The sequence below is a fragment of the Salmo trutta genome, unplaced genomic scaffold (genome assembly GCF_901001165.1).
Source record: "Salmo trutta unplaced genomic scaffold, fSalTru1.1, whole genome shotgun sequence".
NCBI lineage: Eukaryota > Metazoa > Chordata > Actinopteri > Salmoniformes > Salmonidae > Salmo > Salmo trutta.
The window spans coordinates 10,329-80,823 of NW_021822947.1; the positions used below are offsets into that span (position 1 = coordinate 10,329).

At 42.2% G+C, this 70,495-nt stretch overlaps 3 protein-coding genes across 4 annotated transcripts; 1 reads left to right on the top strand and 2 right to left on the bottom strand.

Annotated features, from left to right (window-relative positions):
- Positions 1-16,021: 16,021 nt before the first annotated feature.
- Positions 16,022-33,011, bottom strand: LOC115187512 (ubiquitin carboxyl-terminal hydrolase 37-like). The gene is made up of 11 exons (XM_029746510.1): positions 32,829-33,011; positions 32,578-32,677; positions 32,368-32,447; positions 31,905-32,155; positions 31,648-31,694; positions 31,383-31,464; positions 30,307-30,425; positions 29,997-30,194; positions 17,090-17,562; positions 16,505-16,666; positions 16,022-16,180 (listed from the first exon to the last, which is right to left on the bottom strand). Exons 1-11 carry the CDS (start codon positions 32,939-32,941, stop codon positions 16,045-16,047), a joined length of 1,761 nt encoding a protein of 586 aa, XP_029602370.1. The 5' UTR covers positions 32,942-33,011; the 3' UTR covers positions 16,022-16,044.
- Positions 33,012-33,676: 665 nt separating this feature from the next.
- Positions 33,677-34,794, bottom strand: LOC115187516 (ubiquitin carboxyl-terminal hydrolase 26-like). The gene is made up of 2 exons (XM_029746513.1): positions 34,257-34,794; positions 33,677-33,932 (listed from the first exon to the last, which is right to left on the bottom strand). Exons 1-2 carry the CDS (start codon positions 34,352-34,354, stop codon positions 33,797-33,799), a joined length of 234 nt encoding a protein of 77 aa, XP_029602373.1. The 5' UTR covers positions 34,355-34,794; the 3' UTR covers positions 33,677-33,796.
- A 10,523-nt stretch (positions 34,795-45,317) lies between these two features.
- On the top strand, positions 45,318-49,729 carry LOC115187513 (C-type lectin domain family 4 member E-like). Of its 2 annotated transcripts, XM_029746511.1 has the most exons (5): positions 45,318-45,543; positions 45,718-45,808; positions 47,826-47,950; positions 48,059-48,162; positions 49,496-49,729. In XM_029746511.1, the coding sequence occupies exons 1-5, from the start codon at positions 45,529-45,531 to the stop codon at positions 49,650-49,652; spliced, it is 492 nt and encodes a 163-aa protein (XP_029602371.1). In that variant the 5' UTR covers positions 45,318-45,528; the 3' UTR covers positions 49,653-49,729. The 2 variants fall into 2 exon arrangements, 1 of the variants encoding a protein (XP_029602371.1); XR_003876083.1 differs by lacking the exons at positions 45,318-45,543; positions 45,718-45,808 and adding an exon at positions 47,640-47,688 and having other exon boundaries at positions 47,808-47,950.
- The last annotated feature ends 20,766 nt before the right edge of the window (positions 49,730-70,495 follow it).

Here is a 70,495-nt window from a genome sequence, read left to right on the forward strand (position 1 = left end):
TCTAGAATGCTTCTTCGCGGTGTCGCGCATGGGCGCATTGGCGTGTCAAAAATGTCTAAATATTCCATTACCGTACTTCGAAGCATGTCAACCGCTGTTTAAAACCAATTTTTATGCCATTTATGTCGTAGAGAAGTGATAATATTCCGACCGGGAGTATGCATTGAGCCTAAACAGCCGAATAAAATTTCTCCTCAGAAGCGACTCATGCACGCGCATCATTGAAAGGTCCTCCGAGCATCCACTTACAAAAGGCGATAATATATTTCAACCTGAGGTTCCCTCGTAAACCTTCAGTTATTTCGCGGGCTCTGAGAGCCTATTGGAGCCCTGGGAATTGTCACGTTACAGCTAAGATCCTTACTTTTCAATAAAAAGAGGTAAGACGCACGACTCCTTGTCAGACAGGGTACTTCCTGCTTGAAACCTTGTCAGGTTTTTGCCTGCCATAGGAGTTCTGTTATACTCACAGACACCATTCAAACAGTTTTAGAAAATTCAGAGTGTTTTCTATCCAAACCTGAACAATAATATGCATATTCTAGCTTCTGAGTTGGTGTAGGAGGCAGTTAAAAATGGGAACATATTTTTTCCAAAATTCTCAATACTGCCCCCTATACCAAACAGGTTAATGGTCCATTCTTGATAACATCTTACAGAGTGTGTCTTTAAAACGTAGGACTTTGTCTATAATTGAGGAGGATGTTTGTCCCACATTGTCTGACTGTCTGGTTCTCTGTGTTGTTTAGGTACTGGGGGACAGGACAGCCTGATAATGGTGGTCTGTTCTCTGGGCAGGAGGACTGTGTTGAGATATACTATAGACAAGCTGACCCTGTACAGACATGGAATGATGACAAATGTGGGACAAATCATAACTGGATCTGTGAGAAAGCGGTGTGACAATAACCTACTGTAACAATCTCTCTCTTTCCCTCTCTCTCTCTCTCTCTGTCTCGTAGTTATTATGTTGATGTTTGGATACAGTGCTGAATGGTTAAGTGATGATTCCACCTAGTGGTTAAAGTGAGAGATGAACTCACCATAGAAGTAAAATTGTGGTATTACAGACTTGTCTATGCGCTCTTTTTCAATTTGGCTTTACTTGATTCCTCCTCACATCCTCTCTTCTCCCCTCCATCTCAAAACTCATTGGATAATACAATCCTAGGGGAGGGACCTTGGACCTTCTCCTCTAATAGGGTTGAAAGGAGGAGAGGAGACAGGAGGAGAGGAATCTAGGAAAGACTAATTGAGATAGAGCCTTAGTGTCAGAGAGAGACAGAGGACGAAGAAGAAAATTAAGAGAATGAGGATGAGAGAAAAAATAAGACAAATCATTGTTCTGTTTAGATTTAGAGGAGAGTATGTAGACATACTGTACTCTGTAAAATTATTCTTCATTATTTTTATTGGAAACATGTCATGTGATTTGCCATAGGCTTATGCTGAGTAAAACACAAGTGGGTCCAATTATTAACCTATGTTTATCACTTTAATAATAAGAATAACAAAGTCACAGATTAATAAATAAAAGAAAAATGTTCTTTAACAAGGTCTACCAGCTTCCTGATTGAATGTGATTGGATACTTAAAACAGTGTGACCTGGACACACACAGAGGGTGGAACAGTACTGAGAGGAAACACACACAAAAAAACTATGCTAATGAAAGATGATAATGACTCACAACCTTCACTGTACAAGGGACAACGTGTAGGTTACCAATAGCAACACCAAGCACCAGTGGACCTGTCTGCTACATACCCACACACTCATCATGGTGTCTATCTGCTGTTGTGTCTCTTCCTGCAGGTTGCTGTCTGTTCAAACCACTGGTTAAGGTGTGAAGTCCTCCCTACATCTATAACACTGTACGCTCTCAGACACAACAGACTGTTAAACTAAAGCAGCTGTTTAACAGGATGTATGAGGTGTGAAGTCCTCCCTACATCTATAACACTGGACGTTCTCAGACACAACAGACTGTTAAACTAAAGCAGCTGTTTAACAGGATATACAACATAATATACTGTCTGTTGTACTGTGTGCAGATCCATAAAGTACCAAAGTATATGTTAAGGGAGCAATTAGAATGAGCCTTTATATGGAGCAGTCTGAGGAGAGTTATGCTAACGTAGACAGGAAGAGCTGTGGACAGGATATAGTGAACTGGAGCATAGATAAACATCCTGAATCTCAGAACACCGGTAAGTACACCGTGGTCATAGAGACACAAACATGGAAGTTTAAACCTGTTAGGTATGCGTAAATGGCTGTAAAGTAGTCAGGCGCAGGAGAGCAGATATTGGGTAGCAAACAGAGCCTTTTATTTATGTGAACCAAAAACACACGGCACAACGAACACGAAATACAATACGGGTTGACATAACCCAGCGTAACCAGCTTAACGTGCGCATACATGAAACAATAAACAATCCCACACAAAGATATGGGGGGGAACAGAGGGTTAAATACACAAGAAGTGATTGCGGGGATTGAAACCAGGTGTGAGGAAAACAAGACAAAACAAATGGAAAATGAAAAGTGGATCGATGATGGCTAGAAGACCGGCGACGCCGACCGCCGAGCGCCTCCCGAACAAGGAGAGGACCCGACTTCGGCGGAAGTCGTGACAAAACCAATAGTTATTATCCCTTCACTTGCCACACAAACTGTTTACCTTAAGATAATGAGGTTGGTCGATGTCCAATACCCCAAACACAAGTCTTCCAAACTCAACTGAGTAAAATAAACCTTAACAAACAGATTATTCATATTTTAAAAACAGAACACAACTTGTCTTCCAAACGATGGTGTTTTACTTCACAAGGGAAAGGTTTTGAAACGGTCATTAAAATTATTTATTTGTGGAAATTGACACATGAAATGCTACATGCTATGTGTCCCAGGTTAAATGTTCTGAAATGTTGGAGGTTCCTAAGGTGTATTTTAGGATGCATACTAACTGCTGAAAGTTATTTCAATGTTCATGTAGTCCTGTGTACTGTAACTGGCCACAGTCTACTTCCTGTTGCTGTGAAAACGTGTATGGTTAACAACAACATGCACATCCTCCTCAACAGGAAGAGAGATGTGGGTGAGAAACCAGCACTTTAAAGAGTGCATCTATTCTTATTTTTTCATTAACAGATGATACAGAAGATAATCTTTATACTTGGGATCACTCAATACGGGGTGAATTCTATCTACACTTAGATCATATTTTAACTTAATGATACTGGGAGACTAAGTGACATTTGACTAAAGCTGAAGTTAGGGTTCACCCTATATCAATCACTATAGTCCACGTTTGATTGTGTCTTGTTGATGATGCTATGTACAGTATCTGTCTCCACAGAGCCTGACAGCTCAGGGAAGAGACTCTTCCTAGTTGCTGCAGTGTGTCTGGGGCTGCTGTGTGTTCTACTGGCTGGGATCATAGGTATGTCTGTCTACTGTGAACATCTCAACTTCATGTTACACTAAACCTCACATAGACTGTGTCATTTCGGCATGTGATTTCTGTGGAGCAGTGTATGTTATTGTTTAGGGCTGTTTTGTTTGGTTATTATTCCTCTCTACCAGTGGCAGTCGGTGCCGTTTAAGATGAGGGAAGACGATTTTATTTTTCATTAGCATGGCCGTTTTCTATTACTGTAAGGCTTGGGTGTCGTGCTGGCGAGGAATCAAATGCAGGAAGCAGCGATACAGGGTAGTGGCTTTAATGAGCACAACGGCTAAAACACAAGCCACCCCAAACAGCGAAAATGAGCGCACACAAAACAAAGTGCCCCAAACACAGGGGACAAAACACTGTTGGTGCAAACACACGCACTAAGGCAAAATACAAGAATAGCGTGTCACCAAGCACAGCATACATAGAAAGAATCCCGCACAAAGAGCAGGCGGGCCTACTGGCTAATATAGCCTCGCTAATCACCCCAACACAGAACAGGTGCAAGCAATAACGGAAAGGGGGGAAAACAAAAGGGAATCAGTGGCAGCTAGTAGGCCGGTGACGATGACCGCCGAGCGCCACCCGAGCAGGAGCGGGAGCCACCTTCGGTGGGAGTCGTGACAATTACAGCATATTGGATGACTGTCATTCATATTCCGTTCACCCAGTTCAATGTAACATCGATAGGTTTAGGCTATACATGATACTCAAAATGCCCCTTTACCCATCATGATGTTGCTACGACCTAGCCTATAAATGGAAATGTACAACGTAGGTGCACGCAGGTCGAGAGAACATTTTGAGGTGACAGACACATTCAATAACGCCTTGCACACTCTTGCCTGCATCTAGCTTATCTAGGGTGTAATTATTAGTCCAACAGTTGCAAACAAGAGTTTCTATTGGACAAATGCAGGTATGCTTATCCCGATTTCTTATATTTGCTTCCATTTAAGAAACGTTTTTCAACATACTCAGCAGAATGAATACACCCCTGATCACGTGTTAACACAGTTCACTTTCATAGCAGCCAGTTTGTATTCCTTCTCGCAACTATGCGCTCTCCTCCTCTCACCGTTTCCCTTCGCTAGTGGACTTCAATGCACATCACATCAGCTGTGTGTGACCAGCCCCAAAAAACTTTCCAAGCAAACCATATCGTAACCGGTACACACAGCCTACATCATTGTCACCATATTAGCTAAAGTAACGTCATAGTCAACATCAGTGGTGATTTTGCAATGTAAATCTTGGTGGGGAAAAATCTAATGCAAACTCCAGCAAAGCCACTACAAAACACAACACTAAACAATACATTAATTGGACTATAATGGTAACAAATGGTGCACACAAACTGTTAGGGCCTACATAAAGCTGTCCCAACAGCAGAGTCACAACAGCAGTCCCAACACCTTACCACTGCTAGACCTGGCTAATAGGAGAGCATTGTCTGGCAGTGAAACAATTTCGCTGGCTGTCCCACCACCGCAGAAAGCTCTGAGCTAGGCTGAAACAGCTGCAGTTTGGATCTGCCTTCCTCAACAAACCATGTTTGTATGCAGCTTTATTAACTCATTGATTTCTTTTTTACATTGTTTGCAAACTGATATGCAACACGAATGAATGCCAAAATAACATGAACAAAATAGGCCAATTATGAATGACAGGTCACCACTGCAACAGAGGTAGTTTTGTATTGTTCAGTTTCAGGACTTGTGTTTGCAGACTGTCTGATAAGATCTACTTAAACCTGATCAGAGATCTGATTTCACAAGCAGACATGACCACAAACCATGTTCCCACACTGAAGCACCACATATGTGCACAAAGTCATGCAGACCTTCATGTCTGAACATCAGTGGTGGCTGGTGGGAGGAGAAATAGGAGGATGGGGTCATTGTAATGGTTGTAATGGAATTCATGGAACTGAGTCAAACGTGGTTTCCATATGTTTGTGTTTGATACCGTTCCACAAATTCCAATCCAGCCATTGCAATGAGTTCGTCTCCTATAGCTCCTCCCACCAGCCTCTTCTGCTGCACATGTACACACACAACCACACACACACACGCACACACACGCGCATGCGCACTCACACTCACGCATGATATTGTACATAGCTCTACCTTGGTTCACCACAGGCCCATTTTCAACTAAAAGTGATGCTGCTGAGAAAGAGTTAACTCTCCCCCTTTTTGTCTTTCTGACGCTCCCCTCAACCCAAAGTCAACCACTGCACCGTGTGGTCAGTTGTCATGGTCACAGTCTCTCAGGTTGTGTGACTGGTAGTGATGTCACTGGATGAGTTCTAGCTATTTCTCAGTAACAGGCTTTCTTAAAACATATTGTGGCAGAATCAAGTATTATAATTTCAATAGAATAAAATAGAACATTGTCCAATAAAATATTTTCTATAATATATCACATTAGTTAAATATGGAATGATACCAGTCATCAGTCAGTCATCAGGGTGACTTTACTCATATCCTCTGACTGCTGTTTAGCTCTTTCCTAGCCCGAGTCCCAGATATGCTTGTACAGTCTTGATAACTCCTATATTGTTGCCACGCCAAACAATGACAGCACAAACATATCTTGGACTCAGGCTAGCTGTTTCCCACTAACAAGTATATGTTTCTGATATTTTTCCCCTCAGAACCCACACTAAAGTTTGAGGCCCTCTTGAAGGTGTGACACAGTCATCATCACACTGAGTCTGGTGTAAACCACAACCACAACACAAACAACCTGACAAAGATAAATGTCATTCAGTTTCCCAGATGTAACTATGCAGGTGTCATCATTACTGTACAGTGTTTTATACATGGGGTGGCCAGGGGGTGGCCAAGGCTACTTCAGGGGGTCAATAGACCATGACTGAAAATTAGTGTGTAACCTTAACCTGGCATCTAAGGAGCATGAATGAATCCTATGATTGCTGATTATTGGTAGAAGTGATAATTCACTTAACTCAGAGTTCTTCAATGTGGCAGATAGTGTGGTCCAAAAGGGTTTATTCACTAGAGTTCTTCTTAGGGATAGCCACCTTTTTTTCAATTTTCACCTAAAATGACATACCAAATCTAACTGCCTGTAGCTCAGGCCCTGAAGCAAGGATATGCATAGTCTTGGTACCATTTGAAAGGAAACACTTTGAAGTTTGTGGAAATTTGAATAAAATGTAGGAGAATATAACACAATATATCTGGTAGAAGATAATTCAAAGAAAAAACCAACCTGTTTTTTTCTTCCACCATCTTTGAAATGCAGAAGAAAGGTCCCCTTTCTAGCCACCAGTCTGGTAATTCCGATGGTGTCCACAAGACGGCAGCAGTGTATGTGCAACGTTCCAGACGGATAACTTGAAGTATGAGCGAACTCCATGACATTTAGTGTGAAGTCACCCAGGTACATTTGGGCAAATCGTGAAGGAGACATTTGCGTTCATATGATATTTTTCTGCAAGAATATCGTCAAATCTGTATACTTGCTGTCGCACAAGGTTAGAAGCTACATTTTAAGACAGATACAGGGTTTCCGGATACTCCCGTAAAGCCCAACTCATTGGCTATCTGGCTAGCTTTGTTTGACCCCGATTGGTGCTTATTTGACAAAATTAGAGTCGTTCAAGTGAAGACTGCCCACATCATCGGCGTGCCATGAAGGCGTCGCTCTCTGACCAAATATGGTGTCCTATAGGATATACTATACCATTAATGATATATTGAAGCCTGGTTACGTTCTAGGATCTCTGAGGAATACATACAAACATGATTTGACTGGTTGAAACAACATTTATGGTTAGATTTTCACAGATTCCTTTCTTTGCAAATTGAACGAGAGGAAATACAAAATCGATCGTGCATGCTATATGGACCTTTTTAGGATATGAACAAAACAACACTTCATGTTATCTCTGGGACCCTTTGGATGATAAATCAGAGCAAGATTTCAGAATGTAAGTACACATTTTTCCTTCAGAGGTGAATTTATCAAACCTATCGCGTGAAAAAAGTGTTTTGTCGTTAGGAGCTCTCCTCAAATAATAGCATGGCATTTTCTCGCAGTAATAGCTATGTAAATTGGACAGTGCAGTTATATTAGAATTTAAGCTTTCAGCCGATATAAGACACTTATACGTACCAACATTTGTTGTTTCTCTAAAATCTTCGATCATGACACAAAGAGTTGCATGATTTACAACTGTCCCTACCTCGGAACTGCAGCTCAATCTCTGTCTGTCTGTCTGTCTGTCTGTCTGTCTGTCTGTCTGTCTGTCTGTCTGTCTGTCTGTCTCACTCACTCACTCACTCACTCACTCACACACTGGAGAAACTTGGGTCACTCACTCACTCACTCACTCACTCACACACACACACTGGAGAAACTTGGGTCACTCACTCACTCACTCACTCACTCACTCACACACACACACTGGAGAAACTTGGGTCACTCACACACACACTGGAGAAACTTGGGTCACTCTGTTTTCATGAATATATAATCTGGGTCTAAGTGTTGAACATCCTAAATATTTTCAGAAAATAAAACTCAAGCACCAAAGAGATAAGATAGTGTTTGTGTGTTACATAAATTGCATAGTTTTTTTTTACAAAAAAGTACAATTACAAAAAAACACACTGCAATTTGACATACCAGGTATCAAGCAAAAATGGATTTGAAAAATAAACATAATTTTGGTGCCCATCAATATTACAAACTTACAGTATCATATTTACACTCACATACAGTCTTCCCTGTGGCTCAGTTGGTAGAGCATGATGTTTGCAACGCCAGCATGGTGTGTGCAACACCAGGGCTCTGGGTTCAATTGCCACGGGGGGCCCGTACAAATGTATTTATTTTTTTAAATGCATGAAATGAAATGTATCCATTCACTACTGTAAGTCGCTCTGGATAAGAGTGTCTGCTAAATGACTAAAATGTAAATGTAAAATATATTATGTTAACTAATAGCAAAGAAAAGTTTTGGAATTGGCCTAATCAAGACCAAATTAAATCTGTGTGACATGATACCATTTGGATTGATCATTTTGGAATGTCAGTGTACTAGCTAGTACACAGTGCAGGTGTTAATCATGACCAGAGGGACTGCCTTAGTGCCAAATTATCCTAGTTAGATTTAAAACAGCATAATTCTGTGGTTCTGGTGAGAACTGGCAAAATGTTTCACAAACTCCTGCCCTCCTTGACTCAGCACTGAGAATTCTGAGGTGACAACCTGTCATCAACCATTGTTGTCCTCAGATGGGTTTTAATCCGTTTTAAAGCTGAGAAGCTTCTCTCGCAAGAAGCACTGCTGACTGGTGTAACAACAGAAGACATCTTTATAAGGTTCTAGAAACACAACAAAGTCAAGGAGAGTAGACGGTCTGTCCCTTCCACTTTTCTCTCTCCTATCAAGAAGCCGCTTGGTTTGATGAACCTCATGTTTGATGTCCTGTAAATCTGACTCAAAGGTCTGAGCAGAGGCAAACAGGAACCCTTGCATTATCTCGCAATTCTTCTTTGAAAAACACCTCTGCAGCTCAGATGTGAGAATGTCAAGCACCTGATAAAATCTATCTTTTGAAGCTCTCACCATCACCTTGGTCACAATTTTTCTGTCCTAGAGTGCTCATCATCAATGAGTCGTGAAATCTTAAGCTTGTTTTAGGCTGTCTTTTACACACTGTTGGTACACTTCTTTTACAGTGCTCTGCAATCTCTTCAACATCTTTCCATAGTTCTCCAAAGTAACCCTCACTTCTGTAGTCCTGTCATGTGTCTGTAAGGGCACCTACTAGATCCACAGCCCTTGCATGTATTATATTATCACACTAAGGCTGGTGGGAGTCACATCATGTATTATATTATCAAACTAAGGCTGGTGGGAGTCATATTATGTATTATATTATCACACTAGGACTGGTGGGAGTCATATCATGTATTATATTATCAAACTAAGGCTGGTGGGAGTCATATTATGTATTATATTATCACACTAGGACTGGTGGGAGTCATATCATGTATTATAATATCAAACTAAGGCTGGTGGGAGTCATATCATGTATTATATTATCAAACTAAGGCTGGTGGGAGTCATATCATGTATTATATTATCACACTAAGACTGGTGGGAGTCATATCATGTATTATAATATCAAACTAAGGCTGGTGGGAGTCATATCATGTATTATATTATCAAACTAAGGCTGGTGGGAGTCATATCATGTATTATATTATCAAACTAAGGCTGGTGGGAGTCATATCATGTATTATATTATCAAAATAAGACTGGTGGGAATCACTTCATGTAGTATATTATCACACTAAGACTGGTGGGAGTCATAGCATGTATTATATTATCACACTAAGACTGGTGGGAGTCATATCATGTATTATATTATCAAACTAAGGCTGGTGGGAGTCATATCATGTAGTATATTATCACACTAAGACTGGTGGGAGTCATATCATGTATTACATTATCAAACTAAGACTGGTGGGAGTCATATCATGTATTATATTATAAACTAAGGCTGGTGGGAGTCATATCATGTATTACATTATCAAACTAAGACTGGTGTTGGTCATATCATGTATTATATTATCAAACTAAGGCTGGTGGGAGTCATATCATGTATTACATTATCAAACTAAGGCTGGTGGGAGTCATATCATGTATTACATTATCAAACTAAGACTGGTGGGAGTCACATCATGTAGTATGAGTGTTTTTAACCCTGTATATACTGGTATTAAGAATGTCTGACTGTTGTTAACCCTGTAGGTACTGGTATTAACCATGATATCTGACTGTTGTTAACCCTGTAGGTGCTGGTATTAACCATGATATCTGACTGTTTTTAACCCTGTAGGTGCTGGTATTAACCATGATATCTGACTGTTATCAACCCTGTAGGTACTGGTATTGACCATGATATTTGACTGTTTTTAACCCTGTAGGTGCTGGCATTAACCATTGTATCTGACGGTTGTTAACCCTGTAGGTACTAGTATTAAACATGATATCTGACTGTTTTTAGCCCTGTAGGTACTGGTATTAACCATGATATCTGACTGTTGTTAACCCTGTAGGTACTGGCATAAACCACAGCCTGATAATGGTGTTGGCAGACTAGACTATGGTGAGGAGGACTGTGTTGAGATACGTAAAGATCAGCATCCTCTGGAGGCATGGAATGACTTGTCATGTGACAGGAAAATCTAATGGGTTTGTGAGAAAGTGCTTTAAGGACTAGGAAGTTTTTCAGAAGAAAACATTTTACTGAATGGAGCTAAACACAGGCAAAATCTGGAGTTGCTTACCACGAAGACAGTGAATTTTCCTTAGTAGCCAAGTTACATTTGTTTATGAAATCTACTTGAAAATCTATGGCAAGACCTGAAAATGGTTGTCTGGCAATGATCAACAAAAGTCACAGCTGTAATCGCTGCCAAATGTGCTTCTACAAAGTATTGACTTAGGGGTGTAAAATTGTTATGTAAATTCTGTTATATTTAATTTTCAATAAGTTTGCAAACATTTCTAAAAATATATTTTAACTTTGTCGTTATGGGGTATTTTGTGTAGTTGAGTGAGAGAAAAAATATATTTACTGCATTTTATATTCAGTCTGTAACACAACAAAATCTGTAAAAAGTCAAGGGGTGTTGTCACGTCCTGACCAGCGAAGGGGTCATTTTGTTATTGTAGTTGGTCAGGATGTGGCAGGGGTGTGTTTGTTTAGTGTGTTTCGGGGTTTTTGGTTTATGTTCTATGTTTTCTATATCTATGTGGGTTTTCTAGTTTTTCTATTTCTATGTTAGTTTTGGGAACGACCTCCAATTAGAAGCAGCTGGTTGTCGTTGCTTCTAATTGGAGGCCATATTTAAGTGGGTTTATGTTCTCTTGTGTTTGTGGGTGGCTGTTTCCATGTATTGTCAGTGTACCTTACATGACTGTTTTTCGTTGTGCTTTTGTTGTGTTCATTTCTTTAATAAATCAAGAAGATGATTCACATCCCTGCTGCAGTTTGGTCTGATCATTACGGCTATTAGGACAGGTGTGAATACTTTCGGAAGGCACTGTATGTTAAGATGAATACTCTAATTGTAAGTCTGCTAAATGACTAAAATGTAAATGTAATAGAAATTAATGGTAAATAACGTATTGTGTAACTTTGGAGTCACTTTTATTGTAAATAAGAATAGAATACCATGATTAAAGATTATCATGAATGAATTGTGCATAATGATGAGTGGGAAAGTTACAGAAGTATAAATATCAATATTTATGGTAAATAAGAATAGAATATGATAAATCTTCCTGAGTTAAAGAGTTACAACGGTTAACAGAATCATCTTAAATTGAATTATCTTAAATTTGTTTGTCTTTATTAAAATTGCATGGCATGCACAAGTCATCTCCTGACATGCTGGGGACCTGGATCAATGTTGAATATTGCAGGTCATCCAGTCTGACCATGCTGAATAAGAAGTTATACACCACAGTGTATTTCACAACAGGAGGATTTCAAACCAAACCAAATAGAAGGGATGTTATACCCTCTAAATAACCACACACTCTATCCACCACATTTACATGTGTACTACATTTAGTGTATACTTTATATGTTTTTTTACATGAGCTTTATACATTAGGTGAGGTACTCAAAACAAGGACAGATATTTATGACATGAGCTACTGAAAGAATGTTCATGCTAGTGATGAAGAGCAAGTCTCCCTTGAGCCGCATGATTAAAGTTGGGCTGAGTGCTGCACCTGTTGAGGCAGGTCTGAGGGTGTTGGGGCTGGGTCTTGTTCTGTCCATGTTGAGACTGGGCCTGGTTCTTCCCATGTTGAGACTGGGCCTGGTTCTTCCCATGTTGAGGCTGGACTGGGGGTGTTGAAGCTGGGCCCAGTGCTGCCCCTGTTGAGGCTGGGCTCGGGGTTGTTGATGTTGGTCCCAGTGCTGCCCCTGTTGAGGCAGGTCTGAGGATGTTGAGGCTGAGCTGAGTGTGTTGAGGCTGGTCCAGGTCCTGCCCCTATTGAGGCTGGGCTGGGGTTTTTGAGGCTGGGCCTGGTACTACCCCTGTTGAGGCATGTCTGAGTGTTTGGAAGCTGGTCCAGGTGCTGCCCCTGGTTAGGATGGGGCTGGTGCAGGTGGCCCTGTTAGGCCCTGTGTGCTGGGGCCTCCCGCTCTCCTGCCCTGTAGGGTGAAAGGAACCGTACACATATATAGCAACACAAGAATATAGATGGTGAGAGAAAGCAGTACCTGAACATATAGAAGAGCATGTAGGCACTCCGGGCTCTGGTCCTCAGCACAGTGGCTTCATTGGACATTGACACCTGGCTGTCGTTACAGCAGAACCAGTTTCCACTGGCATGCAAGATGTCACTAATGTAGTGCCCTGTGGAACAAGGACGACAGACTAGAGGTCAAGGATCAGGCTTTTGTGGGTAATAGAGTGTGTTGTAACAGTTAAACAGTTCATTTGGGAGGTATTTTATCTGTTACATGTGTCAAGTTTTGAAATCAGAGATAAACAAATACACTTAACATATAGTTAGGCATGCCTCTCCATTCTTTTTGAATTAAACTGCGCAAACTCTAAACATATTGCAGTGCTTGTCGGGATGACACTTCACTCTGAAGCCTGCAGTCTTGCACGCTTGGCCGAAGTGGCTATTGGAGGGTCTAATTATTCCCTACACCAGGGTTCCCCAAATGGCGGCCCGCGGGACAAATTTGGCCCAAGGGTGATTTTATTTGGCCCCCCATGTTTTCTGAACAAATAAAATGTCATTGTTAAAAGACTGTAAAAACAGCAGCAAATCAGCTCCAAGTGATGATCATTTTGGAAATCTGTTTCAAAGTATTCCCACGCACAATAAAGAGATCTACAAACTATTTGTAATTTTGTTCCATACCCCTGCCCATCTGGCTAAGAAATAAAATGGACCCAAGGCTGAATCTAGTTGATGATCCCTGGCCTTCACCCTTGATAATATTGATTCCCTCAGCTTTGGGATGCTTGTGTATACGGCAGAGGCACACATGAACATGCAAATTAAAAGCTGAGGAGAAGGGAGGGATTTGGAATTCAGCTGATGTCATATGTATTGTGCATCTGCATGTGTGTGTTTTAAGGTATTTACTTACCGGAGTTTGCGGAGCCTCCCAAATGAGAGACTACACCAGTCAGCTGGTAGTATCCATTCACTGACTTCACTGGCTGCTGCTTCTGTAAGAAAACACATGTGGTCATAGGATTGTCATTTCCTCTACAGTCCACCACACTGTCTACAGTCTACTACAGTACTAGTCTACTACAGGAGGTCTACTACATCGTGTTCTCCTCATAACTATCTCAGTGTTCTGTCATAACTTATTTTTCACTAGTTTCACTCTATCTCTCTCTTCTCACCACTGAGGCTGTCAGCAGCACTTTCCCTGGTTCCTGGTCAATTGAATCTGAGGGGTCAAATATACATATGAAGAGCTGTGAAAACGTGGTCACTTGTCTGAAATTCTCTGGACTAAAACAGCTCCAATACATCACTAAAGATGTCTGAGAAACATTTTAAATTGCAGCTTCCAGCTTCTCTGTCAGCAGGACCGTTTTGGGAGTGTTTGCTTTGTGTTGTGTTGGAGCAAGAATAGTGTTATGGTGTCATGACCTACCTGAACAGTAGAGGGCGCTGTCTTTGGCCTCTCCAGGTGGGCTGGAAACTTGGCTAGTGAGGGTCTGGGGGATGGACCCCTGGATGCTGGGGGCCTGGTTGGTGAGGGCCTGTGGGCTGGCACTGTGCAGGTGTGGCACCATGTCCCCACAGAGGGTGGAGAGCCTCAGCTCCAAAGGAATCAAAAGAGGAGCCTTCATCTTCTCCAACCCCCCAGGTCCTCCAAACCTCTTCAGATGCAGAACCAGCACACTGCCCAGAGACAGAGAGGAAGAGAGATGAACAGACAGACAATGAAACCAGTCAACAAAATAACAGATGAGTGAAATGTGTTGGGTGGTGCTCATCACTAAGTCCTACAACCTGCTCAGGAATGTAACTACTCCTAAAGGCTCAGGACACAATGACCACTCATTTCATTAAACACTGCTAGTCCTATGAGAGGTTATAAAGGGACAACTCACAGAGGCAGTGTGTGGAAACGCTCCAACTTTGTGGCGTGGAGTCCTTTACAGTCCTCACATTTGAATTCAACCTTTTCACCCTGGGTTAGAAACAAAAGCATTACAAAATGAATGATACCACTACAATAATAAGATAGCGTATTCTGAGGCAGTGGGCAGCTTGCCCTGGGTGTTAGTCTCTACATGCAGGTCTGAGCCCTAAGTGCTGACTTTGAAAGTGAGTGCTAGGCTGCTCAGCAATGTGCGCTCAGGACTGAAGTCCAATGAGAGGTGGTTGTAGTCCTCTCTGGTGGACGACTCGCGCCCACAGCTTCAGAAGCAGGACAAAGAGAAGAAAAATGCTTCAAGTCTGTTTCTGTTTCAGGTGTCTACAATGTTTCTGTTATGCCATGTGTTTTGTAATATTATTTGTAGAAAGATCATGTTCTCAGTAGATACATTACAACCAATGGGAGCTCTTACCTGGTACATTTGCGCACCGACACAAGCTGGAACTCCAGCTGGGAAACAGGGCAGGTATAGCTCACCCCGAGTGTCTTCAATATCATGCCCTCCTCCTTCAGCTGACACAGGATGTTCACAAGTAACTCGTGGGCGTCCTATGATGAGGAGAGAAAGAAACATACCAAGATAAAAGCAAATGATGAAGATAAAATGCAAAAAGAGCACTCGTACACAAGAGAGTAGTGCCTCAGTTACCTGTTGCGTTTCACCCAGATACTTCAAATCATATCCCGACAAGGAGTACTTGACCTTCCACATGAGGTCTGCTTTTGAGGTCTGGTTCGCCCCACTGTCAGGTAGACTCGAACGGTACACATCAGACAGACACCTGTAGGGGAGACAGAGGGTAAATTAGCAGCTGACTGGATGGTGTCAACCAACTGGCTTACGTCTGAAGAGGCAGATGAGTATATCCAAATATGTTTTATCTAACGGCACCTCATCATTAGAAATTATTCATTCGATTCAATGCAATTTCACCTTTGAGGACGGACAATGATCAAAACAACAAAAATGTGTTGTTTATTCTCCTAAGATATTTGGTTTGGATACTGCTCTCAATTCCAGAGCATTTTAAAAAACTACTACATTTCCCACGGTAATGTGGAATGTTCAGTCATTGAGCATTATGGGAAAATAGTCATTCTACACTTTCCAAATTGGCCCACTAACGCTAACATCATAATCATTGTATCATTGTTGTTCCTCTGGGTTATGAAGATTCCCGAAAAAAAAAAAAACTGGAAAATAAACTAAAAATACATACACAGCAAAATATGAAGGGGTTAAGGTTAGGAAAAGTGTTAGATTTAGCAAAAATGCTCTCCTAACCTGCTACGACAAACACTTTGTATAGAAGTCGCATGCAAATTCATGACCACAAATAATAGGTGTGTGGGGGAGTGTCTGCTTTTGATCCTTCCCTTACCTGAGCAGGTTGGAGAAGGGGGAGGAGCTCCAGAGTTGTTCCTGGTGCAGGATTTCCTTTGAGAAGGAAGGCAGGACCAGGAGACACTGCAGGGTGGCGTTAAGGAAGCAAGTGTTGCCAATGTTAGGCAACCTGTGAAGAAGAAGCAGCCATCAGTACACACATAGAGATACAATATCCTAGACACATGGAGTGGTCTATGTCATAAACCTTCATAAGTCTATAAAGTGATCATATTGGCAGCCATCTTGGTAATGGATAAATGATATGTGATGATGTGAGTACACAAAGAAGTGGATGTCCTTTAGATCAAGATTGTTATAATTCATGGGTTTATAAATATCTAATAAAACTGACATGCTTGATAGTAAACCCTATCCCCATAGTATATAAGACATTGATCTCTAAACAATAAAGAACTTATATTCAATGCATTTGCGGTGTGTTGTGGTTTACCCAAGAAGTTCCATGTTGACCAGTGCCCCCCGTTCTCCTCTGGCCCCCTGGGTCTCTTCTGACCCTCTGGTGGCTGAGCTGGCCCTGGGAAGAGTCATGCTTCTGGTGGCTGAGACTGGCCTCTGGGGCCTTGGGCTAGAGTGGTCCTGAAGAGACAGAGGTCTGGAGGAAGGAGAGAAACAGGTCTAAAGCCTCCAAAACAGAGATTGTATCACTCTACACAGTCTCTCTATTAAATACTATACTGTACTATAAACACAGTCTGAGTAGTTACACATGTATTGCTGTCCATATAAATGCAGTGTACCAAGTAGACCAGGGCAATAGGTTAGTACTCTCTTTATCCACTAGATGTGGATAGAAGAGTTTAAATCTACTGTGTTTATCAAGTTTCTCAGAGTGAGGAGTCTGATCTAGGATCAGTTTGCCTTTTAGAACATGAAAAATCTGATTATTATGGACAGAGAGGACCTGATCCTAGATTAGCATTCATTCTCTTGATAAACACTGGCCCTGGTATTGTAGCTCTAAACCCAACTCTCTAAATAGACTCTAGGATGGCACTGTACTTTTTGTTTGAATTACCTGACTGTTGTGCCCTCATGGCTGGTGTCTCCATGACAGTCCAGAGGGTTGGTAGGAGAGGGAGAACTAGGGAGGGACACCACTGGAGAGGATTTCACTGGGGAAGGGTGTTTGGCAGGTGACCGGGGTACAGAGGGCTGTTTAGCAGGAGAGCAAGGCTGAGAGGAACATTTAACAGGAGAGGAAGGTGGATGGAGGGAGGAGAGTTGGTCAGAGGGTGAAGGGTCAGAGGTGATGGAGGCATTCCGTTCAGAACGGTCAGATGGAATTGGAGAGGGGGATGAAGTGCCACTCTCATTCTTCTTTCTTGTCTTCTGCTCTACATCAACTGAATTTGCTTTCTGACGTTTTTTCTGTTGACAAGAAAATGTGATAGTGCTGAATAAATACCCTTTTCCCTGATCCCCAGCAAATGGAAGAGGAGGGTCATCGGAATAGGAAAAGGTAGGCCTAACCGAGAGGAACTTAGCTATCTATCCTAAACCTCAAATAACACAGTATAGACAGGTTACATTGAGTGGCATTTGCAACAGCCGAACTTCATGTACATTTCATGTACACTTTTTATGCATTTGTCAATCAGAATGTACTTTTATTCTTCCCACTACGTCTAAGAAAAAAATACTACTCCAGAATTGAAGTTGTTAATCGATTAAATGACCTGATTTCATACCTTTTTGCACCAGCAGAAACAAGCCATGTCAATAACCAATGAAGACTGATACAAATCCACATTAAGCCATTGTTCAAATTGGCTTTAAGACCATTGTGATGTCATCGGTCATGTATGACATCACCATCTGGAAACCCATTCTATAATATATTGTTCAATGAACAAATATGTTTTATTGAAGAGCAAAGTTATGCAGTATACATACAATATTGTAGATAATATGTTCCATTGTTTTCTTGTTTCTTTTTTACATTCATTTTTTGTATGTTGTTTCATTGAACGTACGACCACAATAAAGGCATTTTAAGTGTCTTCATCTTCATCTTCCTTGTTTTTTGATAGCTTCCATGTTGTTTGTGGATTGATCATTGGTTTATTGAATTGCTAAATACTTTTTCTCTTATTCACCAGCAGATGGACAAAGGGTTGGTGAAAAGAATGTGAACAGGTGATAGAGATTTAGCCTGAACCTCAAACAACAATCCAGATTGGTTAGGGACAATTTTCTGTATTCAATCTTGCCCTGAGGGCAGCTCTGCCTCAATGACATAATGAATGTGATTGATTGAATTAAACCTCAGTGGTCAGAGCTTACAGTGCCCAGTGTGAGTTAAATACACTTGTTAGGTGATAAGTTGGTGTTGAATGGAAGGCATAACATAAGGTTGCTGGATTGAATTTTGTTTTCTAATCTCACTCCAACCCCTAAACAATTCTTCTTACCTAAACTTAACCCAACCCTAGCTAGAGTCCCATATCTGTTTAGTGCTGTCTTGCCAACTCCTACAGTGGTTCTTCCTTAAAATGTTGCATCATACTGCAGCACAACTTGCGGGCTGCCACAGAATTCTATGGCACGTTATTTAAGTGTCAACCATTGTTGCATTAATGCTAGTTAGTGCTAGTTTGACCACCACAGGGCATCTTTGAGAAGCATTTGACAGTTTTTAATATTAAACAAATCATTGGATAACAGATCGGCTCTCAGAACTCATTTACACGTTTTAATGTGTGTGTTTCAATCCTCTCTCTCTTCCTCGACCTCTCTCTTCCTCGACCTCTCTCTCTTTCGACTTCTCTCTCTCTCTCTTTCTCTCTCTCTCTCTCTCTCTCTCTCTCTCTCAACCTCTCTCTCTCTCTCTCTCTCTCTCTCTCTCTCTCTCTCTCTCTCTCTCTCTCTCTCTCTCTCTCTCTCGACCTCAGGCTGTGAATTCTGAAAACAAGCCAATTTATTAACTAAGTAACACATTTCATTAGTTGCCATGGTGAATAATCCAATAATAATTGGTTGGACACATGAAAGGAAACATCAAATAGTTTACCCGAATCTCTAAATGCAGATCTCTACTTGCAGATCAATACAGATCAAGAAATTACAGTAGTAGATCTAATTGCGTTTAGAGGATTCTAAATTAATATCTAATGGGTTTTGTACTATTATCATGCAGGGTTAATAATACATGAATATGTTTGTAGGGGTTGGGCAAATCTGGTTTTAGAGTACTTAAGCTTTGAATACATTGCAAGGTTGCCCATTTTAGCCTTTAGGCTACACTTTACAATTGGACTCATCTGACTGACTGCAACATCTACAGTGGTACAAAAATAAATATATTATTGAATTCATTTTTTTAAATGTATATGTTTATTAAGTAGTATTGCTTGTCTCAGAGCAGCACAAAACGGTGCTGAAATAGTTGACCGTACGCGGGTAGGCTTTCGCTTCAAATCCTATTGTAACAATTGGATGACTTTGGGAGTTTCAGTAAGCAACAATTTGTTGCCTTCATTAACCTACTTTATTCTTAAAATAACTCCAGCACATAGAAGAGAAAGGAGTCTTAAATAATTAAATAATACAGCGATTTAATTCACAAATGCATTTGACTGTATTTAAAATTGTCCATCAACCAAAAACACACCATGGTAGAAACATGTTACTGATTATTATAATTTTTTTACTATTTCAAAATGCAAATGTTTAATAAGCTACTGTGCAGTCTAACAAATAAACATAGCCTACAGTACAAGGTAAACATGGCAAAGATGCTTAATTCCTTACATAAGGGAGAGCAGGCCATGTCAAGACTTTCTCAGTGACCTCAAGTACTCATTAACTCTGTCTTTAATGCTTTTTCAGGTTGCATCAGTCATGGACACAGTATTAATGATGAACACCTGGAGGTTCACTGGTAAGCCACATTTGCCTCGGGATCCATCCCAGTTGGGGCGGCAGGTAGCCTAGTGGTTAGAGTGTTGGGCCAGTAAGGGTCAAGGTTGCTAGATCAAATCCCTGAGCTGACAAGGTAAAAATCTGTTGTTCTGCCACAGTTAACCCACTGTTTCTAGGCTGTGATTGTAAATAAGAATATGTCCTTAAATGACTTGCCTAGTTAAATAAAAAATACAAGTATCTGTGTCTGCAAATAATGAGTGATACTCATTCATGTGCACCTTCATCAGATGAGAGAATGTTTTCTTTCAGCTTTTATTTCTTTCATCACATTCCCAGTGGTTCAGAAGTTTACATACACTCAATTAGTATTTGGTAGCATTGCATTTAAATGGTTTAACTTCGGTCAAACGTTTCGGGTAGCCTTCCACAAGCTTCCCACAATAAGTTGGATGAATTTTGGACCATTCCTCCGGACAGAGCTGGTGTAACTGAGTCAGGTTTGTAGGCCTCTTTGCTCGCACACGCTTTCTCAGTTCTGCCCACAAATTTTCTATAGGATTGATGTCATGGCTTTGTGATGGTCACCCCAATACCTTGACTTTGTTGTCATTAAACCATTTTGCCACAACTTTGGAAGTATGCTTGGGGTCATTGTCCATTTGGAAGACCCATTTGCGACCAAGCTTTAACTTCCTGACTGATGTCTTGAGATGTTGCTTCAATATATCCACACATTTTCCATTCTCATGATGCCATCTATTTTGTGAAGTGCGCCAGTCCCTCCTGCAGCAAAGCACCCCCACAACATGATGCTGCCACCGCCGTGCTTCAAGGTTGGGATGGTGTTCTTCAGCTTGCAAGCCTCCCCGTTTTTCCTCCAAACATAATGATGGTCATTATGGCCTAACAGTTTCATCAGACCAGAGGACATTTCTCCAAAAAGTATGGTCTTTGTCCCCATGTGCAGTTGCAAACCGTAGTCTGACTTTTTTAGTGCAGTTTTGGAGCAGTGGTTTCTTCCTTGCTGAGCAGCCTTTCAGATTATGTAGATATAGGACTCGTTTTACTGTGGATATAGATACTTTGTACCTGTTTCCTCCAGCATCTTCACAAGGTCCTTGGCTGTTGTTCTGGGATTGATTTGCACTTTTCACACCAAAGTACGTTCATCTCTAGGAGACAGAACGCGTCTCCTTCCTAAGCGGTATGACAGCTGCGTGGTCGCATGGTCTTTATACTTGCGTACTATTGTTTGTACAGATGAACATGGTACCTTCAGGTGTTTGGAAATTGCTCCCAAGGATGAGTGAGACTTGTGGAGGTCTACATTTCTTTTCTGAGGTCTTGGCTGATATCTTTTGATTTTCCCATGTTGTCAAGCAAAGAGGCACTGAGTTTGAAGGTAGGCTTTGACATACATCCACAGGTACACCTCCAATTGACTCAAATGATGTCAATTAGCCTATCAGAAGCTTCTAAAGCCATGGCATCATTTTCTGGAATTTTCCAAGCTGTTTAAAGGCACAGTCAATTTAGTGTATGTACATTTCTGACCCACTGGAATTGTGATACAGTGAATTATAAGTTAAATAATCTGTCTGTAAACAATTGTTGTAAAAATTAATTGAGTCATGCACAAAGTAGATGTCCTAACCGACTTGCCAAAACTATAGTTTGTTAACAAGATATTTGTGGAGTGTTTGAGAAACAAGTTTTAATGACTCCAATCAAAGTGTATGCAAACTTCCGACTTCAACTGTATAATGGCCAGGTAGAGATGGCCCTAGGTAGAGATCTAGGATCAGGTGTCTCTCCCCCAATCCTAACCTTAACCATTTGTGGTAGAAATGCAAAACCGACCTAAGATCAGTGTCTAGTGTCAACTTCCCCCTACACCACCAGTCACAGAGTGAGAACCATAATGTGCTCTTCATTTGAAGGCTGGGGGTGCTGTAAACTCAGTCAGGATATATGAAGTGTATATGTCAATTAACAGAATCCCAATTTATTTTAGCACATCCACAATTGGGACCCTGTGAATTTACACATACAGCATGACATAGAGTCATATAATGTTTTATATTATCACACTAAGGCTGGTGGGAGTCAAATCATGTATTATATTATCAAACTAAGGCTGGTGGGAGTCATATCATGACTCCCACCAGCCCAGTTAGGGGGAGTGATGAGCTCTACAGCAGAGTCTCATAACTCAATCGCTGGTTGAAAACTGTGTTCTGCCCCTCCCAAAAGATAGAATTTGTAGATAATTGGCCCTCTTTCTGGGACTCACCCACAAACAGGACCAATCCTGGCCTGTTGAGGAGTGACGGACTCCATCCTAGCTGGAGGGGTGCTCTCATCTTATCTACGAACATAGACAGGGCTCTAACTCCTCTAGCTCCAAAATGAAATAGGGTGCAGGCCAGGCAGCAGGCTGTTAGCCAGCCTGCTAGTTTAGTGGAGTCTGCCACTAGCACAGTCAGTGTAGTCAGCTCAGCTTTCCCCATTGAGACCGTGTCTGTGCCTCGATCTAGGTTGGGCAAAATGAAAGATGGCGGTGTTCGCTTTAGCAATCTCACTAGTATAAAGACCTCCTCCATTCCTGCCATTATTGAAAGAGATTGTGATACCTCACATCTCAAAATTGGGTTACTTAATGTTAGATCCCTCACTTCCAAGGCAGTTATAGACAATGAACTAATCACTGATCATAATCTTGATGTGATTGGCCTGACTGAAACATGGCTTAAGCCTGATGAATTTACTGTGTTAAATGAGGCCTCACCCCCTGGTTACATTATTGACCATACCCCCCGTGCATCCGGCAAAGGCGGAGGTGTTGCTAATATTTATGATAGCAAATTTCAATTTACAAAAAAAATAAACAATGACGTTTTCGTCTTTTGAGCTTCTAGTCATGAAATCTATGCAGCCTACTCAATCACTTTTTATAGCTACTGTTTACAAGCCTCCTGGGCCATATGCAGTGTTCCTCACTGAGTTCCCTGAATTCCAATCGGATCGTGTAGTCATAGCAGATAATATTCTAATTTTTGGTGACTTTAACATTCACATGGAAAAGTCCACAGACCCACTCCAAAAGGCTTTCGGAGCCATCATCAACTCAGTGGGTTTTGTCCAACATGTCTCTGGACCTACTCACTGCCACAGTCATTCTCTGGACCTAGTTTTTTCCCATGGAATAAATGTTGTGGATCTTAATGTTTTTCCTCATAATCCTGGATTATCGGACCACCATTTTATTGCGTTTGCAATTGCAACAAATAATCTCCTCAGACCCCAACCAAGGAGCATTAAAAGTTGTGCTATAAATTCTCAGACAACCCAAAGATTCCTTGATGCTCTTCCAGACTCCCTCTGCCTACCCAAGGACGTCAGAGGACAAAAATCAGTTAACCACCTAACCGAGGAACTCAATTTAACCTTGCGCAATACCCTAGATGCAGTTGCACCCCTAAAAACTAAAAACATCTGTCATAAGAAACTAGCTCCCTGGTAAACAGAAAATACACGAGCTCTGAAGCAAGCTTCCAGAAAATTGGAACGGAAATGGCGCCACACCAAACTGGAAGTCTTCCGACTTGCTTGGAAAGACAGTACCGTGCAGTATCAAAGAGCCCTCACTGCTGCTCGATCATCCTATTTTTCCAACTTAATTGAGAACAATCCGAACAATCTGACATTTCTTTTTGATACTGTCGCAAAGCTAACTAAAAAGCAGCATTCGCAAATGGAGGATGGCTTTCACTTCAGCAGTAATAAATGTATGAACTTCTTTGAGGAAAAGATCATGATCATTAGAAAGCAAATTACGGACTCCTCTTTAAATCTGCGTATTCCTCCAAAGCTCCATTGTCCTGAGTCTGCACAACTCTGCCAGGACCTAGGATCAAGGGAGACACTAAAGTGTTTTAGTACTATATCTCTTGACACAATGATGAAAATAATCATGGCCTCTAAACCCTCAAGCTGCATACTGGACCCTATTCCAACTAAACTACTGAAAGAGCTGCTTCCTGTGCTTGGCCCTCCTATGTTGAACATAATAAACGGCTCTCTATCCACCGGATGTGTACCAAGCTCACTAAAAGTGGCAGTAATAAAGCCTCTCTTGAAAAAGCCGAATCTTGACCCAGAAATTATAAAAAACTATCGGCCTATATCGAATCTTCCATTCCTCTCAAACATTTTAGAAAAAGCTGTTGCGCAGCAACCACTGCCTTCCTGAAGACAAACAATGTATACGAAACGCTTCAGTCTGGTTTTAGACCGCATTATTGCACTGAGACTGCACTTGTGAAGGTGGTAAATGACCTTTTAATTACATCAGACCGAGGCTCTGCATCTGTCCTCGTGCTCCTAGATCTTAGTGCTGCTTTTGATACCATCGATCACCACATTCTTTTGGAGAGATTGGAAACCCAAATTGGTCTACATGGACAAGTTCTGGCCTGGTTTAGATCTTATCTGTCGGAAAGATATCAGTTTGTCTCTGTGAATGGTTTGTCCTCTGACAAATCAATTGTAAATTTCGGTGTTCCTCAAGGTTCCGTTTTAGGACCACTATTGTTTTCACTATATATTTTACCTCTTGAGGATGTCATTAGAAAACATAATGTTAAATTTCACTGCTATGCGGACGACAAACAGCTGTACATTTCAATGAAACATGGTGAAGCCCCAAAATTGCCCTCGCTAGAAGCCTGTGTTTCAGACATAAAGAAGTGGATGCCTGCAAACGTTCTACTTTTAAACTCGGACAAAACAGAGATGCTTGTTCTAGGTCCCAAGAAACAAAGAGATCTTCTGCTGAATCTGACAATTAATCTGGATGGTTGTACAGTCGTCTCAAATAAAACTGTGAAGGACCTCGGCGTTACTCTGGACCCTGATCTCTCTTTTGAAGAACATATCAAGACTGTTTCAAGGACAGCTTTTTTCCATCTACGTAACATTGCAAAAATCTGAAACTTTCTGTCCAAAAATGATGCAGAAAAATGTACCCATGCTTTTGTTACTTCTAGGCTGGACTACTGCAATGCTCTACTTTCCGGCTACCCGGATAAAGTACTAAACAAACTTCAGTTAGTGCTAAATACGGCTGCTAGAATCCTGACTAGAACCAAAAAATTGGATCATATTACTCCAGTGCTAGCCTCCCTACACTGGCTTCCTGTTAAGGCAAGGGCTGATTTCAAGGTTTTACTGCTAACCTACAAAGCATTACATGGGCTTGCTCCTACCTATCTTTCCGATTTGGTCCTGCCGTACATACCTACACGTACGCTACGGTCACAAGACGCAGGCCTCCTAATTGTCCCTAGAATTTCTAAGCAAACGGCTGGAGGTAGGGCTTTCTCCTATAGAGCTCCATTTTTATGGAATGGTCTGCCTACCCATGTGAGAGACGCAGACTCAGTCTCAACCTTTAAGTCTTTACTGAAGACTTATCTCTTCAGTAGGTCCTATGATTAAGTATAGTCTGGCCCAGGAGTGTGAAGGTGAACGGAAAGGCTGGAGCAACGAACCGCCCTTGCTGTCTCTGCCTTGCCGGTTCCCCTCTCTCCACTGGGATTCTCTGCCTCTAACCCTATTACAGGGGCTGAGTCACTGGCTTACTGGTGTTCTTCCATGCCGTCCATGGGAGGGGTGCGTCACATGAGTGGGTTGAGTCACTGACGTGGTCTTCATGTCTGGGTTGGCGCCCCCCCTTGGGTTGTGCCGTGGCGGAGAACTTTGTGGGCTATACTCGGCCTTGTCTTAGGACGGTAAGTTGGTGGTTTGAGACATCCCTCTAGTGGTGTGGGGGCTGTGCTTTGGCAACGTGGGTGGGGTTATATCCTGCCTGTTTGGCCCTGTCCGGGGGTATCATCGGATGGGGCCACAGTGTCTCCTGATCCCTCCTGTCTCAGCCTCCAGTATTTATGCTGCAGTAGTTTATGTGTCGGGGGGCTAGGGTCAGTCTGTTACATCTGGAGTATTTCTCTTGTCTTATCCGGTGTCCTGTGTGAATTTAAATATGCTCTCTCTAATCCTCTCTTTCTCTCTTTCTTTCTTTCACTCGGAGGACCTGAGCCCTAGGACCATGCCTCAGGACTACCTGGCATGATGACTCCTCTCTGTCCCCAGTCCACCTGGCCGTGCTGCTGCTCCAGTTTCAACTGTTCTGCCTGCGGCTATGGAACCATGACCACCGGACGTGTTTTTTGCACCCTCGACAACTACTATGATTATTATTATTTGACCATGCTGGTCATTTATGAACATTTTAACATCTTGACCATGTTCTGTTATAATATCCACCCGGCACAGCCAGAAGAGGACTGGCCACCCCTCATAGCCTGGTTCCTCTCTAGGTTTCTTCCTAGGTTTTTGCCCTTTCTAGGGAGTTTTTCCTAGGGAGTTTTTCCTAGCCACCGTGCTTCTTTCACATGCATTGCTTGCTGTTTGGGGTTTTTGTCTGGGTTTCTGGACAGCACTTTGAGATATCAGCTGATGTACGAAAGACTATGTAAAGAAATTTGATTTGATTTGATATCATGTATTGTATTATCAAACTAAGGCTGGTGGGAGTCATATCACGTATTATATTATCAAACTACGGCTGGTCGGAGTCATATCATGTATTATGTTATCAAACTAAGGCTGTTGGGAGTCATATCATGTATTATATTATCAAACTAAGACTGGTGGGAGTCATATCATGTATTATATTATCAAACTAAGGCTGGTGGGAGTCATATCATGTATTATATTATCAAACTAAGGCTGGTGGGAGTCATATCATGTATTATATTATCAAACTAAGGGTGGTGGGAGTCATATCACATATTATATTATCAAACTAAGGCTGGTGGGAGTCATATCATGTATTATATTATCACACTAAGGCTGATGGGAGTCATATCATGTATTATATTATCACACTAAGGCTGATGGGAGTCATATCATGTATTATATTATTGATAAGAGAATTATCTAATAAAGGTAAATGAATCAATAAACCATGATGAATTGTTAGTCATACAGCAGGGTTAATGAATAATCAATGTAATGATCAATGTAGGGATCGATTGGTCTGATTAGTTCCTGAAAGTCCAGGAACCTGTGGAGAGGGAAAGAAATGTGTCTATGCAATTAGTATAGAGAGCTAGAGAAGCAGATGGTGAAGGGAGTAAAACTTCAGAGAGTTCCTAACCTTGAAGGAAAGGAACAGGCTGAGCCAGAAGGTGATAAACAGTGTGAGAAGTTTATGGGGGTTGCAGGTCACCAACAGATTGTGTGTAAATGCATGTGCGTAAGTAAGCAAGAACTATATAATGACTGTTTTGTTATCCTGACGCCAGAACGTTCTCATGAATAAAGCTACAGAAACCTTTTGCAGAAAGCTGAGTCCTTGCCTAATTATTTTAACCCATTGTCTTACAAAGCTTGGGCATTAGTCAAGGCGAATTGATTATTGATTATTATCATCAAGATATAAAATTCCTTTAACAATTATCAAACTAAGGCTGGTGGGAGTCATATCATGTATAATATTATCAAACTAAGACTGGTGGGAGTCATATCATGTAGTAAATTATCACACTAAGGCTGGTGGGAGTCATATCATGTATTATATGATCAAACTAAGACTGGTGGGAGTCATATCATGTATTATATTATCAAACTAAGGCTGGTGGGAGTCATATCATGTATTATATTATAAACTAAGACTGGTGGGAGTCATATCATGTAGTAAATTATCACACTAAGGCTGTTGGGAGTCATATCATGTATTATATTTGTCAGTAGTTGCTAGGAGTGGTGGTAGGAGTCAGGCGCAGAGAGCAGAGGTAAGGAACTTTGTGTTTATTAAATAAAACACAACACGAACGACGCCAACACAACCGGCGTGGAAAAAATGCAAAGTGCCCAGAACAGGTGCACAGCATGCATAAAATATAACAGTAGTAGATCACCAGCACATCCAAATACAAAACACAACCTGACGCTAAATAATCCCGCACAAACCTGGGCGGGCTAACCAGGCTTAAATAACCAAAATCAAAAGACCCAAATGAGGAACAGGTGCAAACAATAAGACATACCAAACGAAAAGGAAAAAGGAATCAGCGGCGGCTAGTAGGCCGGTGACGACGACCGCCGAGCGCCGCCCGAGCAGGCAGGGGAGCAACCTTTGGTGGGATTCGTGAAAATATTATCAAACTAAGACTGGTGGGACTCATATCATGTATTATATTTTCAAACTAAGGCTGGTGGGAGTCATATCATGTATAATATTATCAAACTAAGACTGGTGGTAGTCATATCATGTATTATATTATCAAACTAAGACTGGTGGGAGTCATATCGTCTATTATATTATAAACTAAGACTGGTGGGAGTCATATCATGTAGTAAATTATCACACTAAGGCTGGTGGGAGTCATATCATGTATTAAATGATCACACTAAGACTAGTGGGAGTCATATCATGTATTATATTATCAAACTAAGACTGGTGGAAGTCATATCATGTATTATATTATCAAACTAAGGCTGGTGGGAGTCATATCATGTATTATATTATAAACTAAGACTGGTGGGAGTCATATCATGTATTATATTATCAAACTAAGGCTGGTGAGAGTCATGTCATGTATTATATTATCAAACTAAGACAGGTGGGAGTCATATCATGTATTATATTATCAAACTAAGGCTGGTGGGAGTCATATCATGTATTATATTATAAACTAAGACTGGTGGGAGTCATATCATGTATTATATTATCACACTAAGGCTGGTGGCAGTCACGTGGTGGCCAGTGTTTCTAATCCACTGTGGTTGACTGATAAAGAGTTTCACTATCATACAGTATGTCAAGGTATGTTTGTAATCGTTAAGGACAGGGGTGTTTTTCAGAAGATTTTTCTTTTACTGAATGGAGCTATACACAGGCAAAATCCTAAAGGAAAACCTGGTACTGGCTGCTTTCCACCAGACACTGGGAGATTAATTATCCTTTAAGCAAGACAATAACCTAAAACAGAAGGACAAATATACACTGGAGTTGCTTACCAAGAAGACAGTGAATGTTCCTGAGTGGTCAAGTTACAGTTTGACTTAAATCTACTTGAAAAACTATGGCAAGACCTGAAAATGGTTGTCTAGCAATGATCAATAAAAGTCACAGCTGTAATCGCTGCCAAATGTGCTTCTACAAAGTATTGACTTAGGGGTGTAAATTCTTATGTAAATTCTATATTATATTTAATTTTCAATACATTTGCAAACATTTCTAAAAATATGTTTTAACTTGGTCGTTATGGGGTATTTTGTGTAGTTGAGTTAGAGAGAAAATATGTATACTGCATGTGAAATTCAGTCTGTAACATAAGAAAATGTGGAAAAAGTCAAGGGGTGTGAATACATTCTGAAGGCACTGTATGTTAAGATGAATACTCTAATTGTAAGTCTGCTAAATGACTAAAATGTAAATGTAATAGAAATTAATGGTAAATAACGTATTGTGTAACTTTGGAGTCACTTTTATTGTAAATAAGAATAGAATACCATGATTAAAGATTATCATGAATGAATTGTGAATAATGATGAGTGGGAAAGTTACAGAAGTATAAATATCAATATTTATGGTAAATAAGAATAGAATATCATAAATCTTCCTGAGTTAAAGAGTTACAAAGTTTAACAGAATCCTCTTAAATTGAATTATCTTAAATTTGTTTGTCTTTATCAAAATTGCATGGCATGCACAAGTCATCTCCTGACATGCTGGGGACCTGGATCAATGTTGAATATTGCAGGTCATCCAGTCTGACCATGCTGAATAAGAAGTTATACACCACAGTGTATTTCACAACAGGAGGATTTCAAACCAAACCAAATAGAAGGGATGTTATACCCTCTAAATAACCACACACTCTATCCACCACATTTACATGTGTACTACATTTAGTGTATACTTTCTATGTTTTTTTACATGAGCTTTATACATTAGGTGAGGTACTCAAAACAATGACATGAGCTACTGAAAGAATGTTCATGCTAGTGATGAAGAGCAAGTCTCCCTTGAGCCGCATGATTGAAGTTGGGCTGAGTGCTGCACCTGTTGAGGCAGGTATGAGGGTGTTGGGGCTGGGTCTTGTTCTGTCCATGTTGAGACTGGGCCTGGTTCTTCCCATGTTGCGGCTGGGTTGGGGGTGTTGAAGCTGGGCCCAGTGCTGCCCCTGTTGAGGCAGGTCTGAGGATGTTGAGGCTGAGCTGAGTGTGTTGAGGCTGGTCCAGGTCCTGCCCCTATTGAGGCTGGGCTGGGGTTTTTGAGGCTGGGCCTGGTACTACCCCTGTTGAGGCATGTCTGAGTGTTTGGAAGTTGGTCCAGGTGCTGCCCCTGTTTAGGCTGGGGCTGGTGCAGGTGGCCCTGTTAGGCCCTGTGTGCTGGGGCCTCCCGCTCTCCTGCCCTGTAGGGTGAAAGGAACCGTACACATATATAGCAACACAAGAATATAGATGGTGAGAGAAAGCAGTACCTGAACATATAGAAGAGCATGTAGGCACTCCGGGCTCTGGTCCTCAGCACAGTGGCTTCATTGGACATTGACACCTGGCTGTCGTTACAGCAGAACCAGTTTCCACTGGCATGTAAGATGTCACTAATATAGTGCCCTGTGGAACAAGGAAGACAGACTAGAGGTCAAGGGTCAAGGCTTTTGTGGGTAATAGAGTGTGTTGAAACTGTGAAACAGTTCATTTGGGAGGTATTTTATCTGTTACATGTGTCAAGTTTTGAAATCAGAGATAAACAAATACACGTAACATATAATTAGGCATGCCTCTCCATTCTTTTGAAATAAACTGCGCAAACTCTAAACATATTGCAGTGCTTGTCGGGATGACACTTCACTCTGAAGCCTGCAGTCTTGCACGCTTGGCCGAAGTGGCTATTGGAGGGTCTTATTATTCCCTACACCAGGGTTTCCCAAATGGCGGCCCGCGGGACAAATTTGGCCCAAGGGTGATTTTATTTGGCCCCCCATGTTTTCTGAACAAATAAAATGTCATTGTTAAAAGACTGTAAAAACAGCATCAAATCAGCTCCAAGTGATGATCATTTTGGAAATCTGTTTCAAAGTATTCCCACGCACAATAAAGAGATCTACAAACTATTTGTAATTTTGTTCCATACCCCTGCCCATCTGGCTAAGAAATAAAATGGACCCGAGGCTGAATCTAGTTGATGATCCCTGGCCTTCACCCTTGATAATATTGACTCCCTCAGCTTTGGGATGCTTGTGTATACGGCAGAGGCACACATGAAGATGCAAATTAAAAGCTGAGGAGAAGGGAGTGATTTGGAATTCAGCTGATGTCATATGTATTGTGCATCTGCATGTGTGTGTTTTAAGGTATTTACTTACCGGAGTTTGCGGAGCCTCCCAAATGAGAGACTACACCAGTCAGCTGGTAGAATCCATTCACTGACTTCACTGGCTGCTGCTTCTGTAAGAAAACACATGTGGTCATAGGATTGTCATTTCCTCTACAGTCCACCACACTGTCTACAGTCTACTACAGTACTAGTCTACTACAGGAGGTCTACTACATTGTGTTCTCCTCATAACTATCTCAGTGTTCTGTCATAACTTATTTTTCACTAGTTTCACTCTATCTCTCTCTTCTCACCACTGAGGCTGTCAGCAGCACTTTCCCTGGTTCCTGGTCATTTGAATCTGAGGGGTCAAATATACATATCAAGAGCTGTGAAAACGTGGTCACTTGTCTGAAATTCTCTGGACTAAAACAGCTCCAATACATCACTAAAGATGTCTGAGAAACATTTTAAATTGCAGCTTCCAGCTTCTCTGTCAGCAGGACCGGTTTGGGAGTGTTTGCTTTGTGTTGTGTTGGAGCAAGAATAGTGTTATGGTGTCATGACCTACCTGAACAGTAGAGGGCGATGTCTTTGGCCTCTCCAGGTGGGCTGGAAACTTGGCTAGTGAGGGTCTGGGGGATGGACCCCTGGATGCTGGGGGCCTCGTTGGTGAGGGCCTGTGGGCTGGCACTGTGCAGGTGTGGCACCATGTCCCCACAGAGGGTGGAGAGCCTCAGCTCCGAAGGAATCAAAAGAGGAGCCTCCATCTTCTCCAACCCCCCAGGTCCTCCAAACCTCTTCAGATGCAGAACCAGCACACTGCCCAGAGACAGAGAGGAAGAGAGATGAACAGACAGACAATGAAACCAGTCAACAAAATAACAGATGAGTGAAATGTGTTGGGTGGTGCTCATCACTAAGTCCTACAACCTGCTCAGGAATGTAACTACTCCTAAAGGCTCAGGACACAATGACCACTCATTTCATTAAACACTGCTAGTCCTATGAGAGGTTATAAAGGGACAACTCACAGAGGCAGTGTGTGGAAACGCTCCAACTTTGTGGCGTGGAGTCCTTTACAGTCCTCACATTTGAATTCAACCTTTTCACCCTGGGTTAGAAACAAAAGCATTACAAAATGAATGATACCACTACAATAATAAGATAGCGTATTCTGAGGCAGTGGGCAGCTTGCCCTGGGTGTTAGTCTCTACATGCAGGTCTGAGCCCTAAGTGCTGACTTTGAAAGTGAGTGCTAGGCTGCTCAGCAAGGTGCGCTCAGGGCTGAAGTCCAATGAGAGGTGGTTGTAGTCCTCTCTGGTGGACGACTCGCGCCCACAGCTTCAGAAGCAGGACAAAGAGAAGTAAAATGCTTCAAGTCTGTTTCTGTTTCAGGTGTCTACAATGTTTCTGTTATGCCATGTGTTTTGTAAATTATTTGTAGAAAGATCATGTTCTCAGTAGATACATTACAACCAATGGGAGCTCTTACCTGGTACATGTGCGCACCGACACAAGCTGGAACTCCAGCTGGGAAACAGGGCAGGTATAGCTCACCCCGAGTGTCTTCAATATCATGCCCTCTTCCTTCAGCTGACACAGCATGTTCACAAGTAACTCGTGTGCGTCCTATGATGAGGAGAGAAAGAAACATACCAAGATAAAAGCAAATGATGAAGATAAAATGCAAAAAGAGCACTCGTACACAAGAGAGAAGTGCCTCAGTTACCTGTTGTGTGTCCCCCAGATATTTCAAATCATATCCCGACAAGGAGTACTTGACCTTCCACATGAGGTCTGCTTTTGAGGTCTGGTTTGCCCCACTGTCAGGTAGACTCGAACGGTACACATCAGTCAGACACCTGCAGGAGAGACAGAGAGTAAATTAGCAGCTGACTGGATGGTGTCAACCTACTGGCTTACGCCTGAAGAGGCAGATGAGTATATCCAAATATGTTTTATCTAACGGCACCTCATCATTAGAAATTATTCATTCGATTCAATGCAATTTCACCTTTGAGGACGGACAATGATCAAAACAACAAAAATGTGTTGTTTATTCTCCTAAGATATTTGGTTTGGATACTGCTCTCAATTCCAGAGCATTTTAAAAAACTACCAAATTTCCCACGGTAATGTGGAATGTTCAGTCATTGAGCATTATGGGAAAATAGTCATTCTACACTTTCCAAATTGGCCTACTAATGCTAACATCATAATCATTGTATCATTGTTGTTCCTCTGGGTTATGAAGATTCCCGAGAAAAAAACAACAACTGGAAAATAAACTAAAAATACATACACAGCAAAAAATGAAGGGGTTAAGGTTAGGAAAAGGGTTAGATTTAGCAAAAAGGCTCTCCTAACCTGCTACGACAAACACTTTGTATAGAAGTCGCATGCAAATTCATGACCACAAATAATGGGTGTGTGGGGGAGTGTCTGCTTTTGATCCTTCCCTTACCTGAGCAGGTTGGAGAAGGGGGAGGAGCTCCAGAGTTGTTCCTGGTGCAGGATTTCCTTTGAGAAGGAAGGCAGGACCAGGAGACACTGCAGGGTGGCGTTAAGGAAGCAAGTGTTGCCAATGTTAGGCAACCTGTGAAGAAGAAGCAGCCATCAGTACACACATAGAGATACAATATCCTAGACACATGGAGTGGTCTATGTCATAAACCTTCATAAGTCTATAAAGTGATCATATTGGCAGCCATCTTGGTAATGGATAAATGATATGTGATGATGTGAGTACACAAAGAAGTGGATGTCCTTTAGATCAAGATTGTTATAATTCATGGGTTTATAAATATCTAATAAAACTGACATGCTTGATAGTAAACCCTATCCCCATAGTATATAAGACATTGATCTCTAAACAATAAAGAACTTATATTCAATGCATTTGCGGTGTGTTGTGGTTTACCCAAGAAGTTCCATGTTGACCAGTGCCCCCCGTTCTCCTCTGGCCCCCTGGGTCTCTTCTGACCCTCTGGTGGCTGAGCTGGCCCTGGGAAGAGTCATGCTTCTGGTGGCTGAGACTGGCCTCTGGGGCCTTGGGCTAGAGTGGTCCTGAAGAGACAGACGTCTGGAGGAAGGAGAGAAACAGGTCTAAAGCCTCCAAAACAGAGATTGTATCACTCTACACAGTCTCTCTATTAAATACTATACTGTACTATAAACACAGTCTGAGTAGTTACGCATGTATTGCTGTCCATATAAATGCAGTGTACCAAGTAGACCAGAGCAATAGGTTAGTACTCTCTTTATCCACTAGATGTGGACAGAAGAGTTTAAAACTACAGTTTGAGAAAAATAACTTTCTGGGACTGTGTTTATCAAGTTTCTCAGAGTGAGGAGTCTGATCTAGGATCAGTTGTGCCTTTTAGATCATAATAAATCAGATTATTATGGACAGAGAGGACCTGATCCTAGATTAGCACTCATTCTCTTAATAAACACTGGCCCTGGTATTGTAGCTTTAAACCTAACTCTCTAAAGAGACTCTAGGATGGCACTGTACTTTTTGTTTGAATTACCTGACTGTTGTGCCCTCATGGCTGGTGTCTCCATGACAGTCCAGAGGGTTGGTAGGAGAGGGAGAACTAGGGAGGGACACCACTGGAGAGGATTTCACTGGGGAAGGGTGTTTGGCAGGTGACCGGGGTACAGAGGGCTGTTTAGCAGGAGAGCAAGGCTGAGAGGAACATTTAACAGGAGAGGAAGGTGGATGGAGGGAGGAGAGTTGGTCAGAGGGTGAAGGGTCAGAGGTGATGGAGGCATTCCGTTCAGAACGGTCAGATGGAATTGGAGAGGGGGATGAAGTGCCACTCTCATTCTTCTTTCTTGTCTTCTGCTCTACATCAACTGAATTTGCTTTCTGACGTTTTTTCTGTTGACAAGAAAATGTGATAGTGCTGAATAAATACCCTTTTCCCTGATCCCCAGCAAATGGAAGAGGAGGGTCATCGGAATAGGAAAAGGTAGGCCTAACCGAGAGGAACTTAGCTATCTATCCTAAACCTCAAATAACACAGTATAGACAGGTTACATTGAGTGGCATTTGCAACAGCCGAACTTCATGTACATTTCATGTACACTTTTTATGCATTTGTCAATCAGAATGTACTTTTATTCTTCCCACTAGGTCTAAGAGAAAAATACTACTCCAGAATTGAAGTTGTTAATCGATTAAATGACCTGATTTCATACCTTTTTGCACCAGCAGAAACAAGCCATGTCAATAACCAATGAAGACTGATACATATCCACATTAAGCCATTGTTCAAATTGGCTTTAAGACCATTGTGATGTCATCGGTCATGTATGACATCACCATCTGGAAACCCATTCTATAATATATTGTTCAATGAACAAATATGTTTTATTGAAGAGCAAAGTTATGCAGTATACATACAATATTGTAGATAATATGTTCCATTGTTTTCTTGTTTCTTTTTACATTCATTTTTTTGTATGTTGTTTCATTGAACGTACGACCACAATAAAGGCATTTTAAGTGCCTTCATCTTCATCTTCTTTGTTTTTTTGATAGCTTCCATGTTGTCTGTGGATTGATCATTGGTTTATTGAAATGCTAAATGCTTTTTCTCTTATTCACCAGCAGATGGACAAAGGGTTGGTGAAAAGAATGTGAACAGGTGATAGAGATTTAGACTGAACCTCAAACAACAATCCAGATTGGTTAGGGACAATTTTCCGTATTCAATCTTGCCCTGAGGGCAGCTCTGCCTCAATGACATAATGAATGTGATTGATTCAATTAAACCTCAGTGGTCAGAGCTTACAGTGCCCAGTGTGAGTTAAATACACTTGTTAGGTGATAAGTTGGTGTTGAATGGAAGGCATAACACAAGGTTGCTGGATTGAATTTTGTTTTCTAATCTCACTCCAACCCCTAAACAATTCTTCTTACCTAAACTTAACCCAACCCTAGCTAGAGTCCCATATCTGTTTAGTGCTGTCTTGCCAACTCCTACAGTGGTTCTTCCTTAAAATGTTGCATCATACTGCAGCACAACTTGTGGGCTGCCACAGAATTCTATGGCACATTATTTAAGTGTCAACCATTGTTGCCATTAATGCTAGTTAGTGCTAGTTTGACCACCACAGGGCATCTTTGAGAAGCATTTGACAGTTTTTAATATTAAACAAATCGTTGGATAACAGATCGGCTCTCAGAACTCATTTACACGTTTTAATGTGTGTGTTTCAATCCTCTCTCTCTCTCTCTCTCTCTCTCTCTCTCTCTCTCTCTCTCTCTCTCTTTCTCTCTCTCTCTCTCTCTCTCTCAACCTCTCTCTATCGACCTCTCTCTCTCTCTCTCTCTCTCTCTCTCTCTCTCGACCTCTCTCTCTCGACCTCTTTCTCTCTCTACCTCTCTCTCTCTCTCTCGACCTCTGAATGCTCGGCTCTGAAAAGCCAACTGACATTTACTCCTAAGGTGCTTATCGGTTGCACCCTCTATAACCACTCTTTATATTTACAGTAGTGATGGACAGCTGGAGGCATTTTGTTTTTCACAAGCTAGCAGGCTGTGAATTCTGAAAACAAGCCAACCTAACTAAGAAACACATTTCATTGGTTGCCATGGTGAATAATCCAATAATAATTGGTTGGACACATGAAAGGAAACATCAAATAGTTTACCCGAATCTCTAAATGAAAATACTTGCAGATCAATACAGATCAAGAAATTACAGTAGTAGATCTAATTGCATTTAGAGGATTCTAAATTAATATCTAATGGGTTTTGTACTATTATCAGGCAGTGTTAATAATACATGAATATATTTGTAGGGGTTGGGCAAATCTGGTTTTAGAGTACTTAAGCTTTGAATACATTGCAAGTTTGCCCATTTTAGCCTTTAGGCTACACTTTACAATTGGACTCATCTCTGACTGACTGCAACATCTACAGTGGTACAAAAATAAATATATTATTGAATTCCTTTTTTTAAATGAATATGTTTATTAAGTAGTCTTGCTTGTCTCAGAGCAGCACAAAACGGTGCTGAAATAGTTGACCATACGCGGGTAGGCTTTTGCTTCAAATCCTATTGTAACAATTGGATGACTTTGGGAGTTTCAGTAAGCAACAATTTGTTGCCTTCATTAACCTACTTTATTCTTAAAATAACTCCAGCACATAGAAGAGAAAGGAGACTTAAATAATTAAACAATAAAGCAATTTAATTCACAAATGCATTTGACTGTATTTAAAATTGGCCATCAACCAAAAATACACCATGGTAGAAACATGTTACTGATTATTATAATTTTTTTTACTATTTCAAAATGCATATGTTTAATAAGCTACTGTGCAGTCCAACAAGTAAACATAGCCTACAGTACAAGGTAAACATGGCAAAGATGCTTAATTCCTTACATAAGGGAGAGAAGGCCATGTCAAGACTTTCTCAGTGACCTCAAGTACTCATTAACTCTGTCTTTAATGCTTTTTCAGGTTGCATCAGTCATGGACACAGTATTAATGATGAACACCTGGAGGTTCACTGGTAAGCCACATTTGCCTCGGGATCCATCCCAGAGAAAAATTGACCCCTGCTGTAAATGGTAATTCTCCCCTAGCTACAGATCTAGGATCAGGTTTATCTCCCCCAATCATAACCATAACCATATGCGGTGGAAATGCAAAACCTACCTAAGATCAGCATCTAGGGTCAACTTCCACCTGCACCACCAGTCACAGAGTAAGAGCCATAATGTGCTCTCCATCTGAAGGCTGGTGGTGCTGTAAACTCAGTCAGGATATATGTAGGGTATATGTCAATTTACAGGATACCAATTTACTTTAGTAGATACAAAATTGTGACCCTGTGAATTCACACATACATCATATAGCATGATAGAGTCATATCATGTATTATATTATCAAACTAAGGCTGGTGGGAGTCATATCATATAGTATATTATCAAACTAAGGCTGGTGGGAGTCACATCATGTATTATATTATCAAACTAAGACTGGTGGGAGTCATATCATGTAGTATATTATCAAACTAAGGCTGGTGGGAGTCATATCATGCATTATATTATCAAGCTAAGGCTGGTGGGAGTCATATCATGTAGTATATTATCAAACTAAGACTGGTGGGAGTCATATCATGCATTATATTATCAAGCTAAGGCTGGAGGGAGTCATATCATGTAGTATATTATCAAACTAAGGCTGGTGGGACTCATATCATGTAGTATATTATCAAACTAAGGCTGGTGGGAGTCATATCATGTAGTATAATATCAAACTAAGACTGGTAGGAGTCATATCATGTATTATATTATCAAAGTAAGGCTGGTGGGAGTCATATCATGTATTATATTATCAAACTAAGGCTGGTGGGAGTCATGTCATGTATTATATTATCAAACTAAGATTGGTGGGAGTCATATCATGTATTATATTATCTAACTAAGACAGGTTGGAGTCATATCATGTATTATATTATCAAACTAAGAATGGTGGGAGTCATATAATGTATTATATTATCAAACTAAGGCTGGTGGGACTCATATAATGTAGTATATTATCAAACTAAGACTGGTAGGAGTCATATCATGCATTATATTATCAAGCTAAGCCTGGTGGGAGTCATATCATGTAGTATATTATCAAACTAAGGCTGGTGGGAGTCATATCATGTAGTATATTATCAAACTAAGGCTGGTGGGAGTCATATCATGTAGTATATTATCAAACTAAGGCTGGAAGGAGTCATATCATGTTGTATATTATCAAACTAAGGATGGTGGGAGTCATATCGTGTATTATATTATCAAACTAAGACTGATGGGAGTCATATAATGTATTATATTATCAAACTAAGGCTGGTGGGAGTCATATCATGCATTATATTATCAAGCTAAGGCTGGTGGGAGTCATATCATGTAGTATATTATCAAGCTAAGGCTGGTGGGAGTCATATCATGTATTATATTATCAAGCTAAGGCTGGTGGGAGTCATATCATGTATTATATTATCAAACTAAGACTGATGGGAGTCATCTAATGTATTATAGCCGCGAGCTACCCAGTGACACGAGCCTACCAGATGAGCTAAATCACTTCTATGCTCGCTTCAAGGAAAGCAACACTGAGGCATGCATGAGAGCATCAGCTGTTTTGGACGACTGTGTGATCACGCTCACCGAAGCCGACGTGAGTAAGACCTTTAAACAGGTTAACATACACAAGAATGCGGGGGGCCAGACGGATTACCAGGACATGTGCTCCAGGCATGTGCTGACCAACTAGCAGGTGTCTTCGCAAACATTTTCAACATGTCCCTGATTGAGTCTGTAATACCAACATGTTTCAAGCAGACCACCATAGTCCCTGTGCCCAAGAACACAAAGGCAACCTGCCTAAATGACTACAGACCCGTAGCACTCACGTCCGTAGCCATGAAGTGCTTTGAAAGGCTCGTAATGGCTCACATCAACACCATTATCCCAGAAACCCTAGACCCACTCCAATTTGCATACCGCCCAAACAGATCCACAGATGATGCAATCTCTATTGCACTCCACACTGCCCGTTCCCACCTGGACAAAAGGAACACCTATGTGAGAATGCTATTCATTGACTACAGCTCAGCGTTCAACACCATAGTGCCCTCAAAGCTCATCACTAAGCTAAGGATCCTGGGACTTAACACCTCCCTCTTCAACTGGATCCTGGACTTCCTGACGGGCCGCCCCCAGGTGGTGAGGGTAGGTAGCAACACATCTGCCACGCTGATCCTCAAAACTGGTGCTCCACAGGGGTGCGTGCTCAGTCCCCTCCTGTACTCCCTGTTCACCCACAACTGCATGGCAAGGCACGACTCCAACACCATCATTAAGTTTGCAGACGACACAACAGTGGTAGGCCTGATCACCGACAACGACAAGACAGCCTATAGGGAAGAGGTCAAAGACCTGGCCGGGTGGTGCCAAAATAACAACCTATCCCTCAACGTAACCAAGACTAAGGAGATGATTGTGGACTACAGGAAAAGGAGCACCGAGCACGTCCCCATTCTCATCGACGGGGCTGTAGTTGAGCAGGATGAGAGCTTCAAATTCCTTGGTGTCCACATCAACAACAAACTAGAATGGTCCAAACACACCAAGACAGTCGTGAATAGGGCACGACAAAGCCTATTCCCCCTCAGGAAACTAAAAAGATTTGGCATGGGTCCTGAGATCCTCAAAAGGTTCTACAGCTGCCCTGCCAGCATCCCCATGGTGACTGGGGGGAGGTGCTGCCAATGGTACGGTGAGCCTCATGGTGCCCGCCAGCACCCCATCAGGAACAGATGTAACCCTGACCATCGAGGCCGAGGCCGCTGGAGCCACAGACTTGAATAACACATTCCTGCGTCTCTCCGTTGTAAGCAAAGTAAGGGTCTTGTTTCAAAACTCTAAAATGGCCTCCTTTTCTCATATCCTCTCACCCTGATATGAAAGGAATTGGTTGTGTAAGCTACCAGTTCTTATCAGCTACATCAGTTGTCTGACTAAGCTCTCTCTCTCTCTCTCCCTCTCTCTCTCTCTCTCTCTCTATCTCTCTCTCTCTCTCTATCTTTCCCTCTCTGTGTTCCTCCCTTCTCCTTCCCTCCCTACCACTCCCCAGAACGGGCTACCAGGCATCTCCTCCAAGGGGCCAGGATTCTGGTCTAGAAGCACGGTTTCTATTGCTAATACAGTTTTGTTTCGGTACTGCAGGTTAACGGACGCTTGGCCCAGAAAGACAATTTCCATACACGGCCAGATAGAGAAGTCAGATTTGAAAATGTGTAATAAGTCACTTTAGTCATCACCTTTGTGAACAAAATATCCAATGAATTATTCAAATAATTATCGCTGAGGCCGATAAAAAAATTATATTTTATATTCATCCAATGTCTGCCATGTTTTTGGATGACGTAATGACAACATCTCTGCTCACGCTGCTCCCTGGCACACTGAGTGCTAGTGTGCATGTGATGTTGGACTGAGTAAACCGGATGCATCCCGGATATACACGTGATTACCTTGATAACAACGGGCGGACACACTGGACGCAGTCTCCAGTTCTTATTAGGAGGACCGAGCACGCCCCATTCTCATCGACGGGGCTGTAGTGGAGCAGGTTGAGAGCTTCAATTTCCTTGGCGTCCACATCACCAACAAACTAACTTGGTCCAAACACACCAAGACAGTCGTGAAGAGGGCACGACAAAACCTATTCCCCCTCAGGAGACTGAAACGATTTGGCATGGGACCTCAGATCATCAAAAGGTTTAAAGCTGCACCATCGCGAGCATCCTGGCGGGTTGCATCACTGCATGGAATGGCAACTGCTCAGCCTCCGACCGCAAGGCACTACAGAGGGTAGTGCGAAAGGCCCAGTACATCACCGGGGCCAAGCTTCCTGCCATCCAGGACCTCTATACCAGGTGGTGTCAAAGGAAAGCCTTAAAAATTGTCGAAGACTCCAGCCACCCTAGTCATAGACTGTTCTCTCTGCTACCGCATGGCAAGCAGTAACGGAGCGCCACATCTAGGTCCAAGAGGCTTCTAAACAGCTTCTATCCCCAAGCCATAAGACTCCTGAACAGCTAATCAAATGGCTTCCCAGACTTTTGCTTTGCTCCACCCCCCCACGCTGGTGCTACTCGCTGTTATTATCTATGCATAGCCACTTTAATAACTCTACCTACATGTACATAATTACCTCAATTACCTCGACACCGGTGCCCCCGCACATTGACTCTCAACACTTCTATGGCGGTGGGCCCCAGGGACGACAACGTGACCCGGGTGGACTGCAGTTCCACCTGCTGTTCAAAGAAGGTAGATCTTGTGGTAATGGAGAGGGCAGGCAACGTGGGTGTGTGTTTGGGCTCAGTGAAACACTTGGTGGGGTGGTTGTGAGCTCTACAGCCCAGGGCCCGGTTTCCCAAAAGCATCGTAAGGCTCCATCATTATTAACACAGGATCCTTTTGTTCTAAGATGAACTTAGACTTAAAATTATTTTGGGAAACCGGGCCCAGGTCTCTGTCACCAACACTAAAGCTGTACCTGTAGTTAGTACAACATCCACCCAGGTCTCTGTCACCAACACTACAGCTGTACCTGTAGTTAGTACTACATCCACCCAGTTCTCTGTCACCAACACTACAGCTGTACCTGTAGTTAGTACTACATCCACCCAGGTCTCTGTCACCAACACTACAGCTGTACCTGTAGTTAGTACTCCATCCACCCAGGTCTCTGTCACCAACACTACAGCTGTACCTGTAGTTAGTACTACATCCACCCAGGTCTCTGACACCAACACTACAGCTGTACCTGTAGTTAGTACTACATCCACCCAGGTCTCTGTCACCAACACTACAGCTGTACCTGTAGTTAGTACTACATCCACCCAGGTCTCTGTCACCAACACTACAGCTGTACCTGTAGTTAGTACTACATCCACCCAGGTCTCTGTCACCAACACTACAGCTGTACCTGTAGTTAGTACTACATCCACCCAGGTCTCTGTCACCAACACTACAGCTGTACCTGTAGTTAGTACTACATCCACCCAGGTCTCTGTCACCAACACTACAGCTGTACCTGTATTTAGTACTACATCCACCCAGGTCTCTGTCACCAACACTACAGCTGTACCTGTAGTTAGTACTCCATCCACCCAGGTCTCTGTTACCAACACTACAGCTGTACCTGTAGTTAGTACTACATCCACCCAGGTCTCTGTCACCAACACTACAGCTGTACCTGTAGTTAGTACTACATCCACCCAGGTCTCTGTCACCAACACTACAGCTGTACCTGTAGTTAGTACTACATCCACCCAGGTCTCTGTCACCAGCACTACAGCTCTGCCTGTAGTTAGTACTACATCCACCCAGGTCTCTGTCACCAACACTATAGCTGTACCTGTAGTTAGTACTACATCCACCCAGGTCTCTGTCACCAACACTACAGCTGTACCTGTAGTTAATACTAGATCCACCCAGGTCTCTGTCACCAACACTACAGCTGTACCTGTAGTTAGTACTACATCCACCCAGGTCTCTGTCACCAACACTACATCTGTACCTGTAGTTAGTACTACATCCACCCGGGTCTCTGTCACCAACACTACGGCTGTACCTGTAGTTAGTACTACATCCACCCAGGTCTCTGTCACCAACACTACAGCTGTACCTGTAGTTAGTACTACATCCACCCAGGTCTCTGTCACCAACACTACAGCTGTACCTGTAGTTAGTACTACATCCACCCAGGTCTCTGTCACCAACACTACATCTGTACCTGTAGTTAGTACTACATCCACCCAGGTCTCTGTCACCAACACTACATCTGTACATGTAGTTAGTACTACATCCACCCAGGTCTCTGTCACCAACACTACATCTGTACCTGTAGTTAGTACTACATCCACCCAGGTCTCTGTCACCAACACTACAGCTGTACCTGTAGTTAGTACTACATCCACCCAGGTCTCTGTCACCAACACTACAGCTGTACCTGTAGTTAGTACTACATCCACCCAGGTCTCCGTCACCAACACTACATCTGTACCTGTAGTTAGTACTACATCCACCCAAGTCTTCATCACCAACACTACAGCTGTACCTGTAGTTAGTACTACATCCACCCAGGTCTCTGTCACCAACACCACAGCTGTACCTGTAGTTAGTACTCCATCCACCAGAGGGACACCTTTGACTCTGTCCCTGTATCTAAGGATCTGTGTGATGCTTTCTCTCCTCCTGTGGAATAGAGTAGAGCTGTAGAGTTGTATAATAGTTAATGTATGTAGATGTCATGTGGAACAGTGGAATCAGTACAGAGAGAGTTGTGTCATTAGATGTAACTGGTATATATATGTTGTGTTGTAGTGAAAGACAGGGTGGAAATATGAACTTTTTTATCATAAAACATGTGGAGGGTTTTTATTGTTCTTTCTCTTAAATCTGTCATACTGGAACTATGGAGATATTGTTAGAACTTCTGCTTTTTCATTCTGAGAAACTCTTCACCGTCAGCATAGATAAAAAAAGACCCCTGCTGTAAATGGCCATTAGTGCCGGTCACACCATGGAGGGAATTCTCCCCTAGCTACAGATCTAGGATCAGGTTTATCTCCCCCAATCCTGTCCTTAACCATTTGTGGTGGAAATGCAAAACTGACCTAAGATCAGCGTCTAGAGGCAACTTCCCCCTACACCACCAGTCACAGAGTGAGATCCATAATGTGCTCTCCATCTGAAGGCTGGTGGTGCTGTACACTCAGTCAGGATATATGTAGTGTATATGTCAATTAACAGGATACCAATTTACTTTAGTAGATACAAAATTGTGACCCTGTAAATTCACACATATATGATATAGAGTCATATAATGTATTATTTTATCACACTAAGACTGGTGGGAGTCATATCATGTATTATATTATCACAATAAGACTGGTGGGAGTCATATCATGTATTATATTATCTAACTAAGGCTGGCGGGAGTCATATCATGTATTATATTATCTAACTAAGGCTGGCGGGAGTCATATCATGTATTATATTATCTAACTAAGGCTGGCGGGAGTCATATCATGTATTATATTATCAAAATAAGACTGGTGGGAGTCATATCATGTATTATATGATCAAACTAAGGCTGGTGGGAGTCATATCATGTATTATATTATCAAACTAAGACTGGTGGGAGTCATATCATGTAGTATATTATCACACTAAGGCTGGTGGGAGTCATATCATGTATTATATTATAAACTAAGGCTGGTGGGAGTCATATCATGTATTATATTATCACACTAAGGCTGGTGGGAGTCATATCATGTAGTATATTATAAACTAAGTCTGGTGGGAGTCACGTGGTGGCCAGTGTTTATAATCCACTGTGGTTGACTGATAAAGTGTTTCACTACCTAAAGTCAGACAGACGCAGGACAGTGCAGGGAGAAGACACAGGTACAGACGTACATTAGAGTTGAGCTAAGAAGTAGAAGTTACTGTATTTGACCACAAGTGTTTAAAGATGTCAGAGGGAGTCTATAAAATATCAGAAGGAATTGAAGATGATGAGCCTGATGCAATGAAGATTACAGACATTGATGGAAAATTATATGCCGACGTAAGAGCCTTCAAGCCCAGTACAAGAAATGTTGTTTCTTCAGGTAAGATTGCATGAACACACACACCCACACACACACGCATTAACACACACAAAAAAATAACACACACAATACATTACAGGTGTGATAACCCTGTAGTACTATATCTATATTTGTCCCAATCCTGGATGATAAAGTAAAACACATTACTAAAGATCTTACTTTATTAATGTTCAGTGGTGGAAGAGACCCTCTGGAGTTGCTGCAGTGTGTCTGGGGCTGCTGTGTGTTCTCCTACTGGCTGGGATCATAGGCCTGTCTGTCTACTGTAAGTTTAGTATGTTGTCACTGAGACTTATGTAGCCTACTTAATCATACTTAATCATCAATGGTGTGGTAGTTACATGTTTGATTAACTTTTCCCTTTTACAGATGGAGTCATTGATCATCACAACTCAACAGAGAGAGACCAGCTACTGGTCAGTTACAACACCCTGACTGAAGAGAGACACCAGCTACAGACCAGTTACAACACCCTGACTAAAGAGAGAGACCAGCTTCAGACCTGTAACAACACCCTGACTAAAGAGAGAGACCAGCTACAGACCTGTCACAACAACCTGACTAAAGAGAGAGACCAGCTTCAGACCTGTCACAACACCCTGACTGAAGAGAGAGACCAGTTTCAGACCAGTTACAACACCCTGACTAAAGAGAGAGACCAGCTTCAGACCTGTTACAACACCCTGACTAAAGAGAGAGACCAGCTACAGACCAGTTACAACAACCTGACTAAAGAGAGAGACCAGCTTCAGACCTGTTACAACACCCTGACTAAAGAGAGAGACCAGCTTCAGACCAGTTACAACACACTGATTAAAGAGAGAGACCAGCTTCAGACCAGTTACAACAACCTGACTAAAGAGAGAGACCAGCTTCAGACCAGTTACAACACACTGATTAAAGAGAGAGACCAGCTTCAGACCAGTTACAACACCCTGATTAAAGAGAGAGACCAGCTTCAGACCTGTTACAACACCCTGACTAAAGAGAGAGACCAGCTTCAGACCAGTTACAACACCCTGATTAAAGAGAGAGACCAGCTTCAGACCTGTTACAACACCCTGACTAAAGAGAGAGACCAGCTACAGACCAGTTACAACAACCTGACTAAAGAGAGAGACCAGCTTCAGACCTGTTACAACACCCTGACTAAAGAGAGAGACCAGCTTCAGACCAGTTACAACACACTGATTAAAGAGAGAGACCAGCTTCAGACCAGTTACAACAACCTGACTAAAGAGAGAGACCAGCTTCAGACCAGTTACAACACACTGATTAAAGAGAGAGACCAGCTTCAGACCAGTTACAACACCCTGATTAAAGAGAGAGACCAGCTTCAGACCTGTTACAACACCCTGACTAAAGAGAGAGACCAGCTTCAGACCAGTTACAACACCCTGATTAAAGAGAGAGACCAGCTTCAGACCTGTTACAACACCCTGACTAAAGAGAGAGACCAGCTACAGACCAGTTACAACAACCTGACTAAAGAGAGAGACCAGCTTCAGACCTGTTACAACACCCTGACTAAAGAGAGAGACCAGCTTCAGACCAGTTACAACACACTGATTAAAGAGAGAGACCAGCTTCAGACCAGTTACAACAACCTGACTAAAGAGAGAGACCAGCTTCAGACCAGTTACAACACACTGATTAAAGAGAGAGACCAGCTTCAGACCAGTTACAACACCCTGACTAAAGAGAGAGACCAGCTTCAGACCTGTTACAACACCCTGACTAAAGAGAGAGACCAGCTTCAGACCAGTTACAACACCCTGATTAAAGAGAGAGACCAGCTTCAGACCTGTTACGACACCCTGACTAAAGAGAGAGACCAGCTTCAGACCTGTTACAACACCCTGACTAAAGAGAGAGACCAGCTACAGACCAGTTACAACACCCTGACTAAAGAGAGAGACCAGCTTCAGACCAGTTACAACACCCTGACTAAAGAGAGAGACCAGCTACAGACCAGTTACAACAACCTGACTAAAGAGAGAGACCAGCTTCAGACCTGTTACAACACCCTGACTAAAGCGAGAGACCAGCTACAGACCAGTTACAACACCCTGACTAAAGAGAGAGACCAGCTACAGACCAGTTACAACACCCTACAGACCTGTTACAACACCAACACCATTCTCAGTGAGTAAACCTACAGTAGTACATTTTCATTAATGCCACACACTTTATCGTGTGTCTGAATTTTTTTATTAAGTATGCTGTGTGGTAAATTGATGGAAATTCATGTTTTCATCTTGTAGAACAAACCTGTCCTGAAGGCTGGCAGAAGTTTGAATCCAGTTGGTACTTCCTGTCTACTGAGACTAAAACCTGGAAGGAGAGCAGAGAGGACTGTCTGGAGAGAGGAGCAGACCTGGTGATCATAAACAGTGATAAGGAACAGGTGAGAGAGAGAGAGAGAGAGAGAGAGAGAGAGAGAGAATGTGGGTCTGCTTTGGGTAAATATGATCAAACATATAATAATATATATATTTATCTTCCTTAACAACAGGAGTTTATCTTCAACCTCAACAAGGGAGGCTGGATTGGTCTGACTGACTCTGTTACCGAGGGGACCTGGAGATGGGTGGACTGCACCCCACTGACCAACCCAAGGTAATATACTACTGCTCTAATAACACTGACCACAGTGTAAGGAGTAGGACTGATTCTCTGTGTTGTTCATACTCTAGGTCCTCGATACTCAACTGGTGGACCAACACTGACCACAGAGTAAGAGATGATGACTACTCAGTTCATTCAACCTTTATCTATACAGGTTATTGTCATTGATGGCAGCAGTCAACAAAGTTGAATTTAAACTGAAACATTTCTGTACATTATTTAGGATGGTGATGTTCTAACTGTGATATCTGACGATTATTAACCCTGTAGGTACTGGTATTAACCATGATATCTAACTGTTTTTAACCCTGTAGGTACTGGTATTAACCATGATATCTGACTGTTGTTAACCCTGTAGGTACTGGTATTAACCATGATATCTGACTGTTTTTAACCCTGTAGGTACTGGTATTAACCATGATATCTGACTGTTGTTAACCCTGTAGGTGCTGGTATTAACCATGATATCTGACTGTTTTTAACCCTGTAGCTACTGGTATGAACCATGATATCTGACTGTTTTTAACCCTGTAGGTACTGGTATTAACCATGATATCTGACTGTTTTAACCTTGTAGGTACTGGTATTAACCATGATATCTGACTTTTGTTAACCCTGTAGGTACTGGTATTAACCTTGATATCTGACTGTTTTTAACCCTGTAGGTACTGGTATTAACCATGATATCTGACTGTTGTTAACCCTGTAGGTACTGGTATTAACCATGATATCTGACTGTTTTAACCCTGTAGGTACTGGTATTAACCATGATATCTGACTGTTTTTAACCCTGTAGGTACTGGTATTAACCATGATATCTGGCTGTTTTTAACCCTGTAGGTACTGGTATTAACCATGATATCTGACTGTTGTTAACCCTGTAGGTACTGGTATTAACCATGATATCTGACTGTTTTTAACCCTGTAGGTACTGGTATTAACCATGATATCTGACTGTTTTTAACACTGTAGGTACTGGTATTAACCATGATATCTGACTGTTTTTAACACTGTAGGTACTGGTATTAACCATGACATGTGACTGTTTTTAACCCTGTAGGTACTGGTATTAACCATGATATCTGACTGTTGTTAACCCTGTAGGTACTGGTATTAACCATGATATCTGACTGTTTTTAACACTGTAGGTACTTGTATTAACCATGATATCTAACTGTTTTTAACCCTGTAGGTACTGGTATTAACCATGATATCTGACTGTTTTTAACCCTGTAGGTACTGGTATTAACCATGATATCTAACTGTTTTTAACCCTGTAGGTACTCGTATTAACCATGACATGTGACTGTTTTTAACCCTGTAGGCACTGGTCTCCAAATCAGCCTGATACTGGTGGTGGCCTAGCCATATATGGTGAGGAAGACTGTGTTCACATACAACAACATCAGAGTCCTCTTGAGGCATGGAATGACTTGTCATGTGACAGCAAACTCAAATGGATTTGTGAGAAAGTGCTTTAGCATCACCATGACAACACTCTGTAACACATACAGCAGCCCGCAGTACACACAACTTCCTCTTTTATTCTCTCTCTCTCTCTCTCTCTCTTTCACACTCTCTCTCCGTCTCAACCCCCCCTCCCCCCACCACACACACACACACACACACACACACACACACACACACACACACACACACACACCGTCTCAACTAATCATCCCAAGTTTACAATTGGCTCATTCATCCCCCTCCTCTCCCCTGTAACTATTCCCCAGGTCGTTGCTGTAAATGAGAACGTGTTCTTAGTCAACTTGCCTGGTAAAAGATGGCAAAAAACATTTTTAAACACATGCACGCAAACGCACCTATTATTGTATTTGTTTGTATTATCATATTAATAAAAGTTCTACTTAATTCCTGCTTGTTGCTTCCTGTGTACCAGTAGTTATGTTTCACACGTCATCAGAGTCAACATGAAGTTTGCAACCAGTTTCAGGAAACTAGGCATATGTCGTGGGTCACTACTTCACAGGAGAGCCGTTTCAACGTAAAATTAAAAAGAACATCTAAATTATTATTTTTTGGACAGAAATGCCTTCTCGAACAAGTGACCTTTCATGTGCCTTAATAACAATCTTGTATGCCAACTGTAAATACGAATACAATTGTTAAATTACGAGACTTGTTGGTTTAGCCACAGAAAAAGCCAGCAAACTTCCCGCTAGCCATGATTGGCGAAGATAAAGTATAGGCTGGACATGCCGAGAGATGAGTTTGGATTGGTCTGCCATATAGCACGATTCGAGCTGGCTAGTATGTCTAGGTAATCCTGTCTAACGCGGCTTTTAAAACATGTATCGTGTAGCGAAACTACATAAGTATTGCTTTAAGGAGATGGAGAAAACATCTGTCTCCGGATTACATATTCAAACTAAGGGCAAACATGGCATCAGACAGGAGAAGTGTCCATCCATGAATGATGTATACTGGTAAGATCGTCTAGCTAGCTAAATCTGATTTTGACAGAAAGTGGTTGCATTTCAAGTTAAAATACACTGATAGCAAGCTAGCTAACGTTACCTGGCTGGCTCACTAGCTAATGTTATGTGTATGATCTTTTTATTTGTATCTCAGAGCCATTTGCTTGGCTAGCTATAGCCTCATTTTAGCTAGCGAACATTGAACCTAGTTGGTTAGCTACCTGCAGGGTAGTAACGTCATGAGTTGGGATTATGGTTCATTGTTTACCTAGCTAGCTGGCTACATGTCTTAACAAAAGACTTCACTATGCAAGTAACCATTTCGGGTGCGTTCGTAAATTCAGTCTGGCCATCTACTCCGATTTCAGAGCATTCTCGTCTGTGTGCCAGAGCGCAGAATAACCACTGAATTTACGAAAGCTCAACACCCGTTGAATATGGCCGTTGTCAGTAAATGTCAACAAATTAGCGTAATTAAATTGTTGCCAGCAGCATAGTTACAGTCACCAACACTCTGGATAACATAGCAGCCTAACCAGCTCTGCTGGGCCGAGTAATGTTCAGTGAGCTGTTCTCTCATTTGTGTCTGGAAGTAGCTAGCAAGTTAGCTTGGGTGCTTGACTGCTGTTGTTAGTACAGAATGCTTGGATTAACCCTTAAAGAGATTGGTGGGGCTAAAGCTTAAGAGGGTGTGAATGATGCTGAATGGGTGTAGAGAAAGAAGGGCTCTCCAGTAGTACCACCAAAATATACATTTTCTCAAAAGTGAGTTCACAAGTTTATCAACTTTCAAAGCAGAATTACTTTTCTATTGTTCCTCAAATGCAGTGTAGTGTATGATATACCATTTTGTTGCTCTGAGTCTCTACTTTTATCCAATGTAAAAAAACACAATTAAAAATGTTGCTACAAAAGACCGATTTGAGCAAGTCAGTTACATTTGACTATGTGCACACTCTGCATGCGTTTCATTTCATTAATTCCAATTCAAATACATTCTTCTTACTTACTACAGATATTTACATGCTCCAATTTAGGCCTGGTGATAACATTCTCAACAGTACAACAGTACCAAACCACCATTACATACACTGTACAGGAGTTGACTGTATCACCAATCAATGAGTGTAGGAGAGATATCAAAGGATGTAACTTAATAATCTTTGACAGTCAGTCTTTGTTGTCAAGTTACATATAAGCACAATATCAAATGCTCATATTTGACTGTTCCCCTATATGGGTCCCAAAAGAGGGAAGTGAAGTTGATCTTTTCAGTGGTTCAACCAGCTGTCTCTCAAAATTCCTCAACCAATTAGGTTCATTATGAGAGAGGAGAGCCCGGCTGGTTTATGTTGTCACCTAATCTTCACTGGTTAAGACTACCCACCCTCAATATCCACTTGGAGCAGTTTGTAGTGTCGACTATATTGTAAGAACATTATAATGACCCATGATTATAGTCCTGGACCTACTGAACATGTTGATGTATATTTGGGAGTAAACAAAGATGCCCAGGGTCCCCGCTCCTCTGCGTGAACGTGCCTCAGGCATGCTGCAAGGAGGCATGAGGACTGCAGATGTGACCAGGGCAATAAATGACAATGTCCGTGCTGTGAGACGCCTAAGACAGCGCTACAGGGAGACAGGACAGACAGCTGATCATCCTCGCAGTTGCAGACCACATGTAAAAACACCTGCACAGGATCGGTACATCCGAACATCACACCTGCGTGACAGGTACAGGATGGCAACAACAACTGCCCGAGTTACACCAGGAACGCACAATCCCTCCATCAGGGCCCAGACTGTCCGCTATAGCCTGTCAGTCGCTCACTGACTGTCGTCAGTTACTCAGTCTCTCACTGACTGTCATCAGTCAATCACTCACTCATTCACTCACTCACTGTCGTCAGTCAGTCACTCACTCATTCACTCACTGACTGTCGTCAGTCATCCAGTCACTCACTCACTGTCGTCAGTCAGTCAGTCAGTCAGTCACTCACTCACTCACTCACTCACTCACTCACTCACTCACTCACTCACTCACTCATTCACTCACTCACTCACTCACTCACTCACTCACTCACTCACTCACTCACTCACTGTCGTCAGTGAGTCAGTAACTCACTCACTGTCGTTAGTCAGTCAGTCACTGTCGTCACTCACTCACTGTTGTCAGTCAGTCAGTCAGTCAGTCAGTCACTCACTCACTCACTCACTCACTCACTCACTCACTCACTCACTCACTCACTCACTCACTCACTCACTCACTCACTCACTGTCATCAGTCAGTCGCTCAGTCTGAGCGACTGTTTTGTCTCACCAGGTGGTGATGGTCGGATTCATGTTTATCATCGAAGGAATGAGCGTTACAACGAGGCCTGTAGTCTGGAGCGGGATCGATTTGGAGGTGGAGGGTCCTTCATGGTCTGGGGCGGTGTGTCACAGCATCATCAGACTGAGCTTGTTGTCATTGCAGGCAATCTCAATGCTGTGCGTTACAGGGAAGACATCCTCCTCCCTCATGTGGTACCCTTCCTGCAGGCTCATCCTGACATAATCCTCCAGCATGACAATGCCACCAGCCATACTGCTCGTTCTGTGAATGAATTCCTGCAAGACAGGAATGTCAGTGTTCTGCCATGGCCAGCGAAGAGCCCGGATCTCAATCCCATTGAGCAAGTCTGGGACCTGTTGGATCGGAGGGTGAGGGCTATGGCCATTCCCCCCAGACATGTCCGGGATCTTGCAGGTTCTTTGGTGGAAGAGTGGGGTAACATCTCCCAGCAAGAAATGGCAATTCTGGTGCAGTCCATGAGGAGGAGATGCACTGCAGTACTTAATACAGCTGGTGGCCACAACAGATACTGACTGTTACTTTTGATTTTGACCCCCCTTTGTGCAGGGACACATTATTCCATTTCTGTTAGTCACATGTCTGTGGAACTTGTTCAGTTTATGTCTGTTGTTGAATCTTGTTATGTTCACACAAAAAGTTTGCTGAAAATAAACGTAGTTGACAGAGAAGACGTTTCTTTTTTTGCTGAGTTTATGTTAACAGCTAGCCTTTGTTCTCCACTTCCCCTCTATGATCTATATCTTCCTGGTATGATAGTGTCCTGTCCATCATCACAAATAGCAAGTCCCATTCCCTGGACAGGAGGACTGTGTTGAGATATACTCCGGACAAGATGACCATGTAGAGACATGGAATGATTTATATTGTTTTGCAGAAAATGGTTTAACAATAACCACTGTAACAATCTCTCACACGCACACATGCATACACACACAGTATGGACACAAGTATGCAAACTTGTTGTATTTTTTGTATTAGCATAGACACAACTACCCATGTCATTTTGTTGATACTTCCCTAGAGTTAACACCTACAGCAGTCACACAGACAGAGACACACAGATGACTCAGAGACAGAGATATCACTAGAAGCAGAGACTTAACGTGTAGAGGACTTGCAGTTGACGTACCGCGACTCCTGGTGGCAATGTTGGAAGACCACCACATTAATTAGAAGCAGAGACTTAATGTACAGTAGACCTACATATTAAGAAAGACCCAGGTATTGTTAAAGATGTCTAAGGTCATCTATGCTGAGCCAGATATGAACAAGAAGGTGAAGTTTGACAGAGGTGAGATGGAGGAAAGGATTGTGTATATCTACTTCAGTGCAGACACCCTGAGAGACGGTGAGACCAGCACCAAGAGAGAAGAGACTCCCACCAGCCTTAGTTTGATAATATACCACATGATATGACTCCCACCGCCCAAATTCTTATTTACAATGACAGCCTGGGAACATTGGGTTAACTGTGGCAAAACTATAGATTTTTACCTTGTCAGCTCAGGGATTCGATCTAGCAACCTTCCATTTACTGGCTCAACGCTCCAACCACTAGGCTACCTGCCGCCCCAACTGGGATGGATCCCGAGGCAAATGTGGCTTACCAGTGAACCTCCAGGTGTTCATCATTAATACTGTGTCCATGACTGATGCAACCTGAAAAAGCATTAAAGACAGAGTTAATGAGTACTTGAGGTCACTGAGAAAGTCTTGACATGGCCTGCTCTCCCTTATGTAAGGAATTAAGCATCTTTGCCATGTTTACCTTGTACTGTAGGCTATGTTTATTTGTTAGACTGCACAGTAGCTTATTAAACATATGCATTTTGAAATAGTAAAAAAAATTATAATAATCAGTAACATGTTTCTACCATGGTGTGTTTTTGGTTGATGGCCAATTTTAAATACAGTCAAATGCATTTGTGAATTAAATCGCTTTATTATTAAATAATTTAAGGCTCCTTTCTCTTCTATGTGCTGGAGTTATTTTAAGAATAAAGTACGTTAATGAAGGCAAATAATTGTTGCTTACTGAAACTCCCAAAGTCATCCAATTGTTACAATAGGATTTGAAGCAAAAGCCTACCCGCGTATGGTCAACCATTTCAGCACCGTTTTGTGCTGCTCTGAGACAAGCAAGACTACTTAACATATACATTTAAAAAAAGTAATTCAATAATATATTTATTTTTGTACCACTGTAGATGTTGCAGTCAGTAAGATGAGTCCAATTGTAAAGTGTAGCCTAAAGGCTAAAATGGGCAACCTTGCAATGTATTCAAAGCTTAAGTACTCTAAAACCAGATTTGCCCAACCCCTACAAATATATTCATGTATTATTAACCCTGCATGATAATAGTACAAAACCCATTAGATATTAATTTAGAATCCTCTAAATGCAATTAGATCTACTACTGTAATTTCTTGATCTGTATTGATCTGCAAGTATTTTCATTTAGAGATTCGGGTAAACTATTTGATGTTTCCTTTCATGTGCCCAAGCAATTATTATTGGATTATTCACCATGGCAACCAATGAAATGTGTTTCTTAGTTAGGTTGGCTTGTTTTCAGAATTCACAGCCTGCTAGCTTGTGAAAAACAACATGCCTCCATCTGTCCATCACTACTGTAAATATAAAGAGTGGTTATAGAGGGTGCAACCGGTAAGCACCTTAGGAGTAAATGTCATTTGGCTTTTCAGAGCCGAGCATTCAGAGGTCGAGAGAGAGAGAGGTCGAGAGAGAAAGAGGTCGAGAGAGAGAGAGGTCGAGAGAGAGAGAGGTCGAGAGAGAGAGAAAGAGAGAGGTCGAGAGTTAGCGGTCGAGAGAGAGAGAGAGGTCGAGAGAGAGAGGTCGAGAGAGAGAGAGAGGTCCAGAGAGAGAGAGAGAGAGAGAGAGGATGAGAGAGAGAGAGAGAGAGAGGATGAGAGAGAGAGAGAGAGAGAGAGAGAGAGAGAGAGAGAGAGAAAGAGAGAGAGAGAGAGAGAGTGAGACGGTCGAAAGAGAGAGAGGTCGAGGAAGAGAGAGAGGATTGAAACATACACATTAAAACGTGTAAATGAGTTCTGAGAGCCGATCTGTTATCCAACGATTTGTTTAATATTAAAAACTGTCAAATGCTTCTCAAAGATGCCCTGTGGTGGTCAAACTAGCACTAACTAGCATTAATGGCAACAATGGTTGACACTTAAATAACGTGCCATAGAATTCTGTGGCAGCCCGCAAGTTGTGCTGCAGTATGATGCAACATTTTAAGGAAGACCCACTGTAGGAGTTGGCAAGACAGCACTAAACAGATATGGGACTCTAGCTAGGGTTGGGTTAAGTTTAGGTAAGAAGAATTGTTTAGGGGTTGGAGTGAGATTAGAAAACAAAATTCCATCCAGCAACCTTGTGTTATGCCTTCCATTCAACACCAACGTATCACCTAACAAGTGTATTTAACTCACACTGGGCACTGTAAGCTCTGACCACTGAGGTTTAATTGAATCAATCACATTCATTATGTCATTGAGGCAGAGCTGCCCTCAGGGCAAGATTGAATACGGAAAATTGTCCCTAACCAATCTGGATTGTTGTTTGAGGTTCAGGCTAAATCTCTATCACCTGTTCACATTCTTTTCACCAACCCTTTGTCCATCTGCTGGTGAATAAGAGAAAAAGCATTTAGCAATTCAATAAACCAATGATCAATCCACAAACAACATGGAAGCTATCAAAAAACAAGGAAGATGAAGATGAAGACACTTAAAATGCCTTTATTGTGGTCGTACGTTCAATGAAACAACATACAAAAAAATGAATGTAAAAAAGAAACAAGAAAACAATGGAACATATTATCTACAATATTGTATGTATACTGCATAACTTTTCTCTTCAATAAAACATATTTGTTCATTGAACAATATATTATAGAATGGGTTTCCAGATGGTGATGTCATACATGACCGATGACATCACAATGGTCTTAAAGCCAATTTGAACAATGGCTTAATGTGGATATGTATCAGTCTTCATTGGTTATTGACATGGCTTGTTTCTGCTGGTGCAAAAAGGTATGAAATCAGGTCATTTAATCGATTAACAACTTCAATTCTGGAGTAGTATTTTTCTCTTAGACGTAGTGGGAAGAATAAAAGTACATTCTGATTGACAAATGCATAAAAAGTGTACATGAAATGTACATGAAGTTCGGCTGTTGCAAATGCCACTCAATGTAACCTGTCTATACTGTGTTATTTGAGGTTTAGGATAGATAGCTAAGTTCCTCTCGGTTAGGCCTACCTTTTCCTATTCCGATGACCCTCCTCTTCCATTTGCTGGGGATCAGGGAAAAGGGTATTTATTCAGCACTATCACATTTTCTTGTCAACAGAAAAAACGTCAGAAAGCAAATTCAGTTGATGTAGAGCAGAAGACAAGAAAGAAGAATGAGAGTGGCACTTCATCCCCCTCTCCAATTCCATCTGACCGTTCTGAACGGAATGCCTCCGTCACCTCTGAGCCTTCACCCTCTGACCAACTCTCCTCCCTCCATCCACCTTCCTCTCCTGTTAAATGTTCCTCTCAGCCTTGCTCTCCTGCTAAACGGCCCTCTGTACCCCGGTCACCTGCCAAACACCCTTCCCCAGTGAAATCCTCTCCAGTGGTGTCCCTCCCTAGTTCTCCCTCTCCTACCAACCCTCTGGACTGTCATGGAGACACCAGCCATGAGGGCACAACAGTCAGGTAATTCAAACAAAAAGTACAGTGCCATCCTAGAGTCTCTTTAGAGAGTTGGGATTAGAGCTACAAGACCAGGGCCAGTGTTTATCAAGAGAAGGAATGCTAATCTAGGATCAGGTCCTCTCTGTCCATAATAATCTGATTTTTCATGTTCTAAAAGGCAAACTGATCCTAGATCAGACTCCTCACTCTGAGAAACTTGATAAACACAGTCCCAGAAAGTTATTTTTCTCAAACTGTAGTTTTAGACTCTTCTATCCACATCTCGTGGATAAAGAGAGTACTAACCTATTGCCCTGGTCTACTTGGTACACTGCATTTATATGGACAGCAATACATGCATAACTACTCAGACTGTGTTTATAGTACAGTGTAGTATTTAATAGAGAGACTGTGTAGAGTGATACAATCTCTGTTTTGGAGGCTTTAGACCTGTTTCTCTCCATCCTCCAGACCTCTGTCTCTTCAGGACCACTCTAGCCCAAGGCCCCAGAGGCCAGTCTCAGCCACCAGAAGCATGACTCTTCCCAGGGCCAGCTCAGCCACCAGAGGGTCAGAAGAGACCCAGTGGGCCAGAGGAGAACGGGGGGCACTGGTCAACATGGAACTTCTTGGGTAAACCACAACACACCGCAAATGCATTGAATATAAGTTCTTTATTGTTTAGAGATCAATGTCTTATATACTATGGGGATAGGGTTTACTATCAAGCATGTCAGTTTTTATTAGATATTTATAAACCCATGAATTATAACAATCTTGATCTAAAGGACATCCACTTCTTTGTGTACTCACATCATCACATATCATTTATCCATTACCAAGATGGCTGCCAATATGATCACTTTATAGACTTATGAAGGTTTATGACATAGACCACTCCATGTGTCTAGGATATTGTATCTCTATGTGTGTACTGATGGCTGCTTCTTCTTCACAGGTTGCCTAACATTGGCAACACTTGCTTCCTTAACGCCACCCTGCAGTGTCTCCTGGTCCTGCCTTCCTTCTCAAAGGAAATCCTGCACCAGGAACAACTCTGGAGCTCCTCCCCCTTCTCCAACCTGCTCAGGTAAGGGAAGGATCAAAAGCAGACACTCCCCCACACACCCATTATTTGTGGTCATGAATTTGCATGCGACTTCTATACAAAGTGTTTGTCGTAGCAGGTTAGGAGAGCCTTTTTGCTAAATCTAACCCTTTTCCTAACCTTAACCCCTTCATTTTTTGCTGTGTATGTATTTTTAGTTTATTTTCCAGTTGTTGTTTTTTTTCTCGGGAATCTTCATAACCCAGAGGAACAACAATGATACAATGATTATGATGTTAGCATTAGTAGGCCAATTTGGAAAGTGTAGAATGACTATTTTCCCATAATGCTCAATGACTGAACATTCCACATTACCGTGGGAAATTTGGCAGTTTTTTAAAATGCTCTGGAATTGAGAGCAGTATCCAAACCAAATATCTTAGGAGAATAAACAACACATTTTTGTTGTTTTGATCATTGTCCGTCCTCAAAGGTGAAATTGCATTGAATCGAATGAATAATTTCTAATGATGAGGTGCCGTTAGATAAAACATATTTGGATATACTCATCTGCCTCTTCAGGAGTAAGCCAGTAGGTTGACACCATCCAATCAGCTGCTAATTTACTCTCTGTCTCCCCTGCAGGTGTCTGACTGATGTGTACCGTTCGAGTCTACCTGACAGTGGGGCAAACCAGACCTCAAAAGCAGACCTCATGTGGAAGGTCAAGTACTCCTTGTCGGGATATGATTTGAAATATCTGGGGGACACGCAACAGGTAACTGAGGCACTTCTCTCTTGTGTACGAGTGCTCTTTTTGCATTTTATCTTCATCATTTGCTTTTATCTTGGTATTTTTCTTTCTCTCCTCATCATAGGACGCACACGAGTTACTTGTGAACATGCTGTGTCAGCTGAAGGAAGAGGGCATGATATTGAAGACACTCGGGGTGAGCTATACCTGCCCTGTTTCCCAGCTGGAGTTCCAGCTTGTGTCGGTGCGCACATGTACCAGGTAAGAGCTCCCATTGGTTGTAATGTATCTACTGAGAACATGATCTTTCGACAAATAATATTGCAAAACACATGGCATAACAGAAACATTGTAGACACCTAAAACAGAAACAGACTTGAAGCATTTTTCTTCTCTTTGTCCTGCTTCTGAAGCTGTGGGCGCGAGTCGTTCACCAGAGAGGACTACAACCACCTCTCATTGGACTTCAGCCCTGAGCGCACCTTGCTGAGCAGCCTAGCAGTCACTTTCAAAGTCAGCACTTAGGGCTCAGACCTGCATGTAGAGACTAACACCCAGGGCAAGCTGCCCACTGCCTCAGAATACGCTATCTTATTATTGTAGTGGTGTCATTCATTTTGTAATGCTTTTGCTTCTAACCCAGGGTGAAAAGGTTGAATTCAAATGTGAGGGCTGTAAAGGACTCCACGCCACAAAGTTGGAGCGTTTCCACACACTGCCTCTGTGAGTTGTCCCTTTATAACCTCTCATAGGACTAGCAGTGTTTAATGAAATGAGTGGTCATTGTGTCCTGAGCCTTTAGGAGTAGTTACATTCCTGAGCAGGTTGTAGGACTTAGTGATGAACACCACCCAACACATTTCACTCATCTGTTATTTTGTTGACTGGTTTCATTGTCTGTCTGTTCATCTCTCTTCCTCTCTGTCTCTGGGCAGTGTGCTGGTTCTGCATCTGAAGAGGTTTGGAGGACCTGGGGGGTTGGAGAAGATGGAGGCTCCTCTTTTGATTCCTTCGGAGCTGAGGCTCTCCACCCTCTGTGGGGACATGGTGCCACACCTGCACAGTGCCAGCCCACAGGCCCTCACCAACGAGGCCCCCAGCATCCAGGGGTCCATCCCCCAGACCCTCACTAGCCAAGTTTCCAGCCCACCTGGAGAGGCCAAAGACAGCGCCCTCTACTGTTCAGGTAGGTCATGACACCATAACACTATTCTTGCTCCAACACAACACAAAGCAAACACTCCCAAAACGGTCCTGCTGACAGAGAAGCTGGAAGCTGCAATTTAAAATGTTTCTCAGACATCTTTAGTGATGTATTGGAGCTGTTTTAGTCCAGAGAATTTCAGACAAGTGACCACGTTTTCACAGCTCTTGATATGTATATTTGACCCCTCAGATTCAAATGACCAGGAACCAGGGAAAGTGCTGCTGACAGCCTCAGTGGTGAGAAGAAAGAGAGAGATAGAGTGAAACTAGTGAAAAATAAGTTATGACAGAACACTGAGATAGTTATGAGGAGAACACAATGTAGTAGACCTCCTGTAGTAGACTAGTACTGTAGTAGACTGTTGACAGTGTGGTGGACTGTAGAGGAAATGACAATCCTATGACCACATGTGTTTTCTTACAGAAGCAGCAGCCAGTGAAGTCAGTGAATGGATTCTACCAGCTGACTGGTGTAGTCTCTCATTTGGGAGGCTCCGCAAACTCCGGTAAGTAAATACCTTAAAACACACACATGCAGATGCACAATACATATGACATCAGCTGAATTCCAAATCACTCCCTTCTCCTCAGCTTTTAATTTGCATGTTCATGTGTGCCTCTGCCGTATACACAAGCATCCCAAAGCTGAGGGAGTCAATATTATCGAGGGTGAAGGCCAGGGATCATCAACTAGATTCAGCCTTGGGTCCATTTTATTTCTTAGCCAGATGGGCAGGGGTATGGAACAAAATTACAAATAGTTTGTAGACCGCAAATTGACCGTAAGAAGCCCAAACAGATATAATATTTGACTCATTTCAAACCTAGCTTACATTTGTGTACAATCACATATATCTCTTTATTGTGCGTGGGAATACTTTGAAACAGATTTCCAAAATGATCATCACTTGGAGCTGATTTGCTGCTGTTTTTACAGTCTTTTAACAATTTCATTTTATTTGTTCAGAAAACATGGGGGGCCAAATAAAATCACCCTTGGGCCAAATTTGTCCCATGGGCCGCCATTTAGGGAACCCTGGTGTAGAGGAATAATTAGACCCTCCAATAGCCACTTCGGCCAAGCGTGCAAGACTGCAGGCTTCAGAGTGAAGTGTCATCCCGACAAGCACTGCAATATGTTAGAGTTTGCGCAGTTTATTTCAAAGAATGGAGAGGCATGCCTAATATATGTTACGTGTATTTGTTTATCTCTGATTTCAAACTTGACACATGTAACAGATAAAATACCTCCCAATGAACTGTTTAACTGTTACAACACACCTCTATTACCCACAAAAGCCTTGACCCTTGACCTCTAGTCTGTCTTCCTTGTTCCACAGGGCCACTATATTAGTGACATCTTACATGCCAGTGGAAACGGGTTCTGCTGTAACGACAGCCAGGTGTCAATGTTCCAATGAAGCCACTGTGCTGAGGGACCAGAGCCCGGAGTGCCTACATGCTCTTCTATATGTTCAGGTACTGCTTTCTCTCACCATCTATATTCTTGTGTTGCTATATATGTGTACGGTTCCTTTCACCCTACAGGGCAGGAGAGCGGGAGGCCCCAGCACACAGGGCCTAACAGGGCCACCTGCACCAGCCCCAGCCTAAACAGGGGCAGCACCTGGACCGGCCTCCAAACACTCAAACATGCCTCAACAGGGGCAGCACCTGGACCAGCTTCAACACCCCCAGCCCAGCCTCAACATGGGAAGAACCAGGCCCAGTCTCAACATGGACAGAACAAGACCCAGCCCCAACACCCTCAGACCTGCCTCAACAGGTGCAGCACTCAGCCCAACTTTAATCATGCGGCTCAAGGGAGACTTGCTCTTCATCACTTGCATGAACATTCTTTCAGTAGCTCATGTCATAAATATCTGTCCTTGTTTTGACTACTTCACCTAATGTATAAAGCTCATGTAAAAAAACATATAAAGTATACACACTAAATGTAGTACACATGTAAATGTGGTGGATAGAGTGTGTGATTATTTAGAGGGTATAACATCCCTTCTATTTGGTTTGGTTTGAAATCCTCCTGTTGTGAAATACACTGTGGTGTATAACTTCTTATTCAGCATGGTCAGACTGGATGATCTGCAATATTCAACATTGATCCAGGTCCCCAGCATGTCAGGAGATGACCTTGTGCATGCCATGCAATTTAATAAAGACAAAACAGATTAGATGACTCCCACCAGTCTTACTGTGATAATATACTACATGATATGACTCCCACCAGCCTAAGTTTATAATATACTACATGATATGACTCCCACCAGTCTTAGTTATAATATACTACATTGATATGACTCCCCACCAGTCTTAGTTTGATAATATACTACATGATATGACTCCCCACCAGTCTTAGTTTGATAATATACTACATGATATGACTCCACCCAGCCTTAGCTTATAATATAATACAATGATATGACTCCACCAGCCTTAGTTTGATATATAATACATGATATGACTCCCACCATCCTTACTTTGATAACATAATACATGATATGACTCCCACCAGCCTTAGTTTAATAACATAATACATGATATGACTCCCCACCAGTCTTAGTTTATAATATAATACAGGATATGACTATATATCATTGCTATATTGATGTACGTGTGAATTACAGGGTCACAATTTTTGGATGTGATGAAAATGATTGGGATCCTTGTTAATTGACATATACACTACATATATCCTGACTGAGTTACAGCACCACCAGCCTTCAAATGGAGAGCACATTATGGCCTCTCACTCTGTGACTGGTGGTGTAGGGGAAGTTGACACTAGATAATGATCTTAGGTCGGTTATGCATTTCCACCAAAATGGTTAAGGATAGGATTGGGGGAGAGAAACCTGATCCTGGATCTGTAGCTAGGGGGAACTTCCCTCCAGAGTGTGACCGGCCACCAACGGCCATATAGGGATCTTTCTATCTGTGCTGTCTGTGAAGAGTTACTCAGAATGAAAATGCAGAAGTTCTGAAAATATCTCCATAGTTTCAGTTTGACAGATTTAATAGAATAGAAAGAAGAATTTATAAAACGTCACCTGTTTAATGACAAAAAGTTCATATTTCCACCCTGTCTTTTAGTACAACATAACATATACATACTGGTTACATCTAATGACACAACTCTCTCTGTACTGATTCCACTGTTCCACATGACATCTACCTACATGAACTATTATACAACTCTACAGCGCTACTCTATTCCACAGGAGGAGAGAAAGCATCACACAGATCCTTAGATACAGGGACAGAGTCAAAGGTGTCCCTCTGGTGGATGTAGTACTAACTACAGGTACAGCTGTAGTGTTGGTAACAGAGACCTGGGTGGATGTAGTACTAACTACAGGTACAGCTGTAGTGTTGGTGACGGAGACCCAGGTGGATGTAGTACTAACTACAGGTACAGCTGTAGTGTTGGTGACAGAGACCTGGGTGGATGTAGTACTAACTACAGGTATAGCTGTAGTGTTGGTGACAGAGACCTGGCTGGATGTAGTACTAACTACAGGTACAGCTGTAGTGTTAGTGACAGAGACCTGGGTGGATGTAGTACTAACTACAGGTACAGCTGTAGTGTTGGTGACAGAGAACTGGGTGGATGTAGTACTAACTACAGGTACAGCTGTAGTGTTGGTGACAGAGACCTGGGTCGATGTAATACTAACTACAGGTACAGCTGTAGTGTTGGTGACAGAGACCTGGGTGGATGTAGTACTAACTACAGGTACAGCTGTAGTGTTGGTGACAGAGACCTGGGTGGATGTAGTACTAACTACAGGTACAGCTGTAGTGTTGGTTACAGAGACCTGGGTGGATGTAGTACTAACTACAGGTACAGCTGTAGTGTTGGTGACAGAGACCTGGGTGGATTTAGTACTAACTACAGGTACAGCTGTAGTGTTGGTTACAGAGACCTGGGTGGATGTAGTAATAACTACAGGTTAACTACAGGTTATCAGGCTTTCAGTGCGCAGTTCTCGTCTAGAGCTTCCGACGATAGTTCCCCGTCTAGAGCTTCCGACGACAGTTCCCCGTCCAGAGCTTCCGACGACAGTTCCCCGTCCAGAGCTTCCGACGACAGTTCCCCGTCCAGAGCTTCCGATGACAGTTCCCCGTCCAGAGCTTCCGACGAGGTCCTACAGTCCGGAGCCCGCAGAGACTGTCCCACAGTCCGGAGCCCGCAGAGACTGTCCCACAGTCCGGAGCCCGCAGAGACTGTCCCACAGTCCGGAGCCCGTAGAGACGGCCCGCAGAGATGGCCCCCAGTCCGGAGCCTGCAGAGACGGCCCACAGTCCGGAGCCGGAGCCTGCAGAGACGGCCCACAGTCCGGAACCGGCGCAGCCAGAGTCGCCCTACAGCCCTACAGTCCGGCGCAGCCAGAGTCGCCCTACAGCCCTACAGTCCGGTGCAGCCAGAGTCGCCCGTTTCGAGGGTCCCCAGTCCGGGTTGACGGAGAGGGACCTCCCTCTAGAGGCGCCACTGAAGTGGGGTTAGCCAGTGGTGGAGTGGGGTCTGCGTCCCGCTCCTGAGCCACCTCCGTAGGGGGGAGTATTGGGAAGGGGGGTGTTGCAGAACTGTCGGTGACGATGGCAACCCTCCCTTCCCTCCCCTGTAGTTTTGGGATTTTTTGTTGTGGGTTATTGTTTTGTTCGTTTTTGTTTCAGGTGCATCTGGGGTCTGCACCTTTGGGGGGGGGGACTGTCACATCCTGACCAGTATAAGGGGTTATTTGTTATTGTAGTTTGGTCAGGGCGTGGCAGGGGTGTGTTTGGTTTGTGTTGTTGGGATTTTGGGGTTAGTTGTATGGTCTTTATTTTTATATTTCTACATTCCCTTCTAGGTGTTGTATTTCTTTGTTTTGGCCTGGTATGGCTCTCAATCAGGGACAGCTGTACATTGTTGTCACTGATTTGGAGTCATACTTAGGTAGCCCTTTTTCCACCTGTCTTTGTGGGAAGTTGTTTTTGCACTGCTGTGTGTAGCCTGCAAGACTGTTTAGCTGTCGTGTTTTTTTTTCTTGTTTTGTGTAGTGTTCAATAAAAGTTAAGATGAGCACTCAACCCGCTGCATTTTGGTCCAATCACTACGACGGCCGTTACACTATGTTTCTCAATGTGTACACCTTTGCTCTTCAACAGAGCAGCATTTTCAAAAGGGATGGAGAAACTTTGACTACAGTTTGTACTTCCTCTCTACTGAGAAGAGAACCTGGGAGGCGAGAGAAGCAGTGCTGGTGATCATAAACAGCAGAGAGGAACAGGAGAGAGGGGGGGAGAGAAAGAGGTGAGGTGTGAGAGAGAGGAGAGAGAGAGAGAGAGAGGGTGAGAGAGGAGAGGAAGGTGTGAGAAGAGAGAGAGGGGGGGAGAGGAGCAGAACTGGTGATCATAAACAGCATAGAGGAACAGTTGAGAGAGGGAGGAGAGAGAAGACAGAAGAAGGGAGGGGGAGGAAGGGAGGGGAGCAGACCTGGTGATCATAAACAGCATAGAGGAACAAGTGAGAGAGAGAGGTTGAGTATATTCATCAGTACACTAATATGTGGGCAGTTTTTTAAAATATATTAAAAGTGACCGTTTTTTATCTTTCTCAACAACAGACATTTCTCTTGAGAACCTGGATTGGTCTGACTGACTCTGTTACTGAGAAGACCTGGAAGTGGGTGGATACCATATCACTGACCACAGGGGGAGATATTTGACCATTTTACCTTGTGATATGGAGATACAAAACAACAATGATAAATTGCTTCCAATCATGTTCATCAAAATGTATGTTTCTACTCATGAATGTCATTCAATGAGAACTATAGATGTATTATAGAAACCAGGTAATAATTACATATTACAAAGCTCTGACGAAGGCCGTGAGGCCGATACGTAAAGCTTATTAAATATCAGTGATACTATCAAGAGCAGTGTGCGGTTTCCTTTTTCCTTCATCTTGTTCAATTGTTGCCATGCACCTGCAAATAAGATTGCTCAGATGTGCGAGTGCCTTTTGAATGTTTTAATAATTACATATGAAAATGTAACTGAAAGAGTAAAATAAATGTGTTGATGGCCAATTCTTGATAATGTATGATCATCTTACAGAGTGTCTTTAAAGCTGAGAAAACAGGACTATGTCTATAACCGAGGAGGATGTTTTTACCACAGTGTCTGACTGTCTGGTTCTGTGTTGTTTAGGTACTGGGGGACAGGACAGCCTGATGATAGAGGGCAGGAGGACTGTGTTGAGATATACTATAGACAAGATGACCCTGTACAGACATGGAATGATGACAAATGTGGCACAAATCATAACTGGATCTGTGAGAAAGTGTTGTAACAATAACTGTCTCTCTCTCTCTCTCTCTCTCTCTCTCTCTCTCTCTCTCTCTCGTAGTCATGTTAATGGTTGTGTTGGTTCCACTTTTCTGGGCTCCATTATTTACTTAACAAATAAGGAATACTCATAATGTGCATTGAGATAGTTAGAAGTCAGACATACAACTGATGTCTCTCCTGAGTTCTGCCCCGAACAAAAGAAAGACAGAATCTTATACCTGAGATCACACCTTATATGATCTCATGTCAAACCTTGCATGTTCAGCTAAAAGAACAAGTTATTCTTAACACAAGGTTTCTGAGAACCTGTCTCAGCAGTATGCAAATCTGCCCTTGTTTCAGAGAAAAACAGACGCTGTCTCTCTGTGTCTCGCTATGACCCTCAGTCCGTTTTCACACCTTTTCTCACAGACGCCGGGCTGCTGGTTTTGGCAGACAGCTAGACACAGAGAGGCCTCAATATTCAGCTATACAGTGAGCATAAGTACAATGGCACGTAAGCAAATTAATAACAACATAATCAATGGTGGGGGTCTTTAGACAACCCCCAAAATCAACATTAACCCTTCAGTTGGACAAGGTCCTGAATGGTTAGGTGATGATTCCACGTAGTGATTAAAGTGAGAGATGAACTCACCATAGAGGTGAAATAATGGTATTGCAGAGTCTGTCTCAAAACTCATTGGAGAATATAATCCTAGGGGAGGGACCTTCAACCTTCTCCTCTAATAGGGTTGAGAAGGAGGAGAGGAATCGAAGAAACACAAACTGAGATGAGGAAGAAGAAAATTAAGAGAACGACAGAAAGAAAATAAGAATAGTTATGTTAAGATTTAATAAAAGGAGTAGACATACCTTACTGGGTACACATTGGTTGAATCAACATTGTATCCATTTCAATAAAATTGCGCTGAACCAATGTGGAATAGAAATTGAATTGACGTCTCTGCCCAGTGGGACTTTACTCTGTAAAATGCTTGTATTAATACTTTTTATTTGGAACATGTCATGTGATTTGCCATAGTCTTACACAGTGATCATTTTCAAGGCTCTGACTGTAAACTAATAAAGAAACAATGTCCCAGCAGGTGTACTAGCTTCCTGATTGGATGTGATTGGATCATTAAAGTAGCGTGACCTGAACACGACAGAGGGTAGAACTAAGAGGCACGTACACGGGCACACAAGCATCCACACACACAACACATACACACACTTCTGAATAACTCTTCACACAGATGTCAGTATAGATAGAGAACAGACAGCATAGAAAGAAAAAAAGGCCCCTATATGGCCAATGGTGGCTGGCAACAGAGCACAGGCCATAACGTGACTTCCTTATGAACAATGATACAAACAGGCCTTGTAAAGTATAACTTCCTGCTTGATGTTGATTGGATAGTTAAAACCTTCTAGCAACTGTAGTGGACAATAGACAAAGAGCAGAGAGGTACCTGGTGCCCACATTAGACCAACAACTCAACTATTTGTCAATACAGTTAGAATCATGCAGTAGATATTACCATTAGGAGTCAGTTAGAAAGGTAATCATACAGTAGATATTACCATTAGGAGTCAGTTAGAATGGTAATCATACAGTAGATATTACCATTAGGAGTCAGTTAGAAAGGTAATCATACAGTAGATATTACCATTAGGAGACAGTTAGAAAGGTAATCATACAGTAGATATTACCATTAGGAGTCAGTTAGAAAGGTAATCATACAGTAGATATTACCATTAGGAGTCAGTTAGAAAGGTAATCATACAGTAGATATTTCCATTAGGAGTCAGTTAGAAAGGTAATCATACAGTAGATATTACCATTAGGAGTCAGTTAGAAAGGTAATCATACAGTAGATATTACCATTAGGAGTCAGTTAGAAAGGTAATCATACAGTTAGTTAAGATGGATGACTACATCAACGACCAGGTTATTGAAGAGAATTAGAACAGAACAACGAGGAGAGTGAAGACTGAGACCCATCACTCAGGTGAGAACTAAGAAAACTCTCTATCACGGAGACTGAAGCACCTCAGTGATAAAACACAATCACTGCACCTCAAGCAGATTACACACACACACACACACACACATACACACATTTACAAAAATATGACTAAAAACACAGAAAAATGCAAACTGATAGCAAGTCCCAGTGGATGCATTTTTTTATGATTACCGTCAATTATGCAAATAGATGTATGTTTTAAGTGTATTCAGAGGTATTATAGAGGAAATCTGCTGTTCAACCTAAACAAAGTGGTCACCCCACCACTGATTTTGTAAAAGGCTGAGGAATGGGGCTGGAGAAATGTAACCACTGTTAAATTCATAGACAGAGCTATGGATGCAACAACTGATCATCCATCAACATTATAGTTTTAACTGTGTTTTGAGGCTTTTCGTACAGTTTATTTACAATAACATTGTTTACAAACAATTAAAAACAAAATCTTATATTTTGGGTTCTGATGGGGTACAACTGTTGAACTAAGCTGATGAGGCATTTATAAGTTATCATCTTTATGAATGGATTGGTAAAACAGCTGTGAGAAACTATTGTCCTATTGTGGCCGATTTTGTAACATCCTCTTTTACTTGTGTGTGTGTGTGCACGTGCGTGTGATTGTGCGAGTGTATGAGTGTGTTTGTGCTTTTGTGTGCGTGTGTTTGTGCGTATGTGCGTGTGTGGGTATGTGTCCTCACCCTCTTATATGTGTGTGTGTGTGTGTGTGTGCGCATGTGGATGTGATTGTGTGCGCATGTGTGTGGGTATGTGTGTGTGTGTTCTCACATCCGTGTGTATCTTCTCAGACCTGAGGATTCAGGTAGAAGACTACAGGATGGTTGCTGTGATCTTTGGGATACTGTGTGTTCTACAAGTCACTCTCATCTCCCTGAGACTAGTCTGTGAGTGTATTCTTATCTAGTCATTACACTATATCAGACTTTCACAACAAGCTCCAAATTCAGATGTTATCTGTATACAATAGCTAAGTTCCTCCTCTGTTACAGACCAGTTACAACAACCTGACTGAAGAGAGAGGCCAGCTACAGACCAGTTACAACAACCTAACTGAAGAGAGAGGCTACAGATCAGTTACAACAACCTGACTGAAGAGAGAGGCCAGCTACAGACCAGTTACAACAACATGACTGAAGAGAGAGGCCAGCTACAGACCAGTTACAACAACCTGACTGAAGAGAGACACCAGCTACAGACCAGTTACAACAACCTGACTGAAGAGGAGGCCAGTTACAGACCAGTTGGAACAACATGACTGAAGAGAGAGGCCAGCTACAGACCAGTTACAACAACCTGACCAATGAGAGAGACCAGCTACTGACCAGTTTCAAAACCTCTCTCTCTCTCAATTCAATTCTCTTTATTGGCATGACGTAACAATAAGCCAAAGCTTATTTTGGATATTTACAATAAAAAAA

Excerpts from the sequence above, each read along its gene's own strand:
- LOC115187512 (XM_029746510.1), bottom strand. The coding sequence starts at position 32,941 with ATGCTGTGTCAGCTGAAGGAAGAGGGCATGATATTGAAGACACTCGGG. Across the intron at positions 32,678-32,828 it reads TCGGTGCGCACATGTACCAG|CTGTGGGCGCGAGTCGTCCA; the intron begins GTAAGAGCTCCC and ends CTGCTTCTGAAG. Across the intron at positions 31,695-31,904 it reads CATCGCCCTCTACTGTTCAG|ATTCAAATGACCAGGAACCA; the intron begins GTAGGTCATGAC and ends TTGACCCCTCAG.
- LOC115187516 (XM_029746513.1), bottom strand. The coding sequence starts at position 34,354 with ATGACTCTTCCCAGGGCCAGCTCAGCCACCAGAGGGTCAGAAGAGACC. Across the intron at positions 33,933-34,256 it reads GTCAACATGGAACTTCTTGG|GTTGCCTAACATTGGCAACA; the intron begins GTAAACCACAAC and ends TCTTCTTCACAG.
- LOC115187513 (XM_029746511.1), top strand. Across the intron at positions 45,809-47,825 it reads CATAGGCCTGTCTGTCTACT|GCTGGCAGAAGTTTGAATCC; the intron begins GTAAGTTTAGTA and ends CCTGTCCTGAAG. Across the intron at positions 47,951-48,058 it reads TAAACAGTGATAAGGAACAG|GAGTTTATCTTCAACCTCAA; the intron begins GTGAGAGAGAGA and ends CCTTAACAACAG.